At 44.3% G+C, this 51,103-nt stretch overlaps 5 protein-coding genes across 14 annotated transcripts in view; 3 read left to right on the top strand and 2 right to left on the bottom strand.

The window, feature by feature from the left end:
* fgf13b (fibroblast growth factor 13b) overlaps positions 1–10,551 on the bottom strand; it is an 18,073-nt gene extending 7,522 nt beyond the window's left edge. The window contains exon 1 of one of the 3 annotated variants that reach the window (XM_086176554.1): positions 399–1,018. In XM_086176554.1, the coding sequence (XP_086032680.1) occupies positions 399–690 (292 nt within the window). In that variant the 5' untranslated portion in view covers positions 691–1,018. Of the gene's footprint in view, positions 1–398; positions 1,019–4,446; positions 4,610–10,395 lie in introns of those variants that run through there. The other 2 variants (XM_086176555.1, XM_086176556.1) reach the window with 2 other exon arrangements.
* A 5,794-nt stretch (positions 10,552–16,345) lies between these two features.
* On the top strand, positions 16,346–21,168 carry f9b (coagulation factor IXb). The gene is made up of 8 exons (XM_086176578.1): positions 16,346–16,512; positions 18,098–18,267; positions 18,365–18,389; positions 18,459–18,572; positions 18,656–18,787; positions 19,570–19,967; positions 20,173–20,317; positions 20,475–21,168. Exons 1-8 carry the CDS (start codon positions 16,428–16,430, stop codon positions 21,020–21,022), a joined length of 1,617 nt encoding a protein of 538 aa, XP_086032704.1. The 5' UTR covers positions 16,346–16,427; the 3' UTR covers positions 21,023–21,168.
* Positions 21,169–21,326: 158 nt separating this feature from the next.
* On the bottom strand, positions 21,327–36,340 carry mcf2b (MCF.2 cell line derived transforming sequence b). Of its 7 annotated transcripts, XR_015109016.1 has the most exons (27): positions 36,096–36,340; positions 34,068–34,202; positions 33,871–33,987; positions 33,279–33,428; positions 33,059–33,183; positions 32,729–32,843; positions 32,491–32,610; positions 31,709–31,900; positions 31,428–31,619; positions 31,166–31,346; positions 30,907–30,995; positions 30,129–30,229; positions 29,959–30,025; positions 29,744–29,859; positions 29,066–29,135; positions 28,888–28,980; positions 28,658–28,750; positions 28,153–28,278; positions 26,815–27,030; positions 26,523–26,615; positions 26,318–26,387; positions 26,171–26,216; positions 24,870–25,039; positions 24,377–24,501; positions 24,160–24,272; positions 22,947–23,692; positions 21,327–22,808 (listed from the first exon to the last, which is right to left on the bottom strand). XR_015109016.1 is itself a non-coding variant. In XM_086176575.1 (26 exons), the coding sequence occupies exons 1-26, from the start codon at positions 36,144–36,146 to the stop codon at positions 23,611–23,613; spliced, it is 2,973 nt and encodes a 990-aa protein (XP_086032701.1). In that variant the 5' UTR covers positions 36,147–36,340; the 3' UTR covers positions 21,327–23,610. The 7 variants fall into 7 exon arrangements, 6 of the variants coding, with proteins under 6 accessions (XP_086032701.1, XP_086032700.1, XP_086032699.1 ...); XM_086176575.1 differs by having other exon boundaries at positions 21,327–23,692; positions 24,377–24,498; positions 24,870–24,967; XM_086176574.1 differs by having other exon boundaries at positions 21,327–23,692; positions 24,870–24,967.
* arr3a (arrestin 3a, retinal (X-arrestin)) lies at positions 34,495–44,937 on the top strand. 2 transcript variants are annotated; one of them, XM_086176579.1, is made up of 18 exons: positions 34,495–34,571; positions 37,142–37,264; positions 40,141–40,173; positions 40,631–40,661; positions 40,766–40,826; positions 41,649–41,693; positions 41,797–41,987; positions 42,074–42,133; positions 42,227–42,303; positions 42,384–42,519; positions 42,621–42,705; positions 42,831–42,903; positions 42,985–43,122; positions 43,821–43,904; positions 43,992–44,015; positions 44,114–44,163; positions 44,292–44,311; positions 44,441–44,937. In XM_086176579.1, exons 2-17 carry the CDS (start codon positions 37,233–37,235, stop codon positions 44,294–44,296), a joined length of 1,125 nt encoding a protein of 374 aa, XP_086032705.1. In that variant the 5' UTR covers positions 34,495–34,571; positions 37,142–37,232; the 3' UTR covers positions 44,297–44,311; positions 44,441–44,937. The 2 variants fall into 2 exon arrangements, with proteins under 2 accessions (XP_086032705.1, XP_086032708.1); XM_086176582.1 differs by lacking the exons at positions 34,495–34,571; positions 37,142–37,264 and adding an exon at positions 38,539–38,578.
* Positions 44,938–46,196: 1,259 nt separating this feature from the next.
* Positions 46,197–48,649, top strand: znrd2 (zinc ribbon domain containing 2). Its single transcript, XM_086176757.1, has 4 exons — positions 46,197–46,240; positions 46,702–46,853; positions 46,968–47,052; positions 47,139–48,649. The coding sequence occupies exons 1-4, from the start codon at positions 46,225–46,227 to the stop codon at positions 47,576–47,578; spliced, it is 693 nt and encodes a 230-aa protein (XP_086032883.1). The 5' UTR covers positions 46,197–46,224; the 3' UTR covers positions 47,579–48,649.
* Positions 48,650–51,103: the final 2,454 nt, after the last annotated feature.

The raw sequence follows: 51,103 nt of genomic DNA on the forward strand, positions 1-51,103 counted from the left end.
TAGCCCTCATTTCTCATCGCAGTCATGTGATCGAGTATGATCTATCAAAAAATCCAGAAGTGTCAAGAGGCCCCGTGTGTCTCCCAGGGGCCTGGAGGAGCCACACACACACACACACACACACAAAACCAGGAAAACACAGCTTTTTTTTTTTTTTTCAATTATAATAATTTCAAGTTCCCGCTCTGTTTACTTCAGGTTCACCCCCACCCCCGCGCTAAAAAACACCCCCACCTTCACTTCAGCGTCGGGACGATACAAAGTTATTAACGCGTAATAACGCACTTTAGGAGGAGGAGGAGGTGAAGTGATGAGAGAACGCGGAGGATGGAGGTGATGGTGAAAATGGTCGAGATGTTGCTCTCCACCCACACGCACGCACACACGCACGCACAGACCTGGCGGCCGCCTCCTCTTCCTCTTCTTCCTCGAACCGAACAATTTCACACGCGAAAAGACGTTCAACTTGCTCGGCTTGTCGTTGGCGCCCTTGCCGTTGCTCGGACTCCCACCGCCGCCTCCACCGCCACCTCCTCCTCCTCCTCCTCCTCCTCCGCCGCCGCCGCCGCCGCCGCCTCCTCCGCCGCCGCCGCCTCCTCCTCCACCGCGGCCGGCGTTCGCCTTCTCCCGCTCCCGCGCCTGGCGCTTCTGACGGATGAGCGAACTGGCGATCGCCGCCGCCCGAGACATGCTCCCCGCGGGGAGGCGAAGCGAGGCTGCGCGTCCCGGTCCTTGAGTGGGAGGGGTGGTGGTGGTGGTGGTGGTGCGTGTCGTGGGTGTGGGGGTGGTGGTGGTGGTGGTGGGGTGGCGTGGGGTTTACACCGCCCACGGCTCAGCTCGCATCGCACGCCGGCCGCCGCAGCAGCCCGGCGGTCATCCGTGATTCGGTGCGGCGGTCAAAATCCTCCATCCGGGGGCGCGGACTCCGTGGGAGTCTAGGTGGTGGGGTGGGTGTGGGGTGGGGTGGGGGGGTAGAAACACGCCTCGCAACCGCCACCGCCACCCCCCACCCCAACCCCTCCTCCCTCCCACGGGAGGGTGGAGGGGGGTAAAGGGGGTGGGGGGGAAAGCTGGTTCCCTCTTCCCCCCCCCCGTTCCCACCCTCCCACCTTCCTCCCTCTCACCCGGGTGATTCCTCCCGCGTGTGCGTGGGGATCCGGTGTCGAATCAACAGCTCATCCTCCTCCCCGCACCCCCTCCCCCCGCAACCCCCCCCAAAAAAAACCACAAAAAGCCGGAGGATTGAAGGGGTTTGTTGTGATGTCTGCGCTGCAGCCGCCGCTTGCTGTACTCCTCCCGCTCCTTTGCGCCGCTCCGTGACACGGACACGCGGAGTGGGCTCGGTCGCCGCGTGTAGCCGCGCCGTGGGGCCGCCCCGCCGGGCGCCGGGCTCACGGTGCGGCCGCGCCGGCCATGGAAGAACTGCTGCCGCCGCCGCTGCTGCTGCTGCTGCGGCCGGGGCCCGCCCCGCCCCGCACCGCCCCGCCGGGAGAGAGCGAGGGGGGGGGGGGAGAGAGAGAGACGCACACGCACACGCACGGTGGCGTCTGCACGGGTGTGCACGCGCGCGTTAACGGGCGGGATGTGCGTGAGGAGGGAGGTGTAGCGGCGGAGGGGAGCACCTGTAGCCCTAAAACCATCCACGTGGCGCGTTACCTGAATACAGATGCGTGGGTTTGCGTGGAGGGGGTGGGAATGGGGGGGGTCAACAGAAATGGGAGAGGAGGGGTGATTATATGAATGAGGGGAGGAATTATGGGGTGGGATAGGGGAGGGTTGGTGGAGTGTGAGATACTGGAGTGTGACGAAGAGACACACACACACACACACATTCGCATTAATTGTGAAAAGAGAGTGATGAATGAAGGAGGAGGGAGAGAATGGGCTGCCAGGGGTCTTCAGAGAGTGGAGAGAGGAGGATGAGGGATCACCTGTGGGCTGATGAAGAGTCATGGAGGCAAATGAGGTGGAGGAGCAGTAACAACAGGGTGGAGGTGGAGGTGGAGGTGGAGGTGGAGGGTCTCCTCCATGCGTGAGAGGGAACAGCCAGGAAGAGCAGGAGTGGGAAAGGAGGGGCTCTCCCCTTATTTTGGTGCAGAGCTCCGCCGTTGCTGCGAGGGTGCAGCGTGCAGGAGGAAGAGGAGCTGCTTTGCCAGATCCCCCCCTCCGCACACACACACACACACACACACACACACATCCAATATACAAACACACACACCAAGGCTGCAGGAGGCCCCTCTGCATGCACGACTGCACCCCCGTCCTCCCGGAGGAGGAGATGGATGGCCGGAGGGACGGGAGGAGGAGGTGAGCTGTTAAAGGAGAGGAGCGGGACGAGGACCGGAGGGCGACGGATGGCGTGGACGGGGTCAGAGGTCAGGACCTGCGAGATGTGGTGGAACCACAGGCGTCTCTGGGACTCCGGAGGTAAGACCCCCCTCGGAGAGGCCGGTGAGTCACGTGATCCCGCTCCGATCGGCTAACGGCTACTTCCTGGTCCCGGGTCCGAGTTCATCGGGATAGTCAACAAATATCAGCTGTTTTTCTTTACTTATTTACCGCTCACTTTCTGTATTTGCTGCTTCGCTTGACTGTTTCTAAAACTACAAGCCTTTAAGGAAAACGGCATCACTGTTGTAATATTCATGGAATCATAGGCGAGTAGTAGACATGATAAATTGACCTTTAAGATAAGGCAGCCTAGAAAAGGACTAAATAATAATAATAAAAATAATAACAACAATAATAATAATAATGATAATAATAGTAGTGAAAGACGAGATGGGTGAAATGACCCCCTAAATAACCAAAAATGTAAAAAAAAAAAATTCAATTTAATCATTAAGAGAACCAGTTCCTAGTAAGAAATTACCTGGATTGAGTAAACAAATCAAAAATAGACAGATTAATATAGATCATAACTTAAAATAAAGTAATAAAATTGAAAAAAGGGATACGGTTTTCACCTGAAATAGCGGGAAATGATCTACAATAGATTAATTTGGAAAAATAGGCAAAATAAAGCAGGGATGTCGCTCAGACTGGAAAGATAATCACCTCAAAATCTATAAAATAATCTCTAAAAAAAGCAAATTATTAATCCCAACTCCAAACAGAGCAATAACATATGTATATTACATTGTATTATATATTGTATATTGGAAAAAAAGGAATGTCTTACAGACCCCAGCGGTCTCTCAGGCATTTCTTTTTTACATCAACTAAGGAATATATAATAAGAATATTTTAACAAACAAACACCAGGGAGTTTAAATTGCAGCAGTGAATTCATATCATGTGTGTTTTATGTAAATATCTGTAATACTGGATATTTATCATCTACTTGAATTCATCACTAAGCAAAGAATTTGCTGTGAGATGTTAATCCAAATAAAATAACAGTAAATAAATACAATTGGACTATATTTTTCTCGAATATATAAAGCCCTGAAAGATCTTTATGAGCCAAATGTCCAGAATTAAAGAAGTACTTTTTCACATCATCCACATCACTCACTGATGGCAACAAATACCAAATATTCAGGTGTACTTTACAAGTACATTAGTGCAAAAAACCAGATCAAACTTGATGAATGTGAATATATTTTTAAAGTTATTTGAAGTGTTTTAGAGTTCATCAGTTGGCCGCTGCCCTTTCCGTCCCCTAAAGGCGAGTCTGGGAACTGACGCAGGTTGACCCAGAGGGAGTTCAGCATGAGAGAAAAGGACTTTACACAGTGCACAGCAAGAAATAGGGATATACGATTATGTTATTTAGGTTCTCCTATTATAAGAATAATGAATAAATAACATCTGGCTGTTCAATCTTCAGTCAACCAAATTTATTCCGATAAGCAAGACACCTTCCAGATCCCATATGGGAACACCACCATAGCACTATTTTTATATTAAAGTTCAATTCGATGAACAACTGCGGTAGCAGTAAGGCTCGCCTTTCTCCTTTTTTTTTTTTTTTTTTTTTTTTTAAACAGTTTCAAGACGTGGCCAAAAGTCCTGGTCTAGTCTATATTTAACACAAAAAAAAAGTTTTGAGTTTTTTTTTTTTTTTGTTTTGTTTTTTTTTTTTAAATGAGAATTTGAGAATCTCTGTGAATTCAGTTTGGAAAGGCATTGAGAAAAGGAGGTGGAAGTATTTATCTTTGGATGGAGAGACGCGCCCCTGGCTGCTTTCAGCACCGGGGACAGCGCCCGGCTAAAGGTCACCTGATTTTTTTTTTTTTTTTTTTTACAAATTTCGTCATTCTACTCTAGGAAAAGTATCCCCCCCCTCCTGACGTCCGGGAACTATTTTATTTGTAACGGCCTTTTTCAACTCAGGTCTTTTTAGAGTTTTGATTTCTATCGCTAGATCTGGACAGAAAGAACTTAAAAAGAGGTTGAAATTGACACGGTTAGAGGAACGGCGGATCCCTCCGGTCCTACCTGAGGTCGATCGACGGAGAGGGAAAGTCATGTTGCGCCCGCTGAGCTCCGGAGCCTTGTGCTCACGGCCTCCCGCACTTCCTGTTATGCGCCGCTCCGCCAAAAGAGGAGGAATTACCGAAGTTCTCGTGGACAATTCTCCACGGCATTGGATCCATTAGGCCGCGCACGTGGCGTTGACGGGAGATCATTACAGAACATTATGGGCCATTAAGCTGTTGGAAGCGACCATTAATGATTCATGTCAAGGCCCCGCTGATCTGGCACAATGTGAGAGGGAGGGAGCCAGGAGGCTGCTCCCAAATCAGAGGAGCTGTCCGAGAGGGGGGCCTGGCTGTGAGTGTGTGAGTGTGTGTGTGTGTGTGTGTGTGTGTGTGTGTGTGAGTGTGTGTGTGTGTGAGAGAGAGAGCAAAAGAGCTACGTCCAGTAGGTCTGACTACTCTCAGGTGCTCCCCCCCCCCCCCCCACACCTCCCTCTGTCACTTTTGACGTCAAACTCGTCCCCATTATATATTTATAACACAAAACCAAAATAAAACGGCCGTGATGGAATGTAACACCGCCGTGTCACAAAATAACCTCAATGTCTAATTTCATCAGCCCAGTTGAGAATTACTCTCCAGTATCCTGTTACATTATGAGAGTACGTATTGCGTCCATTATTTTATTGTTATGAAGGAAACATACTGGACGGTCAACAAAATATAATTCTTTAATAGCTGGAATTCTGTAGTAACTTATTAATCTATGTGTCTATGAATGGGTGTTATAACATCTATCTATCTATCTATCTATCTATCTATCTATCTATCTATCTATCTATCTATCTATCTATCTATCTATCTATCTATCTATCTATCTATCTATCTATCTATCTATCTATCTATCTATCTATCTATCTATCTATCTATCTATCTATCTATCTATCTATCTATCTATCTATGTGTTTGGTTACTTGTTTGTTTACTCAAAGGTCAGATCAGTGATGCCGCTTTCTTATGTATAACAATATTTAAAAAGAAAATTACAAATAAATTACGAATAATAAGGAAAAATAAATGTTAAAAATGCACATAATCTGGCAAATAATCCAAGTAAATTAACATTAATATAGAATATCCGTATCCTCTGTAGCTTTCACAAGTGTTTAATATCAATTCCCTGTTTTAATATTCCTGAGTCTTGTTCATGACCTTTGACCCCAAGCTCGAAAGTCAGACACTCTTGAACGTGCAACAGTTCAGATCCCGGCCCCAAAAACCCACCGCCGTCTGCCTTTTCTCAATTTTTTTCATGTTTATTCTTCATTATTGTCATCTGCGTTCTCTGGATTTGTCTTTTTTATTGCATTTACAGTTTTTATGGATCGTCTGTTTTCATTGTAATCTCATCGTCAAAGGTCGAGCGAAACTTCCAAAAACTCAGTTATCGACTAACTGACAAACAGGGGCCGTAATTCGGTTACGGAGTGAGTGAAAAGTGAAATATACTATGGATGAAATATAATATCCCGGATACGACTCTCTTGCGTAAAACGCTGCCTCCGTGCTCGTGACTCACTGCGTCGGCCGCAGCCTTCAAGCACAAAAATAAACCAAATGACCAAATCGTATTAGCATCTCTGTTTCATTTTTCTCTCCTTTATTCGAACCTTAAAACCCGTACGAAGACCAAACAATCCCCTAATGGACCGAGATGAGACAAACAAAAGAACATCGTACAATGACAAGTAAAACAACCGTAATTAAATTGTTATAAACCGGTATTAGTGCGATATTGAAATTCCATTTTTTTCTAAAAACCGGTCCAATTCCCTTGGCCATCTAAGAAGTGCACAAAAATACATAGAAAATGATGCACTCAGTATCCACTTCAATCTGATGGAACTACTGAGCCAGAAAATACAAGCCGCCTTGAAATTGAATATCTAATTTGGTGTCAACGACTAGATGTGACGCAACTATAGATAATGGCGTTGAGATACCGACAAACTTACAGGAAATTAAATGGCAGGAGCGGGAGGGGTGGATGTTGAGGTGGTTCACACCAGCGTCGAAGGTAACAAAATACGGAGAAAGTAAAGGGAAGAGCAGCGACACACTCACACACACACACACACACACACGCAGGATCTTAATGGATTAGTAACTCGATGGGTCTGTAGGATTTCCTCCATGCGCGCCATCATTGTACATTATATAGTAACCACAATTATTACACCCGGACGACGCAGACAGGCTTGTACTATCAGTCCATTACGCAACAAAACAAGCAGGAATCTGAAAGTATCGAAGATTGCAGGGCGTAGGCCTACCGCCGCGGCCCGCGATGCGTTTGAGGGCGCGCATTGAAAGCTGCTGAGGATACGGGGAGGGGAATGTTTGCACTCAGCAATTTGAAAAAGTAAAGAGGCATTAAAGTAATAAAACTGATTAAAAACTAAAAACAACCTGGTAAATGATCTGACTTGAATTTGCTTCTCGTTCTGTTTTCTTTACATCGGTTTTGTTTTTGTTTTTTGTTTTTTTTTTTAAAAAAAAAAGGAGATTTTTTTTTTTTCCCTAAGGAATAATCTAATTATTGTTTTTGCCCACCTAATTGTATCACTTGGGTTTGGCTTCCTGAGATCTGGATGTAACCTTATTAGATCGAGATGGCTGACCCACCAAACAAACACACACACACACGCACACACACACACGCACACACACACACGCACACACACACACGCACACACACACACACACACACACACACACACACACACACACACACACACACACACACACAGATATACACATTTCTGCTCTTTCTTTATTTGGCCTCAACTGAACTCAAACCATAGTTTTGAAGAAACTACTTCCCAGGACCTCCTGAAACAGCTCTGCCATTGTAGATCAGCATCTGCAATTCCACTAATATCCCGGGCTGAAAGCCAGCATCCAATATCTAATGTGTGTTTAGAAAAAGAAAATTAAATAGCTTGATGAGTGTGTCTCAGCTGACAATTCATTTGTGTAATTCTACGTTTTGCCGCTAGATGGCGCCAAATTCGTGCGTTGCCTGGAGGGTAGCTGGGATTAAACTGAATATTTAGTTATTATTAAATGATTATTGTGCGCTGATGCGATTTATAAGCATATTGTGGCAACGTTTAACAATGTGGATTCAAGCTGAATAGTTATAATAATGCGACTTAAACGCAGATGTGTGTCTGAAAACGCTCAGATATACAACAGTTGACTTTTATTATCTCTTTGTGGAAAACGCGTCACGCACTCTGTCATATTGTGTCTTTTCCAAGTCGATATCTTTGGCTCATGTACTTAGAGTCAGACTCTGCCTGTCATCGGGAGGGGGGGCGTTATTAAATCAGATTTTTGATGACATTGAACACCCGGTCCCTCCAGAGGGCCAAACAATAAAGGGAAAACATGTCATATGTTTATGCAGACAGCCTGCGCTGCAGCGGATAATTCATAGCGTGTCCTTCGGGCGCCATTAATCACTTGAAACAAATTAAGTAAAAACAAGGAGCATAACAGCAAGATCAGTAAATGGATCACACACACAGACCTTGAGTAAATCACTACATGAGACATGAGAAAATGCAGAAAAGGAGCAGCCATCTATTTCATCCAAAATGTTCTTTTGCATGAAACTGAAGATGAAATCCTGAGAAAATTAAAAAGAAAACTTTAGCCTCCAGTTAGCCAGTGAGTAACAGGTCTACTAATGCATGAACATGCATGTGTATCTTTATCTTTGTTTTCACACACTTGCTCTTTGACTCTTTGACAATTAGTCCAGTTACTCTCTTCTCTTTATTCCGGTTTTATTATTCAGTAGCGCCGCCATGTGTGGATCATTTATTTATCTTAACTTTTTATCTATGTTTTAATATTTTATCTATATTTACACAACTATAAACATATTATATCTTTATTTATACATGTATTCATCTATATTTTTCATAAATATCTTCATTTTTAATTTTTGTTATTTACTATATTATTACTATATTTACTACGATATTAGTTTTTTATTCAGTCCCTAAAAGTTTGGGATTTTGAGATTTATCATAAAAAATGTTTAAGTTTTGTATATATATATATATATATATATATATATATATGTGTGTGTGTGTGTGTGTGTGTGTGTGTATATATATATATATGTATGTATGTGTGTGTGTGTGTGTGTGTGTGCGTTGTGCATTATACTGATATGATAATTCAACCGTCTTCCGGTATGTTAATGAATCAGAAGTGTCTTGTTGTGAAACTGGATGGACGTTAAATGCAGCGCAGCCACATCGGCGTGCCGCGTTTTAGAGTTAATTAACAGCACGACCTCCAGAAGGAACCCTTTGCTTATTGTTTACACTCAGCATCTCCACCCCTCCCTCCCACACCCACTCACTCACACATGCATGAATAGTTTTAATCCACTCTTAAAGGTTAAACTCAATAGGAACAAGATGTTAATGAGTTCCCGCACAGCCTAAACCTAATCCTTGAAACCATTTTAATAATATACGCGAAGAGGTGCCGTGACCGTACTGCACCTCAGTGACTGACTCAGGAGGACTCACCCTACAAACGACTGTCCACTAATTTTAGGAGCAGCATCACCAGGCTAGTTTGTAATTTTTGCATATGTATGTGTGTGTATGAGAATATAGGCACACACATGCACATAAATACATTAAATTCATACAATAATTCTCTATATCGCTTACCCTGCACAGGGGAGGGGGTACTGAAGCCCAAATCAGCCTGAACTGTCACTCACTGTGACTAACTCACAGTTAGTCATTTAAATTACCTTTTGTTATCTTATGCATGTATGAATGTATATATGCATGTTTGTATATATGTATATTTGTATGTATGCATGTATGCATATATTTATATATGTTTGCATGTGTGTATGTATGCATGCATACTTTAGGTTATGCATGGTATGCATGTATGTATGTATGTTTGTGTATGTGTGGTGGTGCATATATGTATGTATCTATGTGTGTGTGTGTCCATGAATCTATCTATCTATCTATCTATCTATCTATCTATCTATCTATCTATCTATCTATCTATCTATCTATCTATCTATCTATCTATCTATCTATCTATCTATGTTTGGGCGTATACCTGTAATATATGTGTAATTACATCATTGCCGTGTTTTCTCGAGCTGAACCCGGAGCCTGCGATGCTTTATAAGGTCCTATATTTCCTGCGGCTCATTTAAGTGACTTATAAAGCAATAACAGCATCGGGATGGACCTTCATGGATTCCACCGGGGGTTCGACTCCAAGTCTATTGATCAGGGATATAAATCAGATTTTTTTTTTGTTGTTGTTGTTGGGTTTGTTTCACTGCTGAGCTTTAATTGGCTTTTGAATCGACGTATAATTCACCATGTCTGCAGAACCACCATCTATCTCTCTCTTTCCTGTTTTTGTGAATGAGCATGCTGACATTATGAATATTGCAGCTCAGGGATGCAACCCTTTTTGTTGTCTCCATGGTAATGGTAGTATCCCATGTGCCTTTGCGGCGATTTATATTGCAGTCTGGGAACGAATTGGTGACAGCAATATATTGGAAATATATTGAAAATAATACCTCGTCACAGTTTCGTTTAGTTTTTTTACAATACACAAGATGTTGAACATGTCAATCCCAAGGTGTCGTGGGAAAGATAAAAAAACAAACACCCCGATTGTTTTTTTTTCTAATTTTTTCTTGATTCGAAGTAAAGCTGCAAGAAAAAACTAAGAATTTTTAACAGCGATGCGTTTCTACACGTTAATTACGCGTTAATTACGTGTTTATGACTACTTTTTATCGTATAGACATCTGAAGCATCATCTCCATCATCTATCGGGAAGCAACGGGTTTTGGATGGCATCCCTGCTTGTGCGTGTGCGTGTGCGTGCTCACCTTTGGCACCATGGTCCTTGTCTTCTCTGTGTCTGGATTTCCCGCTCATGGATCCGCCGCCGGTTCCCGTTGACAACCCAAACTTCCCCGGGAGTTGCAGGATCGCCCTCTCACTTGCTCATTGCACTCTCCTCTCACACACTCACACGCACACACTCGCTCGTACACACTGACACAAACACACATCGCCACCCCCTACACACACACACACACACACACACACACACCCACCTCATCAGACGCGCCAGCCCGGTTACGCTCCACTGGTGACACAAAACAAAGGCGGGCGCGCTCCCGAATCGCGAGAGCGCGCAAAAGAGTCATTGCGTGCGAGCGTGCGCATGGAGGCACCGAAGTGTGTGTGTGTGTGTGTGTGTGTGTGTGTGTGTGTGTGTGTGTGTGTGTGTGTGTGTGTGTGCGAAAATGGTTCGTATTCATCATCGATAACTGAAACATATGATGCTCTGTAACGCATTTATTACTCTGTAATACCTATAACAATCCATTTATTACTATGTGATAATTGGGGGTCTTTTAAAAGCCATTTTTACCGATTTTAACTGTAACTGTAAATGCACTTCAGTGACATTCAGAAGGCGCTGGCATACTTTTTAATCATATCATACTTTGATATTGTATGTATTGTGTAATAACCTGATATTGATAACAACATTAGCACGAGAGAGATGCAGCAGCTGTCACAGAAGCCACTTATTTCTTCATTTCTTTCCGAAGCTCCAAGTAGCTCTGGCTCTGGCTCGACCGCGTCTTTCCAAATTCTTTTTCTGTCTCAATAGACCAAACCAAGCCAGGAGAAAACCTCGCCCCAGGATCTCCAGACAGTCACCATACAATATTTACAAGGGTGGCTTCCATTCAATAAATCCACAAGCAGGGTCAGCAGTCAAACCTGGTGCAAACCGCACAGATTATTGATCGATCAATCAATTTGAGCCAGAAAATTGCTTTCTTTGACGATTTTTATTTTTTCCTAACTGGGGAAGCTCACGATCCCACTGACTGGTTATACAGCAGTAACAGCATGGTATTATAGCGTGAGGGACAACCTGCAATCACTGTGGTTGACACATATAAATTTATTTGTAGATTTCTTGACGTGAACGCGGTAAAATTTAACCCCATCGGAAAAGAGTAAATGGTTGTATGTTTATATATGATGTGCGAGCAGTGACGTGCAGGGAGGGTCATGGTTGGTGAGGCAGAAGAACTACGTGCCTCACCTAGTGACGCTTCACAGTCGTTTTATGAATGCTCAGCATAAGAAACTAGTAACACACATACAGTTGTTGACAAAAAAATCACAGTACATTGCAAATGTAATTCATACGGAAAAAGTGTTTAAACATTTTAATAGCGACTCATGGATATCGATGTTGAGGCTCAACAGTCTGTGGCTTCACTACATGTCTCGCTGCAATCCAGACATTTTGAATAAAATACAACCTAAAACTGGTTAAGTTGAATGAAAAATACCTTTATAGTGCAAATTAGTGATAAATATATCCATTTTGTTATATTTTCATTCAACATTTTTTTTCTTTCCAAGGTTGACAAGTGAGGCACGGCTTCTCCTGCCTCCCCTGACTGCACATCACTGGTGCGAATGGTTGTATACGTCCTATGATCATCTGGTGACGGGTCCAGGCTGAACCCTGCCTCCTGCCCGATGACAGATGGGATGGGCTCCAGTGCCCCCATGACCCTGAAAGCAGGATAAGTACCATAGATAATGAATGAATGAATGAATGAATTAATGTATGTACCAACTCGGGTCATTCTGCACACGTCCAATCAAATCAATTTTCTCGTCCTCCTCACTCACAGGCTCGACTGTTGACTGAAGTCTGTAATTGAAAAGCCTTTCGATTTTCCGCCACAAAGCGAGCCAACAGACAAGCGCAGGGCCAGAACCTCCCCCCCCACCCACCCCCCCCACCCCCCACCCCCAACCCCCCTCCGCCCTTCTGCTGCTCCTCCCGCTCCTGCCAGCGGATTACTGCTCCGGCGGAAAAGCCAGGGCGGCGCTTCCATGAAACAAACTAATGTGCAACTAGAGCATTGTAAAGCTGAGCTATGGTGCGAAGGGGAGGAGACGTTGCCAGTTTATGAAAGGTCATGAGATGTGACGGTATGTTTTCCACTCATTCCCCGACAGGAAAGTTATGGCCGGAGAGGTCACGGAGGGAGGGGGTTACCTAGCATAGCCGCTAGGGAGCAATGTAGGGGGCGGTGCCTTGCGCAAAGGCACCCCGGCAGCGCTGACGAGGTGGAACGACACCTTCCACGCTCCGATCCCCGAGCCAAAACGAAAAAGAAAACGACTGAGCCGCCGCCGTCCAATGTACCCCATAATACTCTGTAGTTATGGCATATGGTGCAACACCGTACGCGACGCTCCCTCAACTGGTCGACATGGCTTCTCAGGCCATAAGTCGTCGCGCTGGCTCAGGGCCGAGCGGCCCAGCTGTCAATCGCAATGATTTGTCCGCAGCCGAGCGTGTCGTAACTCACACTTCCGATCGGATGCCCTTCAATCCCGAAAAGGGATTGAGGTTGGAATAGGTGTGTAATTCAATCCCTCCTTTAACCCCTGATGCGGAGACACGGCCGTGAGTTTCGGGGCAAAATCCACAGGGGTTTGTCTGCCGTCCGGTTCCCGATCCTGCCGGCTGATTTGTGTTCTCACGAGCGCGCACGCCGTTCATTCGTTCATCATCGATTAGGCTCGTCCTGCACTCGGAGCCTAGCCCAGCTGTCATTGGCCGAGATACACTTGCTCAGTCATACGTCACACAGAGAATTGAAAAACTTTCACTGTTATTCACATGTCTGAGCAATGTGGGGTGTCATGCAAAAGTTTCCTTTCAGGATTGAACCGGGGACCTTCTTGCTATGCAATAGGGGCCGCCATGCTGGCCTATTTTCTCTGAGAGGAGATGCAAATAATGGACAATCCAAAAAAAAGTACAATGGGAGATTTTCAGAATCTGATTATCCGTCATCATCCAAGTTCTTATAGGAAAAGGGTGAACTAACGGTTTGGTCACACACTCCCGAAAATTATAACAGCGAGGTCGCTACCCATCTTTCGCCGTGAGATGAAAACATACCTCTTCACCAAGCACCACCCTGCTAATCGCACTTAGCCCCAAACCCCTCCGGAATAAAAAAAAAAAAATTAACGATGAAATGAATTTTATGTATGTATATGGTTCTGAGATGGCTATTTGGTTAAGTGGTCACTTCTGACTTCCAACTACTGGTACTTTGGATCTTTGGTGACTGAACTGCACTTTTTGTAAGTCGCTTTAGATAAAAGCGTCTGCCGAATGACTAATATAATGTAATGTAACACCTACACACACACGTTTCATTGGTCGGTCAGGGCAACCTCAATCCACCTGGGTGTTTTTCTGCAATCCTCGCCGTGACGACATGCCGTAACGCAAAAGTGGACGCCCATTTTTACCCACTTGAACCAGCTGTCGGGGGGATGGTGGCTTCCCCGGTGTCGCTGTTGATCAGCATCTGTTTGGTCTAATTATTTAATCATGTCCGGGGCAGCGTGCCCGTCGAGCCGTGTCATCTGGAAAGTTCTCTGTTATTAGCTGGACTGTCAATCCAGGATGACGTGGCTAACGCCGCTTGATTCCAAACTGTGCTGTTTTTCTTCACTCCCCCAGCCCCGTATTTTACTTTATCCTTTTTCATTGTTTTTTTTTTTTTTTTAATAATCGGTGTCCCAGGTTCCTGGTTCGTTTCCTTTCGTTTTGGAGTTTGCATGTTTTTCGTGTGCCCTGGTTTCCTCCCACGATCCGGTGACCCGAAATTGCATGAACATGTGAATGAGAGAATGAATGTTTTTTTTTGTGCCTATATGAAGTCTGAATGAGAGGGTGAATGGTTGTATTTCTTTTTTAACCTTTTAATGAGATAGCAAATGGTTGCGGTCAGTGGAGGCAGGAGAGGCCGTCAAAATGCAAGTCTAAATGAACTCTAAAATGAAAAAAAAAAAATAAAATGGTTTTATTTATCAGTGATTTGGCCTATAAATGCATTTGTCATTTAACTGCACCAATTTTTTTATTTTTTTTTATTTTCAAAATCACTGGATTTTGATATTTACTGTTGAAATAGTGAGAGGAGCCTCAGTGTAGATTGGGCAATGACGGCTGATTGCTGGCATGCTTTCCCCTTCGACCAGGGGTGGGCAAACTTTTTTTGGCTCAGGGGCCAGATTGACTTTTAAAATTTGACAGACGGGCCGGGTCACCACAAGATACGATATACATAAAAAAATTTAAAAAAAAAAACGATTTGTAAACGGTACATATCAGACTCATCTGACATTTGCTTTGAAAATAAAACCAGCTTGGTTTTACATTTCATGGACAAACCAGTTTTTCCCTTGTAGCTTCAAGTCTAGCTCATTCATTTGTATTAGTATTTTCCACAGTAAAGGTTATTTTCAACCTTTTTTGAGCCTTTTTTTACATTTTCAAAATCCTGGGGCACACCACCAACCAAAATGACACAAAATGAGACTCTAACACAGTACATATAATACATATAGTTAATAATATAGTTTTTAATGAATTAATACTCAGTGTGAAACCTGAGGTTTCCAGTGTGGGACTTTTTGGATTTAGCTACGAGTTAAGCAAAAATGTGGCTAGCTTTGAGGGATCTCTCATTTAATTTTGTGGTTTTTCTCAAAAAAATTGCCCTTTTCTCGTACGTAAGCGCACAAAATAGTCTATCGGCTTGTTTTGAACAGAAGGGTGTTTCTGGTAAAAGTAAAAGTAATCTTTTTTTTAATTTGCGTTCCCAGTAGAGACACTAACATCCTGTAGGTGTTGACATTTATGATGCAAACGTCACGCAGCGTAACGCCAATCAGCCGACATGGAAGACTGATCGTGTCTGACATGTGTGTGTTTTTCTTATTCATGTGCAATTAACTAACCAACACTTGTTTGGTCCGATGGTGGTTATTAGCATGTTATAACCGGCCTTAAAACCCAACATCTCCCATGTTGGTGTGTGAACGACAGTGAGTGGTTGTGGGTCTCTATATGTCGTGCGAATGGTTGTAAGTCCTTTAGTGATGTGAATGAGTGAGTGAATGGTTGTATGTCTCTACATGCGGACACGTGATCGCCTAGCAACCAGTCCAGAGTATGCCATCCTGCCGTATGACAGCTGTGATGGGCTCCGCCCCCCCCAAGTCCCTGAGTGCAGGATAAGCGTTATAGATAAAAAATGAATTTTAGAAATTACACTTTACTGCTATCAACTTTAAATGGAATATTTATTGAATGATTGCTGTGGTATTGTGTTCGAGCAAAAATGTCACACAGATAATTCTATATCCCTGAAACTAATATTTGTGAGCATATATAAAACAATTGATCTTTATCTCAGGGCGCCACGGCGCACGCCACTGTGTGGGTTTGACCCATTTGAAACTCTACCATAAGCCTGACTGCAAAAGCCGCTTAACGGGAAAGACTCATCAAGATAAACAACATGATTAACAGCTGGTAATGTCAGCATACACAAACACACACACACACACACACACGCACCCACACACACACATACAGACACATTGCACATCTTTACGTGATCAAATTTCACTAAATTTCCAAGATGTGTTTTCACATGTGCTTTTCAAGTCTCCCACATGCTTTATTTTTAATTAAAGTTGTGTGAACAAGCAGTCACACACACGCACACGCACATACACGCACACACACACACACACACACACACACATACACATCTGTACATGATCAAATGTCACTAAATTTCTTAGATATGTTTTCATGTGCGCTTTTCAAATCTCCCTCACACTTTATTGTTATTCAAACTCGTGAACAAACAGTGGCACAAACACACACACACACACACACAGTGAGTAAACAGAGTGTTGCCGTACTTTGGAGCGACGGATCGACTACGTTTCCAAGAGCAGGCTTCCAGACAGACGGACAGGTGTCGGCAACAAGATGGCCGGGGTTTGTTTGCTGATTCTTACAGCTGGTTTTATGACGATGTACGGGCTGTCTGCTGAAATCACAGAGGAGAACGCAGGTGAGGAACCTTGTGGTGAGGACAGGAGGCAGCCGAGGGGCAGAGAATGTAGTGATGAAGGAGGAGGGAGATCGATTAGGCGATGAAGGCCGTCACTTCTGGGCCAGGCCTCTCACCTTCTTTTCAGGGAGGCCGCATTTGCGTTCATTTTTTTTTCTTCCATCCGCGTGATCGGTGCCGTCCCATAAATTTGTCTCTTCGGGGAAGCCTCCGCCGCGGCTTCGGACATTAATGCAATTTTAGATGAAGATGATCGAGTGTGTGCAGCCTCATATTAACATGAGACACATTTGAAATAGTTTTATGTGCTTTTATATGAGTATCATATTTTCCCTATTTGTGGAAAAGTACGGGGAGGCTGTCAGCTTGAATCCCTCCCTGGAACAGTGGGGGTTAAGAGTCTCTGGGGCATTTATTTTGGGTGGGGAAGTTTTGGTAAGTCACTGTCCAAAGGTTGGAAAAGCAAGCAAGCAAAGCAGGTCATTAAATCGCCACTCTTCCTGTTTATGTTGAGGATATTATCTTCAATACAGTAAAAACTACTATTGTGTTATTTATAATTGATAATTAGGGAATCATTTTGCTGAATACTATCCAGACCCCTCTTGTTCCAGTGACCCAATTTTTCTATATATAATAAATAAGTCACCCATCAAGCTGTTGGACAGACCCAATTTAATGTATTCCTTTTTTTTTTTTTTTAAATTAAATTAGACACTTCACCACAGCTCCCCCCAGCCACACTGGTGCGCTGCCCTCCAAAAGAAGTTTTAAACCCATTTTAGTTCACAAACCATCAATCTCTGTTGCTCGTGAAGCTCTCTACAGTGTGTTTTGTGTTTTCAGACATTGCGTGCGCTGATAACTGCAAAAAAGAAATTGAATTTCACTAATATTTTCTGCGAGGTGGTTGCTAGAAGCTAACAGGCTAACATCTGTGGCTAATAGCAAAGAGTAAATAGCTAATGGAGGATGAAAAGTGTCCGCGGATATAGAAAAAGCAGAAAGGTTTATTTATTTATTTTTCAACTTTTACCATTTTGTTATTTTTATTTTTTACATTTTTATACTTTCTTTTAAATCTGAATATTGTGTGTGTGTGTGTGTTTGTATGTCTGTACGGTGTCCTTGAGTGCCAATAGTAAAATCTATAATTATTAGTATAATTAAAAAAGTAAGGCAACATCAGGATAAGTTGAACAAAGAGCTAACAATAAAATATCACGACTAGAAAGCCGATACATGCGTATGCAATGTAGAGTTAACGAAGAAAACTAAAGCTAGCATGTCGCTAAGAGGGGGCAACAGTGATTGACCGGTGGTTCAAAGAGGCTGTAACACAAGGACTAACGTATCCGATAATGGGATAAAACTTATCGGAAGGTAATACAAGGCTGAACTGAAAATATTACGATTAAATTACAATATTACGACTGTCATTTGTTATTCCCTTTATTTGAAAGCTCTTTATGATACATGAATGCACTTAAGCGCGTGATGAAAACATGTTGTATATGTTCTTTATCATGCTCAACAGATACAAAGTAAAATGCTTTTCTGTCTCTTTCTCTTTCAATTTGTCCAGGATCCGTGTTTGTGTCCCAGCAGTCGGCCCATGCCGTGCTGCAACGCATTCGCAGGTACAACAGCGGCCATTTGGAAGAGGTGCTTGTCGGCAACCTGGAGCGGGAATGCCTGGAGGAAACCTGCACAATGGAGGAGGCGAGGGAGGTGTTTGAAAATGAGGAGAAAACCGTGGGTTGAGACACAAACACGATGGCACAAAACAAACAAACCAAAAAAAAAAAAAGTCACTTGTGCATCATTTACAACCTACTTATTCCAATTTCAGATGGAATTCTGGGTTGGATACGCAGGTAATAGCAGTAGAGTCTCAGCCGTTCGCCGTTTACCTCCAGAGTTGTGAAAAGCGCCTGTGCTTTCAGACGGTGACCAGTGCAAGCCGCTCCCTTGCCAAAACGGCGGCCAGTGTAAAGATGGGGTGAATTCGTACATCTGCTGGTGCAAGCCGAACTTCAACGGCAAAAACTGTGAGATCGGTGAGTTCGGCAGACGAGTCGCGACGTTGAGATGGGAATGATGAAGGACAGTAGAGGATTTTATTGTTCTGTTTTGCCACCAGAATTGAGCCAGCAGTGCGCGGTCAACAACGGGGGCTGTGGCCACTTCTGCGTGATGGATGGGGACTTGGCTACATGCCACTGTGCGGATGGCTACCAACTTGGATCGGACATGGTGAGCTGCGAGCCAACAGGTGATAAAGAAAATATTTTACATCTCTTTATGTTTGAAGAAAGAGCCTTAGATTTAAAATTAATCCTAAGCAAAATGTTGGGAGATTCCAATGACCTTAAGACCAGTAGCACTTCCCGTCTTCCACCATGTTAGTTTTAGTTACTGTAGTTGGCTGTTAGCTCGGTTAGCCAAACGCAAGGTTGCATTTTCGACAAATCGATAAGCTTCTCGGATGAGAGGCGAAATCACGTCCGGGAAGAGCTTGGACAATTACGCTCTCCCATTTCTGACCTGAGACAAATAAACAGAAAGACATCATAAGTAAACAAATAATCACGCAGAAACGTAACAGACGGTCATGCAACAGATCATCCATTCCCACTGGCTTCAGGGGAAAAGTCCAATATTCACAGTGGCTCTGCTACAGTCTAAGCTGGTTGTTGTGAGCTGGAGGTTTTAAGTGAAAATAAATGTTTGACTCACCGCTTTGGCAAACACCAACTGCTGGACATTTCAGTCGCTACCGGGAAATGAAGTTATTTGAGGTCCTGAATGTATGCAATTAAATTTCTCCCTTTTTACTTCAAAAATCCATGGAATACCACTGCTGTTTTATTTGACTCTGTACTGTGTGTGAGTGTGTTTGTTTGTTTGTTTGTTTTTATTTTTTTTAAGTCAGACTCTTTTTTTATTTGGCTATTTTATTTTACTCAACTGCAGGAAAGCTGTCAAACCGCACCAGTCGTTTAAGTTTGATCTGTATAAAGCATACCTTAACTGTACTTCCTTTTCTCCATTCAGTGCAGTTCAGCTGTGGTCGGGTGAACGGCTCTACCAGTCAGCAGGTTCCCGCCAGGGCCAGAAGGTCCTCGGATGCAACACGGGTCTTTGAGATGCAAACCAGCAACAACTACGAAGATTTGTACGATTTCAATTCAACATACGACGACTACGAAATCAACGCCAATGAGTCGTTCCGGTTGTTTCCCCCAAACGATAACCCGGCGGCGACGGGTCGCAGCCTGAACTCCGGCAGGGTGTTGGTAAATCCGCTCGAGACTCTCCCCGAGGCGGACGGGAACCAAACGAAGGACACCTCCTGGGCCGTCTCTGTGCTCCCCTCTATCAATGCAAAAGACAACAACGACCAGAGGATTGTGGGCGGGAATGAGGCTGTTCCCGGAGAGATTCCCTGGCAGGTACCGGTCTGCAGAAATGATACTGATATTTTTAATTACAATTATTAAATAAGGTGTTGAGACCGCGTTTCCACTTAAAGATTCAGGATTCGTTGCCACTCTCTCTACAGCAGAGACCACATCTCCTCCAAGTGATAACAGTTTAAGTTGCTCATCTTCTATTGCGCGTCGATACGGTTAACTCAGGTCTTGTGTCCATTTGCAGGCGGCCCTGATGTCGTTCTCGGATTCCCTCGGGAGATACGAGCCCTTCTGCGGAGGATCTCTGCTCAATGACCGATGGGTCATCACAGCTGGCCACTGCGTGGTCCAGGTCCATATGGCTAAGAAAACCTACTTTGTGAGACTTGGTAGGGAAAAATAAGTAGTTAACCGATCATAAACTGTTTCTTATGGACTCGGTGCCCTCGGTGGGCATACCTTATCTGAGGTTTTGTAATGGACGGGGAAATGGTCCGAAAATGACCCTGTGCTTGTCGTAGGGTTACTTGTTTGTTTGTTTTCCAGGTGAGCACGACGTGGTGGTTCCTGAGGATTCAGAACGGGACCACGAGGTGGCGGAGGAGCACATACACCACATGTACAATTTCAAAATGTCGCCATATAATCACGATATCGCACTGCTGAAGCTCACCAGTCCGGTGGAGCTGTCCAACAAGAGGCGCCCCATCTGCCTGGGCCCGAAAGAGTTTGCGGAAAACTTGCTCCGGGAATCGCCCACCTCCCTGGTGAGCGGCTGGGGAGCCATGAAGTTTTTGGGCTTGGAAGCCACGAGGCTTCAGAAACTGGAGGTCCCCTACGTAGACCGCATGATGTGTAAGAAGAGCAGTTCCGACCGCATCACGCGCTTCATGTTCTGCGCCGGCTTCAAAAGTGAGTTGAAAGATAGCTGTCAAGGTGACAGCGGCGGGCCACACGCCACCAAATACAAGGGTACATGGTTCCTGACGGGCATTGTGAGCTGGGGGGAGGAGTGTGCCCGCGACGGGAAGTACGGTATTTACACTCGTGTGTCGCGGTACTACCCATGGATCAGCAAAACAATGCAGCTCTGAATGAAAGACAAAGTACACAGATAAACCTTTTTTTTTTTTAATCTACACAGCAATTTCATGTTCTTCTACTGAATTGGGGGATGGGGTCGTGGGTGGGGGAATCAAGGCGACTCCCATTCTCCAATAAATCCAATCAGAATACCTGAGTATGTGATTGTCTGTGCTGGAATATGCCTCAAATGTGAGATTTTGGATTGACACTCTTGGCTCCAAAGGACTTTGCACACACACACCCAACACACACACACACACACACACACATACACACACAAAACAATAACCAATAACCATGCGGGAGTCAGCGTTCAGGTACAATGAATCAATCCTGTCCTTGTATTTGAGAAAATAACAATATATACATTGCGCATCATATCACAAGCAATGATCCATCATATCAAAAAGTGCAAAATGAGCAAAAGCAGCAAACCTTATATTTTGGTGCCAAAAACGAGTGTTGAGTGCATTTGATAAAAGATAGAAAATAAAAAGTCGAATCGATTCTGCTCGGAAATGGGATAAAAATGTTCCCTCAGAGGTTATTACATTATTTCAGAGTGTATTTCACAATTTGGCCACAAGATTTACATTTATTCTGTCTCCAGAAGCAGCCAAGGGGTCAGTTATTTCTTTTATCGCTCATGAGATGTGCAAACGCATCCTGTCACCATGCAATCGGGGGGAGATGATTTATTCAGGCTCACTGGTCTCAGGGCTCTTTCCACGTCCATGTTCACACTGAGGTGACTTCCTGTATCCATCAATTATATCAACACCTCAGACTTAAAAGATTGCGGCCAAGAAATTTCTAACATTGTTTATACTGTGACTATAAACCAATCATTGCACCGCATTACCACCTAATGCAGTCATTAACCCTGTCACCTGATAGCTGAGAGAAGGCTGGGTGAGGATTTATAATCCATAAAATGACAATAATAACCCTCCTGTGGACGTGGAAGTGGGTACCCGCTGACTGGGTTTTAATTTGGGGAATTAACTGTTATTTTAAAGGTCAACAATGAAAATCCTCAGAAAATCTACGCCACGAAATACAGAAATGTCACATGTCTGATGCAAAAAGGGGACAAAATACAGCGCGGGAGATTAATATTGCCGTGTACGCCTGAGAGTAATAACATACGCGTGACATTTACAAATGTGAATCGCAGAGTATCGCTAAACATCACAATAGCCTGTGCTAATCACTTTGACCTAAATTAACACTGAAGTGACTCACTGATACACACATCGATTACATTTTCAGTGTTCAACCGCAGCATTTCTCCTCATTCGTGACTTTTTTGTCACAAATTTTCCCAAAAAGTTTCACCATCCCCGAACCCCCTCCCCAATTCAAACATGTCCTCCACCATCAATGCAAAAATGGGCATCGTGCTACATCAAGATTTGGAAACTAGCAAGTGAGACCGGCAGCGTGTAAAGAAAAGTGAGCCAAAAAAGCAAGCTAGAGTTGTCTAAGCCTTTCCACCCGGATTTCTTTGTGCACCCGGTAGAGCCGCCGTCCTGCTAGCCATTTCAGAGAACGCTGTTTTAAGGCACTTCTACATTGGCTTCACATTTACGGGTCGCTATATCGAGGTCCACCAGTAGAGAAGACGGTGCTTTAGACCAACAACATGCAGCTGTATCTAAACCTCAAACATATAAAGACTGATACAATGATAATAATAAAGCATCATCCGACAAAAATAGAGAGCAGGCTATTATTCCTCGATCGAAATGAACAGATGTGACTTCCTCCCCGGATCAGTCCCTCGTCTTCATCCTGACCAACAGCAGGTGGAGATGGTAACACATTTAAAGCTTTGCATGGTCTCGGAATTGTGGTGAAACTAGATACAGTCAGGACGACTACGATTCTATTAATACTATTTCTACACTTGTATACACTTCCTGGTCTTACCTGTCAATCATAACGTCGTATTCTACAACCTCGAACATTTTCGCCGACTATGAAACACAATCACCGCCGTGAACGTCGCTCTAGTTTCCAGTCGCTCTATCTTTATTCGCCTTTATATAAAAAAAAAGTAATCCAAACGGCGCTGGAAGGTGCTGGATGTTTGCATTTGCCTCTGAGAAGTGAAGGAGGAAAATGGTGATTGAAAGCACAAGTGAAGCTTCTGATGGTTTTTCTTCCACCTGTTTTGGCACATGAACGGTAGGTTAGGCATATGTATGAGTTCCACAGTGTTTTATATGAAAATAAAAACACTATAAGTTTTTAACACTCCTGTGAAAATGTATAAATAAACACCAAATTTGAATCCAAGTCAGAATACTGGATTGTAACCGCTGGAAAATAATAAGATAGATAGACTTGAATATCATGGGGGTCCCTCCGATGTGCTCAGTGTTCCTGCCGGTATCTTAGGTCCAAGTTCTCCGAGATGACAGCACTCAACAAGTTTGAGAAAAACTGTGCTTTGGTCTGATCGACGATCAGACGCCACCTTTTCGTCAAGATGCGAGTGGGAACAGTGCGAGGTTGATCGGGGATAAACGAGTGGGCGACATACGCAAGATGGCGAATTATAAATGATGTCATATCGCCTTCCGATTGTGTCTCAGCAGGTCTCTCCCAGAATCCTGTGCAGGTCCTCGGGTAGGACGCGCCCTTCTTCGTCACGACTCATATTCCGGACCATCCTGTGAACGCACGTCAATTTTTACCCCCTTTGAGACTTCCATAAAAACTTTTTGGAAATGAAAACTTGAACAAAATATCCATCCACACGTGGATCACTGGGTGGTAAGAATGCTGTGAATGAGTGAGTGAATGGTTGTATTTTGCCGTTTGAGGTGAATGAAAGCGTGAGTGCGATGTTTCTATATGACATGAATGAGCCAGTGAATGGTTTTATCTCTATATGATTTGTGAATGACTGAATGGTTGTATACGTGTATATGACATATGAATCAAAGGGTGAACAGTTGTATGTGAACCCCCCACCCCCAACAGTATATACAGGTTAAGCAGTATAGATCATGCAATGAATGAATGAATGGGGGTATGTGGTCGCCCATTTATTTTTATGCACTTTTATCCACACAGTATAGCCTACGGCACATATACTGTTTATAAACACGCAAATGTCAAACATGCTTCATGTTACCACAGTCCCGACGAGTCCTCGTGCAGCAGCTGGATGACGTCACCGCAGTTAAAGATGATGTCATCGGTGCTCGCCATGCTGCTTTCCACCATGACCCTGTACCTGCCCGCCACCTGGGAAACAAGATGCATATTTGCAGGGGATACATGGACATTTGAAAAGATCTCAGGACGGCGGGGTCGCCGTCAAGAACCGACCGACCGGAGAAAGGACTCACCAGAGGAGTCGGCTGATCCTCCCCGTCGTCTTCCTCCGAGTCCGATAAGTTGGACAGATCCGTGGCGCCCCAGTCCTCCAGGCCCTCGCAGATGGCCACCGAGTGCGGCGTGACGGGCCAACCTGCTGGTTTTTACGAGACGGCTGAGACGACTGCGGCGGCAGACTCATAACAAACCCATTATCTACGCTTAAGGTACACTCGGCGACGATACTTTCCATGCCTCGGCGGCTTCGAATCCACTGACTTCATAATTTGCATTACAATTTTAAGCTCCATATTTCATCAATTGGTACGCAATGGAGGGATTTTCTCTGACTTCAGGGCCTGTAATTACCAGGCTACGGCACATGATTAACTCAAATTGATTTTTCTTTTGGTTGCGTTGTCAAGATTTAAGGATCACTTTGTAAAATTCCATAAGGATCCCTCTGGAACAAGTGGAAAAAAAAGGTATTAATTGGTTGTACTACTCTTTTATTTGTCAACTCACTGCGTCGAGGCGAGTGTACCACGGTGTCTGAGTGGGCAGGGCTAGTGTGAACTCGCTCCTCCCCTCCCGGCCTGTGGGAGTGACTTGTTGCCGAAGAGCTGTGAGGGACAGGGAGACACGCTGAGCAGCCTCCCAACGACGCTCCGCCCCACGACACACACATCTGCGCACTGAACGGCACCAGCGGGAGAACGAGAAACGACCACAACGAGCAAAAAAACAAACGACAGGGACAAACATCCACCGTGTCACAAAACAAGCTCGTACTTCATCCACGTTCTGTGCATTTCGGACCTTAAGTCTCAAAAAAAAAAAAAAAAAAAAAAAAAACACATGTATTTCGGCGTCTGATTTAGGGGGGTTTCGAAGTTGCAACTCTAATATAAACCATCAGAAATCGCCGAAATATATGGTAATACTCAGAAAATAACACGGCAATACATGTGTAACTGGACTCAATTAAAAAAATCATACGTCATTTACCCTGGTTCCGCTTTATGCGCCAGACGGGTGGAGTTTGTCAGAATATATTTTGAAATTATACATCTTAATCCGAATAAATTCAGTCCCTCCCATCTTAGATGTAAAGTCAATGTATCTTTGACAAACTCAAAAAGTAGAAACTGATGAAAAAAAAGGGGGGATTATTTCATGCCCACTGACGTGCATTGATAACCTGTTAATGTAGCTGATCCAGTGTTGCTCGGGGTGACAGGGGGAATTCCACACCACGGTAAGATCAACCAACAATGATCGCGTGGTGTAAAATTCCAAACGCCAAATATTACAATATTATCAATTATTCGGACCCTGAAAGGGTCCGTGCAACGCTGCTGGTGACCCGGACGGACAAGCGGTGCTCATGCAGACATGCTGTACGTAAACAGGCCCCAACATTTCCGAAAAAGGTGTTTGTTATTGACGCTTTGAGAACCAGCACAGCAACTACAAGCTTCATCTCGGGCTAATCAATCGAGCACCGGACAAGCGGTTGCCCGGAAATCCGTCGGGATCGATGACACCGCGTGAGATGTGTTTGATCCTTAAAATCGCCAAATAAAACCCAAAGTAGGTTTGCACTTCGGAGCCAATGGCAGCATTGTGACCTTGCTAATGCTAGCTCTCAAGGCTAATGACAGTCACGCTAACACATGCATGTAAACACACCATTAAATATACCAACATGCATCGAATCGCCACTGCGAGCGCTACTTCTCTTTCGTGCATTAAACTTCAAAAATCAATTTCTGAATCGCAGTCTGGTAAGAGGTGAATGGGTGAGGTCAAGCGGAGGGCATCACCTGTCAGACATGTGGTTGTCTGAGAGAGGAAGAGACAATGCCTCATCTGAGAAAAGGGGCAGATGTCAATGCAGGACATTTAATTATAAGTAAAAATTCATTAATTGATTTGAGGAAAAAAAAAAAAAAAAACAAACAGAAGTAGACCTTTTTCCCGCTGGGATAGAATTTTTCGAATCTCTGTGAGCCAGGCCACTTTCACCTCGACTGTGGGAGCCTGGACACACACACACACACACACACACACACACACACACCAGGGTATGAGATGTGTGTCTATGAGGGCGGGTGTGAAAACGCTCCGGTCATGAGACTGAATTAAAATAAGATTTAAATGTAAAAAGCCGAACACCTGGACGAGGTAGACCACTTCTCTGCCGCTGTACCAGATTTCAAACTTCTTGACATCCCCTTTCACAGTTTCTGTGATACCAACAGCGTTCATCTGAAAAAAAAATGAGAAAAGAGTCAATCAATTCCACTTCCTTCCATTCTGAATTATCTATTGTCATAATGAACGATGATATCCCTCGAAGCTATTACAGCTAAGTGAGTTATTTCCACACTGAACACGACATGCGTCTAAGGGATGGATTCTGCTGGCAGCTGCACATTAGAGGGGCGTAAATCTGATGTCGCGTTACTCGAAGGCAGGACTTGAAGCTGTAGAAAGGCGTCCGATCGTGCGTGTCCTCGTCCCTGCGCTTGCAGAAGAGCAGGGCGTGCTCGTACAGGAACAGGTGCCGCTGCATGGGTTTGAACCTGGCCAGCTCCTTCATCCGCACCGCCGCCCTCTTGTGGCTGATCCACACGCTGAAGCCTCCCTGCATCACCACCCGCCCCAGCTGGCCGAGGTCGCCCTGTGTGTTGGGAATGAATAGACGATGAATTCATTCATTCATTCGATCATTATCTTAACTGTTTAACCTACATTCCAGGATGTTGGGGGCTGTCATTGGGTGAGAGGCAGGTTCACCCTGGACGCGATCCAGTCCGTCGTATGGTAACATAAAGAGGCATAATACCAATCACACCCTCATTCATAGGGTCTCCGATGAATGTACAGTATACCCTTGTTTTTCGCGGGGGTTACGTTCCAAAAAGAACCCGTGATAGGCAAAATCCGTGAAGTAGAAACCTTTATTTTTTTTTACAATTATTATACAGTTAAATACTCTATTATACATTGCTGCTGTCGTCCTTATGTTTTTTTCTTCCTTCTTTATGGAACGAACGGAAGATTCATTAATTCCGTAATGCCGACCTACAGCCGCATAGCTTTTACCTTCCCTTAGCATGTCCAGAAGTTTAACTTTATCTGCGATAGATAGCATCTTCCGCTGCCTTTTGGGCCCTGCTGCAGGTGCTTTTGTCGGTCCAGAGCGTTTTGTCAACATTATGGGTTTTAGAGAAACTTGAAATTGCAAGAGAATTTGCACGAACGTAATGGAAATTTGGCAAGCTGTTTTACGTACGTGTACATATTAAACTGTAATGTTATTGACGCACAGGTAGAGAAGAAGCGGAGTGACTTTTTAGCCGATCAGAATGCAGAACATAATGCACGATCCCTGCAAATCCCTGAAGTAGCGAAACTGTGAAAAGTAAACCGCGTTATAGCGAGGGATCACTGCACTGCGCATTTTTGGACGTCCGGAGGAAACCGGAGAACCTGGAGGAAACCCGAAGGAAGTAATGGAGAACATGCAAACTCCGAGCAGACAGGGCCGATGCTGGGGCCAGCCAACCTAGGACGTTCTTGCTGAAGTGATACTAAATAAATCAACAACTGGCCGAAAACTTAAGAGCAAACCCATTTTAAACTCCGAGACCGGTTTTCCGATCGGTCGTCCCCAGCTGTAAGCCGGATTCCTACATCTGTCCTTCACCTCCTACACATGTACAGAATTCACATTTCCCAAACTGAGTCGAGTTTTGACAAATTGCGGCGTACATAGTGTCTAATCCCAGCGGTCCAGTACCTGGTATCCTGTGATGGCTATCTGATGCATGGAGTCATTGACAGACTTCAGTAACTCCAGCATGGAGTCCAGGGCCTCCTTCAGCTCGCTGCGGTACTTCCTCTCTGCACAGTGTTTCAGCAGCTCCTGGATGCAGATAACAGATGTGTGTGTGTGTGTGTGTGTGTGTGTGTGTGTGTGTGTGTGTGGAGGGGGGGGCAGAGAAGATGATGGGGGTTAAGCGTTTTAACAACAGCCGCTTGCGCAATTGTCTGCATGCAGGTTAACGCCCGACTGTCTGCAGCTAATTTATTTTGATCGATGGCGTCCACCTGTCCTCACCTTACTGTTGACTCTACGAGTCATTGCCCCCCCCCCCCCTCCCCCATGCTTCCCCCAATCTTACTTCAATCTCACCCCTGGCCTTTTTTTTGTCTTGTTTTCCGACCAATAGTAAGATATATTGATACAGATGTGATTACGCTCAGCGCGACATAAATACTCCCTCTTCTCAAAAGTAGGGCACCTTGAGGAGCAGCTGGTACTTGGTGAGGCGCTGCACCGGCTTCAGCAGGTACGAGTCCAGACCAAGTTTGTGGTCCAGCTTCTTCTGGCACTCCTAGGAAAGAAGAAGAGACAGAAGAGAGAGAGAGAGAGAGAGAGGGGTTTTCTATTCTTCTCTGTTGAAAGAAAACAGTGCTTCTTAAAAAAACGCAATCACATCATCAACATATCGATTTACAGGTGAATCAGGACCTGAAAGAAGGGGGAATCGGAGCACTGTCTCCATAGCAACTCCGAGCGTGGCTTGTTCTGGCAGTAACGCTCGTACACCTTGAACTTCTCCCTCTATTCACCCACGGAAAAGAAAAGGAAAACTTTAAGGGTCGTGGCAGGGGAACGCCACCTCCTACAGCCGCTAATCTTTCCTCACCCGCTGCAGGAAGCAGGCCCCCACCCTCTCTGGCGTCTCGAGGCAACCCTGCAGATCCTGGAGGAAAATCCTGGAGGGGCGAAGGAGTGACGAAGATGATGAGAAACCAAAATGCCAGGTTTGAGTACATGCATTTTGTGTAGTAGCTATACTTGTGGGGACCTGTTTCAGACTTGGCTATTGGGTTTGAATTGGGTTTAGTTTGCCCACCCTAGCTGTCATTGGGCGAGAGGCAGGGTTTGCCCTGGAACGGGTGCCCGTCAAACACGGGGCCACATTTACAGATAAATGACCATTCACACTTCTGGAATTCTGCAATTTAGGGTCTCCAATGAACTTATTGTGCGTTTTTAGACTATGGGAGGAAACCGGAGATGGTGGAGTAAACCGGAAAGGCATCAAACCGGGGACCTGGGGGGCTCAAGTTGTGACCTGCGCTTGAATTCCACCCCGGCCTACTTTCAGTTTATTGTAAATATGGGTTGAGACTTTATCCTGTGTTCTAAGTCCAGGTCCTGTTTTCTGTTTACAAACCTGGAAGCGAACCCTGGTCAATTGTAAATAATCAGAACTACTGGCTTCACAAACTGGTGCTGCCCTTTTTTTTTTTTTTTTTTTTTTCATTTTTGTAGTCCCACAAAAACAGCTCTGCATGTGTTTGCGGCTGGCGCCCATTGCCTGCTGTGGAACTGATAAATCTCTGGCATGTTCCCGAACAGAACATCCTTCTGGCTGCGCAGAGCCAAGGGAAGAAGATTAGACATGGACGGGTCTTCCATCTCTGCTCTGTAGCCCTGAGGAGAAGAGAAGATTCGATTTATAAGGGTTTACCGCCATGTTTTTTTGTTGTTTTGAGTTGAAAACCTAAAAAGGGCGACTTAGAAGAAGCTCACGAGCAGGACGGAGAGCAGCTCGTCCACGTAGATCCTTTCTGTGGCAATGAGCTCCTTCATGATGTGACTGGAGAGACCAAAAATGAAGGAGGAGAGTCACACCCCCAGCCTTTTCATTTTAAGCTATAAAAAAGTTGTTTGTTTTTGTTTTTTTTTCAGTGTTTGCTCACCGCGTGACTTGCTCCGGATTGTCCTCGGCCTCCGAATCCGTGTCAGGGCTCGGGCCATACAGGCAGCTGCGGTTGCCTTGGTAATCGTGCATCACCTCGATCTGACAGGAAGGGAGTCTTTGGTGAGGTTAAATTCTCTGTAAACAAAGCATCCTCCTCTTTCCTGTCGTTTTATACAAAGACACGCATGCAACCTCAATCAATATATAAAATGACTATAATTTTTAGACTTTGATAGATAATTGTAGGATAGGCAGCCCCTTTCCCACTCTTGTCATATTGTATTTTGCAAATAGTGATTCAATCGAGCTGCATCGTGTGAAAACACTGTTTGTCGCTGATCCTATGTTTTACAGCAGGGGAAATCTGAAGTCTGTCCGTCAGCGGACAAACGAGGTCAAAAAGAAACGTTTCCATCGATTTGCTCTTTTAACTGCTCTGCATTTGTATTTGTGAAACAATGCAGTTTGTCTCTAAAAAAAAAAAACAACCTAAAAAACAGAATTGGAAATCTTTAATCCGCTGGTTTGGTTATGTCTCCAGAGGCCGCGCATAATCGTGACTGTGCTGAGCCGGATTTTGAGTAGGGTAATGTGGACGACATGTGCTCGACGTCCTGCAGGATTGTCTCACACGGTTGTGGGTCAGGAGGAGTTGCAGTGTGTAACTTCACCACTGGGCGTCACTAGAACAACCCCGGGACAAATTAGTCGGAAGCGCAGGTCCAAAAATATATGAACGCTCGCTCACACAGAGACACACACACACACACACACACCTTACGCTGGTTGTTGTTTCTCCTCGCCGCTCGCTTGCCGGGCAGAAGGTCGAAGGAAAACTTGGAGTTGAGAAGGTTAAAGTCCACACCTGCGGGGTAGGAATTGCATAAAACTGAAATCATGGCGCTAAATCAATCAATCGATCAAATCGACGATTTTTTTTTTCCATTTGTTGTTGATGTAGTTCCACTGTTGACGCTTCTCTGAAATCCTTCGACGGAGGAAGAGGAGAATGTGGAGCAGTTTGACGGATCGTACCATGTTTGGGGGAGAAGAGGGGTGACTTGCAGCGCTGCAAGGTTGTGTCAGGCTCGGGCCGCGGGGCCACGGGCTGGATGGGCCTGACACGCACGTCCGCTAGCTTTCTCAGACATTGCACTCTGTTCCTGATCATGGACTGCATGGAGTTCAGCTTCTCCGTTACCATGGTGATTTGTGACTGTGAACAAAAAAAAAACAGAGCGGGAGTCGAGGCGAGACTTGCACAGCAGCGTTCATAGTCGACAGAAGCGCGCGTTACCTGGAGGTGCGGGGAGAGAATGGCCTCAAACTCCAGGCTGAGAGAGTCCTGGTTGTTCTTCAGGGCCGGTGGCGTCCTCTCCTGGTGAGAACTCAGATACTGCAAGGCCTCTTGAGCTCCTTCCTTTGTTTGGAATCGATCCACCATCTGACTCGCCAGCAGATAAGCCCCCTCGTCACACCACCGCAGAGCCTGCGGGGGACGATAACGGGAAGCGGCCCGATTGTAGGGATATTCCGCTTGATATTGCGCTCGAATGTGAAACGTGCGGATGTCTCTACCTCCTCGAGACGGAGTAGAAGGTCCCTCGCTCGGGTGAGCGACGCCCGCTTGGTGCGTATGGCGTTCGTGATGACGTCGCAGTGATGCCGTAGCTCGTTGCAGCGTTGGATGATGAGTGCCAGGGCGTAGTGGTGGTTCGCCGCCAGCTGGTGTCCATGAAGGATCACCATCTGGGCGTGGGCCATCTCCTCCTGATCCACAAAATGAGCCTTTTTCAGTTCATCGTAGAGAATCCGGTCATTAAACGTATGCAGCTTTCCTTTGACATCACCTGAAGCGATATGTATCATCCCTAAGAGCTGTTCATGTGTAATGACACCTTTATAAAGCATTGCTTCAAATATACACTTTCCTTATCCCCGGCCCATTTAAATGACTGTGTTGGGAAATGAAACGCACAAATCGTTTAAATTAAATCACCTTGAAGTTAAAAACATATGTTTTGCCAGGAAGTACGTTGAAAAAAAAACAATTGCATAGATTTCTCATCTGTCGTCAGCTGTTTCAAGATTTAAACTTTTTTCCCCTTCCTTTTTGCTTCATAAAATCTATTTCTAAAAAAATAAAAAATAAAAAAATAGATAAACAATAACTTCCAGTTAATATAATTAGACAAAGTCTAATAGCATGAAATTTATTACTGATTATATTATTTATACGGGGAAGAAAGGAATATTGGGGACCTCACAGACATTTTTTTTTCTGTTGTGTAAATTCAGTGTGTCTCCCCAAGTGTGTGTGTGTGTGTGTCTGTGTGTGTGTCTGTGTGTGTGTATCTGACCTGCGCGTGAATGTCCAGCGTCTCAAGATCAGCCAGCAGTTGTTGTGTTTGAATCACCGTGGTCCCGACCGACGCGATGGCCTTCTCTTGAGCCGAGAGCCTCTCAAGATCTTCCTCCGTCTGCACGCACAAGTACAAACACACACACACACACACACACACACACACACACACACACACGTAGATATGTAGAGGACAATATGATTGCCCGAGACACGTGAACAGCGCTGGTCGCCACCTGCTTGAAACTGATTTCGTAGTGCATCAGCTGGAGGTACTGCTGCAGCTTCAGATGGTGTTTCTCGAAGAAGCCATCGAACGCCTCCTCCATGTCTCGGAGCTGCGAAAGGAGCCTACAGGACCAATGAAAGCGTTTTTATTATTAAAAAAAACATGTTAACATATGTTTTTGATTAACATATGAAAATATTTTATTATTAATATTTGAATATAAGCGATGCATTTTTTTTCTGCCCGTAACTGATGTGGAACAGCATCAGCTTATTGAAAAAAATTGAAAAACCGAGCGAAATATCAAACATATTTATATTCTTGGTTATTCCAACACCTCTGAACAGTGTCAATATCTGCTTGTATGTCTCCGTCCTCCGCTACGTCTTTCTTCGATGCTTTGACGGTCTCAAGGTTGGATAGGAGCAGGCGTCCTTCTTTCAACACACCCCGGATATCATCCTGTGGAAAAGGGGAAAAGCTAAAGGCATCATGAAATCATGCAGAATAAAAAAATCCGGAGGAGAAATAAGATATGAGAAGACGAAGGGGAGAACCTTCATCTGACGGTATCGGTGTGTGTGTGAGCTGAGCAGGTACTCGATGGAGCTTGCGTCATCCGGCAGCTCGGTTTCGGAGAGCTCTGATCCGAACACCTGCAGCAGCTGGGCGATCTGCTTTACCGTCACCGCGAACTTTTCAATTGACTGCGGGGACACACACACACACACACACACACATGCACACACATGTGTTTCATTTGTAAGGGTGCAGGTTCTTCTTCACAGAAAATGCTAATGGAAGTTAGTGTTATAAATAGTGTTTTCAATGCGGCTTAAGGAAAAAAGGTTCAACAAAAAAATAGAGAAGATGGATTTTCTTAAACCAGAATCATTTCTTTAAAAGGCAAGCAATGTTACCTTGAATTAACTCATCTCTAAAAGTAATAGTTTATTTAAAAATGTCCAACCTGGGTTGCTAAATTTTATGTTGTGATCCCAGTTATGTATGAAATACGTAAACAAACAAGGCACCTCACAAGTCGGCCACTAGAGGGCGCTGTATCCCACCCAGTGCTTTTTTCAGGCTTTCAATTATTTTATTTTTTTTAAATCCAAGGATTCATTTGTCTAGGGTGATGGAGGTTACCGTGCGGAGGAAGATCCAGTCGCTGCGACAAAACTCCACTTTTCCTGCAAACTCTGATGTCAGATGGTTTTCATCGATGTAGCGCAGCAGGTCGCCCACCGAACGCAGCATCATCACCTACAAGAGGAGTGTGAGTGGTGTTTTTCTTTTTGCCTGCATCGGTTTTAAACGTGGGTGTTTTTCAAACCGCCACTCACCGGCATCTTTAACAGGAAGTCATCCTGGCTGAAGCGAAAGCCCAGGTCGGTGCTGGAGGACGGGCTGGGGGTGGAGCTTAACAAGCTGCCAGGGTGCAGCACCAGGACCAAATGCAGGTTGCCTGGAAATGAAGTCTGAAATTAGAAGGAAAGATTGTTACAGATGACCTATATGGATTTTTATGATAGTTTTGTAAGATATAACCGTTACACCTACGAGTTATTGCATTCATCCGTGTTTATTTTCCAGTTATACATCATGAGGGACTCATAAACCTATTTTGTGTAACACCATCACCAAGCAGGAACTCACATCTTGTACACCTTGCATATCACCTCGTTACATTTGATCAAATCCTTGTTTTAACAGGTCGAGCATGAAGACCCCACACAGGAAGTCAGCTGAGAGATTTCTCAGAGGAAACATCTCAGTATCCCGGTTCCCGGTTATTCGATACTAATGACGATTGTTGCCGGGATGAGGAAAACAATCCAACAGTCACGGTATGAGCTTCCTCCGTAATATCAAAACCGACATGTCAAATGCCGTAAGCTCACCCTGCAGAGGGATATCCCATGATGCACATCTCTTATTCTTTTCTCTCGTCCTATCCTGTCTACGCTCGCGTCCCTTCATCAATGCATGATAGTAAGGTCATATCGCCTCCTTTCGGTTCTCTCATTTCACATATTCCCAGTGGGCGTGGCTTGATCTATTGCAGCGGTCCTGCCAGGCGCTGGCAATTATTATTTCCTTTATGAATATTATAGCTGCTATTGTATCACGTCAGCTATTAGCATGTAACTGTTAGCGGTCTCAGTCTCTCTCTTTCTACCTCAACCGGTCGAGGCAGAAGGTCGCCGGCTGGGATCTGCCAAGTTGTTTCCTGTTGCCGAACGCTCGCTCATAAGGGGAATGTCGGGTTTCTGTCGATAATGGTGTTGTGATTCGGCAGCGTGTGAAAAAACCTCGTTTCTAGTCCAATCCGGGCACATATGATATTAACGTTACGCTGCAAGGCGTCAATTTTTTTGCAACGCATTTTCCCCAAGACCGAAACAACCAACAAAACAAAGCTTTTAGCTAATTTTGCACAGAGATATATATAATCACAGAGTAAACCGATCCACAGAAAAGGACAACAATCCGCCACCCTGGTTCACAGGGGGGAGGGGTCGAGTCAGACTCGACGACAGATTGTTGATAGTCATCCCGTCGACCGGAGCGCCGGCGCTCTGTGCATCAGCATCTCTCGGCGTCAGTCAGAGGAGTCTTTAACCCCCTCGGGCAGGATTCAAGCCAGCCGGTCAAACAGAGCGCTGCTCAACCTCGGCCTCCCCTCGTGTTACTGACACGTCTAAGTTGCTCACTGAAAGACCTCAAGAGGAGACTTTCACGTCTAACAAAGGCCTCCTCCTTCTCCTCCTCCACCTACTGGCTGAGACTGAGGGAGCCGGGAAAGGACACGCCGGGCATGAAGGCGCATTGTGGCTGATTCAGCATTTTAGGAAAACGCCAAACTTTGTCAACGCCGACGATTACCCCAGGGGTTTATTCGGGGGATATGAACCGCGCCGAGCCTGATTCCGATAAATATCGATCTTGACAAAGAGTACCGGAGGGAATAACCTTGAGGTTGTGACCAGAAAAAGCAGGAGGTTTCTTCTGCATGCTCCTTTTAGACGCAGCGGGAGGTTAGGAGACACAAATTCCCCCGATGTGTTACACAAAGCTGCTTAACTTGGGAGCACTTGTCAGACTGCAGACTGAGGATGTCTGACTCTTTCACCTGCAGTGTCCAGACACACACACACACACACACACACACACACACACACATGCGTGTCACACACGTGTGACTGCATGTCCGTGTTGCCTTCACGTTCAGCCTGTGTGTGTCGCAGCGATGAAGTCCTGCAGACAAAAAAAAAAAAAACCCTCTTCCTCCTCTTTGCTGCAGTGTCCTTGCGAAGCCTCCATCACATCCTCCTCATCCTCACCCCCCCCCCGCAATCGGCGGAGCTTACCGCGGCCCGACGCAGACGGGGGAAGCCCCGCAGCGGGTTGGACTCGGCCATGGCTCCGGGCGCCTCCCCTGTCGTCCCGGTTCTCTCGGCGGCGTCGTCGGGATCGTGCAGCCGCAGCGACCGGCACAGTTATCCCGCCCCGCAGTGTCCGGAAGGGCCGGGCGACGCGGTGTGCGCGCCTCCGTGCACACACTCCTGCTGCATGCCAGGGCGGGCTGTTTCACACACACACACACACACACACACACACACACACACACACACACACACACACACACACACACACTTGACGTCAAAGACCAAATAAGTTGCTCCACAGCTGCAATGCACAAATATCCATCTTTAAGTGAAATTGCATTGGAAAACAAAATCGAACCAGAATATTACGGCCTGCAGCTGCAAGAACAAGCATGGTGGGCATTCTCGGAGCGAAACAATCGTTTCCTGTTTTTATTTATCTATTTTTGAATGCATTAAAACACACGTGATAGACAAAAGAAACCGCAGGATCGTCATAAACTGAAATTTTGGGCAAAGCTGCCTCATGTCGCTCTGCGACCACTAGATGGTGCAACAAATCCACCGAGTCATGATGCTGTCACCTGGAATTTTATTTTTTTATCAAACTTTTTATCATGTTATAACAAAGGACATGGAGAGAATAAAGAAATGGCATCATGGGATTAAAAATACAAGTGTGTTCTTCGGGCACAGGGGAATAAAAGGACATTAATGCTGTTTCGATTTGGAATTAAATGCAAACATGCTGTGAGCAGATGCTAAAATCTGTCATCAGTCTCTCTGTCCAGTTTTCTTTGTCTGTGATTGCACATTAAAAAAAAAAACTAGAATCCAATATGTTTGTTGTTTGTCCAACGCCATATTGATAAATCTAAACAAATAATTGACTTTAACATACTCGTACGTCATTGTTATGTCATACTGAGATAAATACTCCATCAGATAAAATAATGATAGATAAAAAAAAATAGATAAATCTTCATAATCTTTACAAAAGCTCTTGAGAAACTCTTTTTTTGTTCCAGGTGCACCGAGTAATCTTTGTGCCACCCGGAAAGCCGACAGAGCGGAGATCGCTCGGTCGATCTTGCCAAGGTTCTCACTCACGCCTCAATCATGAGATTTCCACCGCAGCTCCCTTTAGTAAAGTAAGTAAAAAAGTAAAAAGGTTAATCTGTATGAAATATTAGAAATACATTTGTTACGTTGGAAATGTGCACATCAAGCAACGGAGCAAATACCATTCAAGGGATCCGGGGCATCGTGGCCGTCTCTTCCTCTGAGGCGGCTATCTATTTGTTTATCAAGTTTTTGGGATTGAAAAACCGGGATATCAAATCGAACTAGTTCCTAGTCGCGATAGATTATGAATCTTTGTCGAGTGTGTACGTTTCGGGACCGGCCGTGAGTTCCTGATTATGCCGTCTCGAGTGTGTCCCAAAGGTCAAGAGGGAATCCTCGAGGAGATCGGGCCTAACCTTTGGCACGCCGCTGAGACGTTATTTAATAAGGCCATTTATTCTTAAATCCCAGTCGATGCTGCCACCGACTGGGTTTTAGACCATTAGTGACAAGTGAAACATTTTTATAAGGGAATTAGCCTTTTATATAATATACGCGCCATAAATACATATTGCAAGTCATATTGTTTTGATCATACGCAGCTTATTATGATTCAACAATTCGTATGAATCCAAATTATTGGTTTCTCAACCGCTTTGATTGGTCTGGGTTGAAGGAGCTTTGGAATTAAACATTTTGACGGAGCAGAGCAAATTCTCTTCTTGCATTTCCTGGTTTCCGACTTACTGGACTCCGACAAACAGCACTGGGTGGCCCGAACGTGTGTGTGTGCGTGTGTGTGTGTGTGTGCGTGTGTGTGTGTAGGTGTCGGGGTTTCCACTGCTCTTGTATGCAGATTAAACACGAGGAGTCCCGCTTTAAAACAAATTCCCCACACAGTCTGATCCGGCTAATTATAGCAGTTCTAAAAATCCAGAGCCGACACATGACCGTCATCATTACATCAGGACGCACTCCCGTAAGAAAGTTTGCGGAAAGAATAAAAAAATTACAAAAATACAAGAATTTGCTTTCCTTTGGCGTTGAATCCCAATTTCAAACCGACTACAATTTCACAACTTGGACCTTTTGGGAGACTCGGAAGTTTGCAGAGACACAGAAGTTATAATCGGACTGCGACCAAAGCTATGTCAAGAAGGTTGTAAGTCCGTCCCTTCTTATTTAGTACGCCGGTATATTTAAACCTTTTGTAGTCCAAAAAAGCTCCCCACTGATTGACTAACGGGATTAAGAGGCAGGCAACGACAGCAATAATGAAGCGGTTAATTCCAAATGATGCCCGAGGGGAGGCTGAGGGTATAAAAGCCGGGGTGGCTGCCCGCTGCACTCCGCACATCCATCCACACACTCCGACAACAACACCCGGCTGCTGGGACAAGGTAAGACTCGAGTAGAGGGATGGGAGGAGAAAGACAATGAAAGAAAAAAGATAATAAAGGTCTTTTGTTGCCGGTGTACTTACCCAGGGAATGGATTTCACTCCATGGAGTCAGTCGATGGTCGGTTTATTACTGCTTTCATTCACAAGGCCATTGGTTTCTCCGTGTTGGATCACCGTGGTTACCGCAGCCTGAACTCGACTGCCGAAAATGTGCCCCGATTTTGATTTTGTGAATCACGATTGTATGGATTGTATTCTATGATGATTTGGTCTTTTCAATCGAAATGATTAAAAGAACAAAACTCTGTTTAGTTCCATTGAATCCATCTGGAGAAAAGGGGTTGAAATGTATGAAAAGGGGTGTTTATGGATAAATATACACCCTGTTGAGACAGTTTTAATTTGTCATTTTTCATATTTAATGTGGCCAACTTCAGGACTTTTGGGGGAAAACCTCATAATTAATATTATTGGAAATTTCCAAAAAGCAAAAAACCTGCTGCTCTGCTTGATGGTGCAGGTTTGCATGCCAGAAGGGGTGTATTTATTTTTTATGAACCTTAAAACCGACCTTTCCCCTATTGGGCTGCTGCATCGATTGGAGACAATGCACCGGTTGGGTTACCATTGCAAGGAAGGGATTTCTAGTCGAGCAGAGAGGTCCGTTTTAATGCAAGTTCATCCAAACGGACCAAATGAGGGGTATTTAATCCAGATTACAAGTGCAGACCGCAACCTGAGAGAAAGGGGGTGAGATAGTTGGGGAGAGATTCATATATTGAGGAGAAATAGAGAATCAGGTTTAGACTGACTGATTTTATTCAATCAACAGTTTTCACATTGACAGACGCGCAACCAAGAATTTAACTCCGAATTTAATCCGAGGTCTTGGGTGTTTCCAATTAAAAAATTGTTTCTGCATGGTTGGGAGGAACATCACCTATTTACAGTCTCACCCATCGGGATGCTGACGATGCTAAATACTCACGGGTGATGAAATAGTGCGAAAAATGAAACGGTGATGCTGAGAGTCACGATACGTTAGTGAAAACGCTCGCTGAACTCTGATTTAAAAAGAAAAAAAAAACAACGCTCTTAGCGGTTTGATCCTCATTACAGAGCTATAGAGGGCCGCTCTTTGGATTTAGCATCTCTTAAACTCCAGGAATACTATAGCGAGCTAGTGAATGGGTTTGATCCATTTAACTGTCCTTTAATAGTTGACTCAATCCAAGATTTTGGCACCGTGGGGCAACACGCTGTGACATAATCATGTGCCCGGGGTAAATCCGTGTGTCGGATGGAGGTGGGGGGGTCATTGGACGATACAGAATGATGCCGAACAGCCTTGGGCTTGCCCCCGCGCTGATGTTTTAATCGCATCGCCAGGGAGGATTAACCTCCCTCACCCTTAAAACAAAAACTTTACTCCGGCCACTGACGGCTGATGATGGATTAGCGTCTTAATTCTGACCTCTGCCCAATAGTGTGACCACTTGCTAACCTGTACTGTCGCCCCCCCCTGCCCCATCCCACCCTGTACCCTCCTCCCTTCCCCAGGAGAACACACCGGAGGCACCCAAACATGTCCAAGTAAGTGCCGGATCTCCCCAAAAGTGATGTTTCTTAAACTGAATAAATATCATTGCCGTGTGTTGTGAAACTTTGGGGATTGGCACAAGGGTTGGGGGGGGGAGTTATCAGAGATCACACAGGTAATCAGCTATTTAGGGAGCCTGTCACACCATTTGTAGCTGCCTCACCTGGGCCAACTTCTCAATCCGGGCACAATGAGGTAAAGCTGCTCCCCACTTAGCTGTTCCTAACTGGATAGAGGAGGAGAGGGGATTACTGGGCCTTCTGTTACCCGTCAAGACATCTGCCTTGACCTCCCGCCGTCATTCTTTTTATCTCGTTAATCCAAACAACTACATTGGGAGGGATACGCACTCGCACACACACACACATACATATACGCTACAATGCACAAAAGCTAAGAATACTCTAAAACATCTGTTTGTCTACCTTTCTCCTTGCCGCTACCACGCAGAGTGTTCAAAAAGACCTCTGGCAATGGAGGGGTAAGCTCACACTTCTTATTTCCCCCCGGTTGTCTATTTTTTCTTTTTCATTTCAAATTAAAAGAGGAAAATGGAACCCTGTAATCCCCTTTTCTGCCCCACAGCTCACCCTCTACCTGGGCAAGAGAGACTATGTAGATAATGTGAGCAATGTGGACCAAGTTGGTACGTATCTCCCTCAGTGTGTATGCATGTCTATCAATCTATCTACACATACATACATACATACATACATACATACATACATACATACATACATTTATCCATGCATACATACATAGATATATACAAACATACACACATACATATATGCATGCATACAGACATACAAACATGCAATACATGGATAAATGCATGCTTGCTTGCATACATACATACAAACAGTACATAAAGGACTGTCTCAGAAAATTAGAATATTGGGATAAAGTTCTTTATCTTCTGTGATGCAATTACAAAAACAAAAATGTCCTTCATTCTGGATTCATTATAAATCAACTGAAATATTGCAAGCCTTTTATTGTTTTATTATTGCTGATTATGGCTTACATCTTAAGAAAAATCAAAAATCCTATCTCAAAATATTAGAATATCATGAAAAAGTGTTTTTTGTTTTTGTAATTGCATTACAGAAGATAAAGAACTTTATCACAATATTCTGATCTTCTGAGACAGTCCTGTACATGCATGCATGCTTGCATACATGCAGTACATTCAAAACATACAGAACATATAGTACATGCAGGTCATAGATACATACATATAGACATTCATACATAAATGCATACATATATATGTGCATACACACATACATAAATGCATCCATGCATACATATATACATACATACATACATACATACAAACATGCAGTACATACAGTACATTCAAAATATACATACATACATACATACATCCACATGCTTATGCATGTATGTGTGTGTATGGGGGTGAATGGTTGTGTGTTAACATGCCTGTAATTTATTGCCCCAGATGGCGTTGTAAAGCTGGACACAACAAACTTTGGATCCCGAAAAGGTAACATCTGCCGTTCCCCAGCACGGTACTCAGCGTGGCCCGAAAAGGAAGCGTGAAATACTCTGCAGTGCATATAGCGACTGTGCTTGTGCGTGTGTGACAGTGTTCGTGCAGCTGGCGTGTGCTTTCCGCTATGGCAGCGATGACCTGGACGTGATGGGCTTGTGCTTCAGGAAGGACATCTGGATCCAGTTCGTCCAGATCTACCCGGAGAGCCACAAGCCCACGCTCACACCCATGCATGAGACCCTGCTGAAGAAGGCCGGGGACAACACCTACCCTTTCTCTTTTGAGGTAGGACTGCAGACACTCATTCCGCAATGTGGAATATATCATCGCGCCGCAATTTTCTTAGATATTCTTCTACTGTTTTGGTTTAGATTCCCAGCAAGCTGCCCTGCTCGGTGTCCCTGCAGCCTGGACCCGATGACAAGGGGAAGGTGAGCCTCTCGGTCCTTCTACGGGAGCCAAAAAGGAATGCCATCCCGAGCGAAAGAAAAACATCGGCTTTTTGCTTTTTCCCGTCTACGCAGGCCTGCGGTGTAGATTTCGAGATCAAGACCTTCCTCGCCATGGAAAAGAACAACCCGGACGAGAAGATCGAAAAGAAGTGAGTCGATTTTTATCTGTGTCTTTCTTCGCCCGTCGTCTGGCATGACCGCCGTCCGACATCCTCCCTTCCCATCCCAGGGACACGGCTCGCCTTATCATCCGGAAAATCCAGTACGCCCCCTCCCAGCTGGGCGAGGGGCCCAAGGCCGACATCTGCAAAAGCTTCATGATGTCGGACAAGCCCGTTCACCTGGAGGCGTCGATAGAGAAAAATGTACAGTACAGCTTTATCTCGTGAAAGTGCTTGTACTTTGAAATAGTCCTCTTTGGTAATCTAACACGGGGGAACCGCTGAAGTTGTTTTATTGGTTGCAGCTTTACTTCCACGGGGAATCCATCCCCATCAAAATCAAGATAAACAACGAGAGCAACAAAACGGTCAAGAAGATCAAAGTCAGCGGTGGGTAGCACTGGTTTTACAACTGGATAACCCTGAGCATGTTACTGAAATATCTATTCATATATAAGTCTTAAATTCTCTCCCTGTCTGTGTCTGTTTCTCTCTCCATACATTGTCTTGCTCAGTTGACCAAACCACGGACATCGTCCTCTATTGCGCCGACAAATACAGCAAGACTGTCTTTATCAAAGAGTTTGGGTAAGAGGACGAGATATTTGTGCAAATATTAAAAATGGTAATGTAGTTCAATAATCAAGGTGTTTGGTTTTTGCCCCGCAGAGAGACAGTGGAGCCAAACGGCACCTACGACAGTTCTCTAAGCATCATGCCGTTGCTGTCTGAAAACAAGGAGAAAAGGGGCCTGGCGCTGGACGGACGGTTGAAAGACGAGGACACCAACCTGGCCTCCACCACTATGTAAGCTGACGAACTGAGTTTTTTACTACTACGTCGGTGGTGGAGGAATTACCCAAATATCTCAAGCAATCGAGCCAAAACTCTCTTTTAGAAATACTAGCGTTCAAGTAATGGTGCTCGATTTAAAAATATGGAAGTATTATCACTGAAAAGCGATTATTTCATGAAAAAGATAGTTATTCTATAATATAATATAATATAATATAATATAATATAATATGATATAATATAATATAATATAACATAATATAATATAATGTAATATATATGTTTATTATATTATATCATGTTATATTAATGCATAGTATTATATTATATTGTACTATGTTACTATATAATATAATATCATATTATATAATATAATATGATATTGTATAATATTATATAATATAATGTAATATATGTTATATTATATTATATATATAATATAATATCATATTATGTTATATTAATGCATAGTATTATATTATATTGTACTGTGTTACTATATAATATAATATCATATAATTTTATGAATTACATTATGCTGTGGCAGAGTGGAGTTGTAAATAAAATATTTGTGTCAAAAAGAGTAGGGAAATACACAACAGGCGGTACGTTCTTTCCATTACTGGATTATATGGAGTTTTTTTAAGTTAACAGTAGCTTAACTTGTGCCTTTTCATCAGTCTAATCCTTGTAATTCCTCCTCTCCACAGTCTGCAGCAGGGAACAGAGAAGGATGTGCTTGGAATCCTGGTCTCTTACAAGATTAAAATTAACCTGATGGTGGCTGGTGGAGGGTGAGTGTTGGTCTGCGTGGAAAATGTTGACGTAAGTTGACGCAGGGCATACAAACAGATGTTAATGTTCCTCTCTCCATCTCGCAGCCTGCTCGGGGGCCTCACTTCCAGGTGAGAGTTGTCTTACTGGCGGCAATGTTGATCGGCAGTACGCTCCCATTTCCCGTTTCTGTCTAACTCGTGGTTTTTCTGTTTTAATTTGACCCCAGTGATGTCACAGCGGAGCTGCCGCTGATCCTCATGCACCCCAAGCCTGAAGGTGATTTCTATTGATCCGCATAGATGGTTTTATCTGTATTTCTGCTGCCCATCTCAAAAAACACCATAGGTTGACCCCTCAATCTGCTCCTTATCTCTTTTGCATTAATGCTCCTCCAAACTGAGCAGAGTAAAGGCTGTGCATCAGTGTAAGTTGGGAACAATACATTTTTTGCATGATTTCGTGTAGATGCGCTCTGCTGACTGTGCTTCTCCGAGACAATGTGCCCTGGGGAGGATGTGCCCGAATGCGTTTTTTTGTTTTTTGTTTCTTCCAGAGAAGACGTTACAGTGGAGTTTGCGAAGACACCCACATAAGGACAGAGGGACACCAGAAGGAAAAGCAACACGGGAAAAAGGGAAACGTTAATATGAAGGAGGATCACAAATGTGCAACTCAGCCTTGGAGCGCGGCCGAACACACTCTTTGCATACATAACATCATTCCTCACACATTCTGCTGTATTGTTTTTGTGTCATTTATTGTTTTCAGGATTTATTTTTTGGGATGTATTAATGGACGTTAATTGACTCAGTTGGTGAAAGGATGACCGACACTTAGCAGGTAAAATGTAGGAACTCACTAGAAACATAGGGAGTTAAAAATATGAAAAGGAAAACATTGGGAGTTTGTGAAATGGGAAAACGTAGAGGATGAGCTTGAAAACATTGAAGCTCCAGTATTCTGGACGATCATGAAACACCATCTTATCCTTCGCTTGAGCATCTCATATACAAGGAAATCAAACTGAATAAAAATCGAAAACTTGTAAAAACAGAATGATTGCGTTGTGAGATTTTTTTTTTTTTGTTCCTGTGTCTGCTCATGTATTTCAACAACTATTGCGATGGGGACCGCTGATAGCTGTATTTCTTTTATCCCACTTTTAGTACGACTGCCGTTTAGAATGGAAACTACATTTTGAAAAAACAGAGCAGCTTTTAATTTGCTATGTGGACACAAAATTGGAAATCTTGGCAGTTACACATTATACAGCATTGCTATTAAATTATAAGCTTTTTCATACATTAAAGTAATCAATAAAGTAATATTTTTTCAACAATAACATGAACTTGACACGGTAGGCTAAACTGATAAATATATCCTGCTTGAACCACTGAACAAAACCAGATTTGTGTCATTGACTTGAGTTTATGTTTGCAACAAATAAGCAGAAAATGACATAAGTGAACTTAACTTGTGCTTTTCTGCCATCATGTCAAAACATACGAACTTCCTGGAACCTGTGGCTTCTCCTACTTTGGAAAATATTACTTTAGTTGCATCCACACAGTACAAGTTGCTAGAATTAAATAAACAAACACTCGAGAGTGTTTTAGACTGCTATTATTACCTATGACAGTTTGCATATTCATGTAAATTTACAAAATCAACCTGTTCTCTTCACATCATAGATTTGTTTTAGCTGAACCAACACATTTTCAGTTTATTTTTATAAGCAGCAATTTTGAAATAGTTGGCCAAGTCTTCATGTCCTCTACAATGATAATATATACTACATTCATATCTATATGAATTGGACTGTTAGCGTGGGTTATCAGGCATGTGTGGGTCAACGGCTGGGGCACACTGTCTCTGTCCATGGTGCTGAAATATAACAATCCCCCATCCCTGATCTCCCTGTTGTGTTCTGTCTGCATTCATTTATGTATTTCGTGTGTATCTTCTCAATTTTTCATACTCTCCCTCGCTTCCTCTCTTTCAGCTACACTTGAATTTGAAATCTAGAGCTGCGCTCCAAATCCACCTGTCGGTTTGCGTTACAACCAAGACAAAGGAGGACGTCCTTGTCTATGATTTTGTTACTAAAATGTTCTTGAATAAGCATAATTGCTTCTTTTAGTCAAAAGAAAAGAAACCACTCGAAGTAACACATTTGAATAGCAACACAAGTACGTCAGATGTAGAAAATCAGCGTTGCTTTAATAAATATCGCCACTAGGGGGCAGCAAATAGCCGCAGCGACTTCCTTATAGAAACAGGAAGAAGACGCTGTCTGAGTCTGACGTCATCACGCACAACGTGCAGCACCGAAGCAACATGGCTCTGAATGGAGGTTTGTGAACTTGCGAGCTAACAGGATAACTTCGCCACCCGCCAGATCATACGCGGTGTTAAAACGAAAAACCTACAGTGTTACATTTATTTTCGTGTCTTGTTTCCACTCTATTAGCGGCCCTCTCCTCTATCTTTTATTTACATTCTCCCAAGTAATAGGTGTTCATGTTTGCCCGGTTGATGTGCTAGCTAAGTTGTTATCTTTATCTAGAAGTGCAATTCGCTTCAGACTTGTGCTCTAACGAAAAAAAAAAAAACTTGACCAACTGAAATGCAGTGTTTCCGCCAATTTTTTTACGATATAGAATGACGAATGTCCATCTTAACGACAGTGGGTGGCAGAAACCGATAAGATGCAACCGATAACCACGTTAAACTAGTGTCAGGAGCTCCATCGCTCGACGTAACGCAGTAGAAAACGGTGCTGGAGTGCAAATGATTATTTGTTATTCGTTTCAGAGGACGAAGACTTCGAGTGGGAACCTCCGACGGAGGCTGAGATGAAGGTGATCCAGGCTCGCCGGGAGCGACAGGACAAAATCAGCAAACTCATGGGAGACTATCTGCTGAAAGGATACAAGATGCTGGGAGACTGCTGCGACGTGTGCGGGGTGTGTGTTGCACGTTCAATGGCAGCATTTGTTGAGCCACAAAAAATCTCTTAAGAAATAACAGTTAGAATTTGCCATCAGCCGTGTTTAAACTTTTTTTTTTCTTGCCTTTAGACAATTCTCCTTCAGGATAGGCAGCAGAAAAATTATTGTGTATCGTGCCAGGAGCTGGACTCTGACGTAGACAAGGACAACCCTGGTATGTAGTTTCACTACATTGCTTTACTTTGCCCATGCGGTAAATATCCCCCACTCATTGCCACCCCTCATTTCCACGCTTGACAGCTCTGAATGCACAGGCAGCGTTATCCCAGGTGAGAGAGAGGCAGCTTGCAGCCCAGGCCCCAGCATCACCCCAGGCCTGTGAGCTAAACGGAGGCAGCAGCAGCAGCAGTCAGGCGGTGGGGCCAGTTCCGCAGCCCAGACCGGAGCACTGTGAGGGGGCAGCCGCGGGTGGAAGAGCCCTCTTGCCTGCACCGACTGTCCCTTCCACTTCAGCTCCCGCCCCGGCTCCACCCCTGGCGCCCACTCGCCCACCTGTTAGTGCAAAGAGCACTACCCTCAGACCTGTGTTGCAAGAAGCTGAGGAGGCTGTTCTAACCAAACTCCGCTGGGCCACCACCCAGCTCCAGAGCTCGGCCTGCCTGGAGTCGAGTATCCAGCTCTGCAGCCTGATCACCAGCTGTGCCAACTCCCTGCGCAGCCTGAAGGAGCTCAGCCAGTAACCGCTGGTAACATGCTGAACAACGGAATACCCGGAATGCTGATATTCCTTTCTCCCTTGTTGGAATACTGACTCTGGTTCGCTGCTTTGCGGCACCTCGCTTGACTGAGTCCTCGCCTAGAATTAAATACAAAATGGGTCAGAAAATGCACTTGAAACAGGATTAAATATAAAAGGTTCGGAGGTCGCTCTTACCCAAATGACTGTCTGTGAAATCACGATATCCAAATATTTCATTCAGAAATGTTGTGTCGGAATGATTGTTAAAGGTTTCACTGAACTTCAGCAGTACACAATGCACGCTCTGGCAATTCAAAACCAAAAACAAAGGCTCTGTTTCATCTGTTTAATCTTTATGCTAAAGACAAAAAAAAAAAAAAAGATTTAAAAGTATTTCCGTAGATTTTGCTTTATTGATCAAAAAGATTTCTAGCATGTCGTCGTCTAAACGGAACCTTTTTTTCCTCAGCTCCTTGGTTTGCCGCATCGATAAAAGCAAATGTAAATTGCAAAAAAAAAAAAAATCAAACAAGCTTAAATATGAACGTGGTGAACTCCTGTGTACGCCTGTCTGTATGATTTTATAACTGTGATGATTTACACCACAATACCTGACAAGTGACTTAGTCAACTGGTTTGAACCTTCCCCTCTGACTTTGGTGCAACAGTCATTTGCAGATAGTTTCAAATTTAAATTTTCCTTTTGTAATGTATCTGGTTTTCTTGAAATACGTTGAACGGGTAAACAACACACAAACGAATGCATTCAAATTTTGGAGCCAGGTCTAGTTAAAGTGCAACTGTGGACCTAAGTGGAGGTTTGTTGTCTATGAATGCGCTTATATTTGTGACCGTGTCCGATACGCAATGGTTGTGAACCCCAGAGGCAACTGAGACTCGGGACAAATATATCTGGAAAATTAATATCCGGCTTTGGTAGGGCTCCGTTCCAGTCCATCATACACATAATGACTCTGTACTCCAACCGTCACGACTTCTTTTTAGAGTTTACCATGCCTATTGTTGACTATGGTTTTTCTTATTGTAGCTGATGAATTAAACTGCTTCTCACGGAGTTCTGAGCTTTTTGTCCACTAGAGGGCGACAAACGCGAGTTGCAACGCCACCGTAGTCTTCATTCAAATCTGGGCCATAGTTAATCTCAGTTAGTACATTGAATATTCACATTTTATTTGGAAGACATATACTTGAATGCTTATTACTGTGGAGTAAACAAGTCTAGTGTGTCCATATGTTGCAGCTGTTCAGGCGGAGCCGCCGGTTTTGACTGAATGAGGAGAGGAAGGCGAACAAAGCCAGGAAGTCCCAAGTCTTCACACCCGCGTCCAGCTGATAGCAACCTGCTGCAAACCCCTGTTCGAAACCGAGCAGAATGGTCGTGAGTCTGCGCAACGCTGCAAAAATGATTAAAAAAGGTCAAATCGACCTCATGCTCAAGTAACCGGATCATTTAATATTGTAAAATTGACACACCCGCATTTCAGTTAGTCATTCTTACATTCAAAATAGACATCTGTATTTCTTTCATTCATTCTCGTACCTCTTGCCACTGATTCGGGAGCCAATCACGGATATTATTGGGTCAAGAGCAGGGGTTTAACGGGTCACTTGTCAATCACAGGGTCACACATGGAGGTCTCTGACCAGTCACTCCCCCATCCACACGTCTTGACAGTTTAGTTATTTATTGCACTGTGTGAAGTCTTAGAACTGGATTTAAAACTGTTCTGTAGATGAAATGAGTGAAGCACTAAACGGTATTTATTTGAATTTAACTTAAATTACCACATTATTATGCACTCACTGACTGGGATTAATCAGGTAATTACAATAATCCGACGTGATCGGCTGGCACGCCTTCAAGTAACTTGATATCAGGATATCGAATGATTTACAAGCTCTGTCAAATGAGTTAATTTTTTTCACCAAATGCAGGACATAAATTCTAAACATAAGAATTTGCATATGTTTGCATTAAGAAGAAGATATGCAGATTAAGCTGTATACGTGTAAACTGGGGGAAAGAGCTAGGTGTGTTTATTGAATTTTACAAAATCTGATCACGCCTTTTATCCAACGAACTATGTGCGAGTGCTGTGTTTACGTGACCCCACTGAATAATCTCGTAGTTCGGGATTTGATCGTCGTGTCACTTGGATAAGAGAACAATCAGAGGATGTCTAGATCAGCGATCCCCAACCTTTTTTTGTACCAGGGACCAGTTTTATGCATGAAAATGTTTCCGCAGACTGGTTAGAGGCGCAGGGGCTCAAATAATAAAAGCTATTGTCAGTTCACAGTATTTAATCTGAATACAACGATTCCACTTCATATCAGGTCATTTCAATATTAAGCCGTTTTTCAATATAAGATCTGGAAGGTCTTTTGAAAAAAAAGGTAATTTCTACCAAGAAAGATTTTCTTTGCGGACCGGTTCCAAATAATCTGTGGACTTGCACTAGTCCAGAAACCGAGGGTCGGGGATCCCTGGTCTCGATGATACAGGGACATCTCGCACCCCCACACAAGTGGAATAAGATGATACACTTTGAACTAATTATTATTGGTCCATTTGGGAGCATTAATCTGCATTAATTCTGATTGTTCAGAATGAGAGCGGTTGGGGCCTCCACCTCCCAGCACGACTTGGTTCGATTTCGACGGGGGGGCTTTCTGTTTGGAGTTTGCATGTTCTGCCTCTATCTGTCTGGGTTTCCCTCCAGGTTCTCCAGTTTCCTCGCACAGTCCAAAAAAAATGCAGTAGGTTCAGAAATGGCCCGGACATGTGAATGAGAGGGTGAATGTCTGTAAGTCTCTATATGACGTGTGCACGTAGAGGGTGAATGGCTCCAATATGCGGTCCTGTGATGGACTGGCAAAGGGTGAACCCCACTTTTGTCCAGTGACAGCTGAGATTGACTCCCGCAACCCTGAGTGCAGGATAAGCATTATCGATAACGGATGAATGAACGATTGATCTGCTCACAAAATACGGGGTATTTTCTACAATGACCCCCGTTCGCTTTGCTCCACCTCCACGCTGCTCGCATCTGGCCACCGAGCTCTGGAGGTTCCCTGACATTTCACCCACCTGTTTTTTTAGCCTCATATTATTTTTGTTTGTAGTCGTGTTAATCCAAATTATGACGAAATTGACCAACGGAGGATGCGGCGCCTCCAGGGAACTCCCGGTTTCCGGTGACATGTTAAGACACAGTCGTTCGGCTCTTGTGTAGGAGTGATCAAAACTGGGGCGAGGAGAGCGCTCAAGGTCAACATGGCAAGTGGGGGCAAGTTGTAGTTCGGCGCATTGGTGAGTCGCTTCAGTTCAGGGAGAAGTCAATCAAGAATGAGCCATTGAGAAGAGCCGTATGGATATCAAGGTAGCCCAGAATAAGGAGCGGTTGGAGCAGATGGCGGGCGTTAAAGCTCGGGGAGCTCAACACATGTTGCGAAGTATGTATGAGTGTGCGCGTTTGGCCGGTTGGTAGACGCCACATCCCAT

The sequence above is a fragment of the Fistularia commersonii genome, chromosome 29, assembly GCF_037954325.1.
Source record: "Fistularia commersonii isolate RoL2024-O1a breed Wild chromosome 29, RoL_Fcom_v1.0, whole genome shotgun sequence".
NCBI lineage: Eukaryota > Metazoa > Chordata > Actinopteri > Syngnathiformes > Fistulariidae > Fistularia > Fistularia commersonii.

What these genes read in the sequence shown, in the direction of transcription:
- znrd2 (XM_086176757.1), top strand. An exon ending in ACTGCTGCGACGTGTGCGGG is followed by an intron (nt 46,854 to 46,967) that starts GTGTGTGTTGCA and finishes TCTTGCCTTTAG; the next exon opens with ACAATTCTCCTTCAGGATAG. An exon ending in CGTAGACAAGGACAACCCTG is followed by an intron (nt 47,053 to 47,138) that starts GTATGTAGTTTC and finishes CACGCTTGACAG; the next exon opens with CTCTGAATGCACAGGCAGCG.
- f9b (XM_086176578.1), top strand. Translation starts at nt 16,428, where the DNA reads ATGGCCGGGGTTTGTTTGCTGATTCTTACAGCTGGTTTTATGACGATG. An exon ending in CGGCAAAAACTGTGAGATCG is followed by an intron (nt 18,573 to 18,655) that starts GTGAGTTCGGCA and finishes TTTTGCCACCAG; the next exon opens with AATTGAGCCAGCAGTGCGCG. An exon ending in CCGGAGAGATTCCCTGGCAG is followed by an intron (nt 19,968 to 20,172) that starts GTACCGGTCTGC and finishes GTCCATTTGCAG; the next exon opens with GCGGCCCTGATGTCGTTCTC.
- mcf2b (XM_086176572.1), bottom strand. Translation starts at nt 36,146, where the DNA reads ATGGCCGAGTCCAACCCGCTGCGGGGCTTCCCCCGTCTGCGTCGGGCC. An exon ending in GATATTGACACTGTTCAGAG is followed by an intron (nt 32,844 to 33,058) that starts GTGTTGGAATAA and finishes TTGGTCCTGTAG; the next exon opens with GCTCCTTTCGCAGCTCCGAG. An exon ending in TAGCCATCACAGGATACCAG is followed by an intron (nt 27,031 to 28,152) that starts GTACTGGACCGC and finishes CCCAACACACAG; the next exon opens with GGCGACCTCGGCCAGCTGGG.
- arr3a (XM_086176579.1), top strand. Translation starts at nt 37,233, where the DNA reads ATGAGATTTCCACCGCAGCTCCCTTTAGTAAA. An exon ending in GAGCAATGTGGACCAAGTTG is followed by an intron (nt 40,827 to 41,648) that starts GTACGTATCTCC and finishes TTATTGCCCCAG; the next exon opens with ATGGCGTTGTAAAGCTGGAC. An exon ending in CAAGAAGATCAAAGTCAGCG is followed by an intron (nt 42,706 to 42,830) that starts GTGGGTAGCACT and finishes TGTCTTGCTCAG; the next exon opens with TTGACCAAACCACGGACATC.